This window comes from Vigna radiata, chromosome 4 (genome assembly GCF_000741045.1).
Source record: "Vigna radiata var. radiata cultivar VC1973A chromosome 4, Vradiata_ver6, whole genome shotgun sequence".
Lineage (NCBI taxonomy): Eukaryota > Viridiplantae > Streptophyta > Magnoliopsida > Fabales > Fabaceae > Vigna > Vigna radiata.
Window position 1 is genome coordinate 16677776 of NC_028354.1, and position 72089 is coordinate 16749864.

The 72089-nt window shown below is 29.8% G+C and overlaps 5 protein-coding genes and 1 long non-coding RNA gene across 13 annotated transcripts; 3 read left to right on the forward strand and 3 right to left on the reverse strand.

The window, feature by feature from the left end:
* Nucleotides 1-342: 342 nt before the first annotated feature.
* On the reverse strand, nucleotides 343-4765 carry LOC106759485 (serine/threonine-protein kinase D6PK). Of its 2 annotated transcripts, none has more exons than XM_014642672.2 (3): nucleotides 4354-4765; nucleotides 2206-3665; nucleotides 343-1425 (listed from the first exon to the last, which is right to left on the reverse strand). In XM_014642672.2, exons 2-3 carry the CDS (start codon nucleotides 3615-3617, stop codon nucleotides 543-545), a joined length of 2295 nt encoding a protein of 764 aa, XP_014498158.1. In that variant the 5' UTR covers nucleotides 3618-3665; nucleotides 4354-4765; the 3' UTR covers nucleotides 343-542. The 2 variants fall into 2 exon arrangements, with proteins under 2 accessions (XP_014498158.1, XP_014498159.1); XM_014642673.2 differs by lacking the exon at nucleotides 4354-4765 and adding an exon at nucleotides 4098-4305.
* A 13268-nt stretch (nucleotides 4766-18033) lies between these two features.
* Nucleotides 18034-23327, reverse strand: LOC106759264 (nitrate regulatory gene2 protein). Its single transcript, XM_014642354.2, has 4 exons — nucleotides 21965-23327; nucleotides 21389-21573; nucleotides 20298-20521; nucleotides 18034-19095 (listed from the first exon to the last, which is right to left on the reverse strand). Exons 1-4 carry the CDS (start codon nucleotides 23175-23177, stop codon nucleotides 18309-18311), a joined length of 2409 nt encoding a protein of 802 aa, XP_014497840.1. The 5' UTR covers nucleotides 23178-23327; the 3' UTR covers nucleotides 18034-18308.
* Nucleotides 23328-31364: 8037 nt separating this feature from the next.
* LOC111241497 lies at nucleotides 31365-37356 on the reverse strand. Of its 4 annotated transcripts, none has more exons than XR_002667595.1 (4): nucleotides 37194-37356; nucleotides 36009-36938; nucleotides 34565-34614; nucleotides 31365-33443 (listed from the first exon to the last, which is right to left on the reverse strand). It is a non-coding gene; the product is annotated as an uncharacterized LOC111241497 (long non-coding RNA). The 4 variants fall into 4 exon arrangements; XR_002667596.1 differs by having other exon boundaries at nucleotides 36009-36119; nucleotides 36213-37356; XR_002667594.1 differs by having other exon boundaries at nucleotides 31365-31774; nucleotides 33358-33443; nucleotides 36009-37356.
* Nucleotides 37357-40060: 2704 nt separating this feature from the next.
* LOC106758906 (COP9 signalosome complex subunit 7) lies at nucleotides 40061-48924 on the forward strand. Of its 4 annotated transcripts, none has more exons than XM_014641913.2 (9): nucleotides 40061-40665; nucleotides 41191-41266; nucleotides 42606-42694; nucleotides 44650-44739; nucleotides 45499-45543; nucleotides 45658-45728; nucleotides 46175-46310; nucleotides 47839-47888; nucleotides 48663-48924. In XM_014641913.2, exons 1-9 carry the CDS (start codon nucleotides 40090-40092, stop codon nucleotides 48700-48702), a joined length of 1173 nt encoding a protein of 390 aa, XP_014497399.2. In that variant the 5' UTR covers nucleotides 40061-40089; the 3' UTR covers nucleotides 48703-48924. The 4 variants fall into 4 exon arrangements, with proteins under 4 accessions (XP_014497399.2, XP_014497397.2, XP_022635689.1 ...); XM_014641911.2 differs by having other exon boundaries at nucleotides 48679-48924; XM_022779968.1 differs by having other exon boundaries at nucleotides 41233-41266; nucleotides 48679-48924.
* Nucleotides 48925-59918: 10994 nt separating this feature from the next.
* On the forward strand, nucleotides 59919-60461 carry LOC106758444 (ethylene-responsive transcription factor ERF098-like). The gene has a single exon (XM_014641369.2). The coding sequence runs from the start codon at nucleotides 59934-59936 to the stop codon at nucleotides 60417-60419; it is 486 nt and encodes a 161-aa protein (XP_014496855.1). The 5' UTR covers nucleotides 59919-59933; the 3' UTR covers nucleotides 60420-60461.
* Nucleotides 60462-67343: 6882 nt separating this feature from the next.
* On the forward strand, nucleotides 67344-68244 carry LOC106758963 (ethylene-responsive transcription factor 1). The gene has a single exon (XM_014641977.2). The coding sequence runs from the start codon at nucleotides 67471-67473 to the stop codon at nucleotides 68152-68154; it is 684 nt and encodes a 227-aa protein (XP_014497463.1). The 5' UTR covers nucleotides 67344-67470; the 3' UTR covers nucleotides 68155-68244.
* The last annotated feature ends 3845 nt before the right edge of the window (nucleotides 68245-72089 follow it).

Sequence of the window (72089 nt, forward strand, 5' to 3'; positions counted from 1 at the left end):
GTCGGGAGGAATAGCCCATTTGCCTAGTTTGTCATTTTATTATTATTTTTTACGGTTAATTTATTCTGCACGATGAATAATATTTTTAATTTCTAACACTTCTTTATCGTTACAACCTAATATTTCTTTTTTCAGTTAATAGTGAATAAAAATGTTTTATTATGTTAGTTCACATATACTAACACAATTTCTTAATCTTCATTCTCATCCATGTTTACCATGTGGCGATGCATGATAAGGTGACAACGTAGGAGTTGTCACTGTCAACCTCGTCCGTCTCGTGATAATGAATGCAAAACATTCTAAATAAGAGTAGTTGAGATTCAAAGGAATAACACAAGAAACACAAGATTAATGAGAATATCTAGATTGATTTCGTATTGAGACATTGAATGATGAGTTATCTATAAGAATATATAAGGTGGTATCATTTCCAACTGAAATGGAATTCTGGTAGTAAGTGTGACTAAAATGAAAGAACATAAAGAACATGATAACTGAACATGGAAACACAATACAAATGTAGATTGAAGAATCAAAAACTAAAAGAACTCAAAGTCCAGATATTTACCCCCAGACTTCATCTCATTATTACCTCCCATCTTCTTACTACTATTGTTCATGCCAACCCCAACAGTATCAACTGCTTCAAACTTTGCTGCTACAACATCACATTCAACTGCTCTTGGAACTTCTGGTGGAGTGCTGCACCTGATCAACGCCCAGTTCACGCCTTCAAAGAACGGGTGCTGTTTGATCTCAGTCGCACCCCTCTTCACTCCCAGCCGGTGCTGCGGCTCCTTCACCAGCAGGCACCGGATGAGATCACGGCTCGCATAACTGGTGGCCGGTGACTCCGGAAATCTGAGCTGCTGGCCTACTACGTTGAAAAGGGTCGCGCGGTTTCCTGACCCTTTGAAAGGGGTTTTACCATATAATAGTTCATGCAAGAAAATCCCAAATGTCCACCAATCCACTGCACTTCCATGACCTTCTCCTTTGATGATTTCGGGAGCAAGGTATTCGTGAGTGCCCACAAAAGACATGGACCGAGCAGTTGTTGGTTCTGCAACAAGCTCAGGAAGTGTGCTGGATGCCAGGCCAGGATCCGCTTTAGGCCTCCGTGACTTCTTATTTTTCTGAGCAAAAAGGCGAGGCATGAAACATGAAGGCTGGATGCATACCGATGAAGGCTCCATACAAGCCGGCTGCACACAGAATGCGCCACCGGCTCGTTTGGAGGGATCCCCGTCAATATTTCTGATAAGGGTAGGTGAAACAGCACATCTGAGAGAGAGATCGAAGTCTGAGAGCATTATGTGACCATCATCTCTTACCAGTACGTTTTCAGGTTTAAGGTCTCTGTACACCACTCCAAGCATATGAAGGTATTCAAGTGCCAACAGAACCTCTGCTGCATAAAAGCTACACAGCATGACAAGCATTTTATTAGTCATAACATGAAAGGAAAATTACATTTTCCAAAATGCACCATTCATGTAGAAACATACATATTTGCCAATTGTATTATACACTGGTTAGGATTTTTTGACATCTTCCTATTGTTTCAGACTTCATAGAGAAGTGACTCTGCATGCTATGGAACAACCTAGCATTTCATATAAAGCCACACTGATATAAGAATAGTTACAGCATCAATGTGCTGTTACCTTATTTTTTATATAAGGAGAACCAGAACTAGGCAACTTTAATCCAATTCAGGAAAAAAGCAAGGTGAAAAAGGAAAAACGAGCTTTTAACACATTAGTATTGTTCATGGCATCCTAGCAGTCTGAATTATCTCGGCCTGCAGAAGACCTTCAATGCAGAAAATTCTTCTGCCTTATACCTATCGTTAATGCAAGAGCATTCTGGCAATGTCACTAAAGCTACTTTATTATCTAGCCAACCTACTTTATATAAGCGGCTATGTCTCAATTTTCATACTGCAGCACAACCGTATGACTTTAATATTTATAGCACCATTGGAAAATCAACAATGTCCTCTGCATAATTGTTAAGAAAAATATAATCATCGTGTATAGTATCATCAACAGCACAAAATATGAAAGGAATCAACAATCAAAATACAGATGAATACATAAAGGTCACAGACTAGAAAAAGGAGATCTTCACAACTGAAAGCAGCTACTCACAGTTCTGATAAATGAATGTGTATTTGTATCTGTAAAGTTCAAAGCATACCGTGCAGCATACTCCAAGAAATGTTTCCCAGGTTGTCTTTGCCTTAAGGTGTGAAGATCACCCCCTGGACAGTATTCCATTACCAAACAGCAGAATCTGTCGGTCTCAAAATGTGTATACAAAGTAGGCAGAAATGGATGATCAAGCAACTGCAATATCTCTCTTTCTGTCTGAGCCCTAGTCAGCTTATTTCTGCTTGCTAAGGATGCCTTGTCCATAACTTTCATTGCAAAAAAGCATCGAGTTGCACTAAGCTCTGAGAGATACACACTTCCAATATCACCACAACCAAGTCGTTTGAGTAACCTGAAGTGACTCATGCCAAGAATTCCGTCCCGTGCTCGGATGGCAAGGATAGCCTTCCATCTAGGATCATTTCCCTTGTGTGGCTTATTGGCACTACCAGTTATGTTACTCCAGTTGCTGTCATCACTGAGGCCACTGCTATCACTTGCTCGACTAGCACTAGTTTTTGCACTCTCCAGTGATTCGCCTCTAACACTTCCTTTAGTGCTATCACAATTCCTGTCCAAACTAAGCATTCCATCGCTAGTGACTGCATCACTCCGGTATGTACTTGCACAACTATTAACGATGCTCATTGTTCTGACAACACTAGTACTATCAATACTACTAAGGGGACTAACATTACCACTTGGAGGCAAAGATGCATCCCAAACACATTCTTTCTCCTCAGAATCTGGAGCAGGAGGAGAGTTCTCGGTATTCTGAGATGCACGAGCACCTGAAAGTGGCGAGGGTATGTTATGTGTCTCATTTGACTCACCAACCAGGCTTTCTGCAGGAGAAACAACAGCCATGCTTTGTTTCTTGGCAGGAACACAAATTGAAAGATCTTCTAAGAAAGGACCAGGACCCTTCAAGGACACACTCTTCATCAAGCATGCTGCCTCAGATTTGGTTTGACCTATTGGCACATAAACCGTTCTCATAAGATCAGTATCAACAGGTTCTGGGGGATGACTTGCACCAGCAAATGAACTTGGACCAGTTTCCCCTAAAGAATCATTGCTACCCTTCAATGTCTGAATATCAGGCACAAGTTCTACGGCTTCAGGTAAAGAGCTCTTTCCTTTCCACATTCTTGTAGGAACAGGGGAGGGAGGCTCTTGACAGGACCGTGTATCGAACCCCATATCCTCTCTAACCAAAACTATTCGTGCATTTGATAACTGAGCCACTTCTCTTATGGAGGCTAGACGTGTCATGGGGCCATCTCGTGACTTTGAAAACTGATTCCCTTCTCTTGATGGAATCCCTCTCACACCCGAAACATCCTGCGCATTTAGTCTTTGACCAGCTTCTCTCATTGCAGCAGTGTGCGCATTAGATACCTCAACCAGAACAGGTAATGACCGAGGAAGTACCTTTGGCTCTGCAACCCTCTCCATATCCCAATATCACATATCATCAAACGACGACTTCTAGTTAAGAAAACCCTGCAAATTCAGCAAAGAACTAACTTAACAGAAGATTCACTCAACTTGAATTACTGTGTATTTTTAATTTAAAACCAATTATCAAGTGAAAAAGCCGGGAACCGAGTAAAATAACAAGAACATGGAATGAAAGAATAAAGTAGTCTTATTCTTCTTGGTAGTGACAAGTGGTAACTGCGGAAAGCACAAACAGCATCATAAATTGGATCCACAGAGAAACGACAAATGTAGAAAGCTCAATTTAATATCTTGAAACATCAAGCACAAGAAATCATAGACACCATGAAAACAAAGCCGACTGTAAATTCTTTTTCCCAATACTAAACACGCAGCATAAACTGAATATAAAGGAGCTTAAATTGTTAAAGTTTGAAAATTGATGCCTGATAATCAGACACAGACCCAATGATAAGATAATCTCAAAGTACAAACCTTTGAGCAAGAAAACTCAACTTCAGAGGAAATAAGAAACATACAGAGATAGAGAGAAGAACCAAAAAATAATGACAACAAGAGGTGGAGAAATGTTAAAAAATGTAAAAACTCCCAATCTTCTATTTTGTTTCCATTGGAAAACCATGACCCAAAACACGTCAAACAAAAGAAAACAAAGAGGGAAAAAAAATGATGAAAGAAAGAGAGATCTAGGCACCCAAAAGCATAATAGGCAGAAAGGATAGAGACCCACCATTGAAATGATGAAGAAAAACAATGGGTATCCTTTTGTCTTCTTTCAGAACTGAACTGAGAGGTTGTTCACAGTTGGCTTCAGGCTGCAGAAGAGAAACAAGAAAAGTGTCTCTCTTGAGTGAGAAGGTGTGAAAGGTGGGAGAAGATTGGAAGATGAAGCAATAACAGAAAAACAAAAGGTTGAGGAGGGATGCTTTTGTTTTTTATTCCTTTTAGTTGTTTATTTTGTTGGTGTGTGTCTTTCTCTCTCACTAGAATAGAATAGAAGTGAGTTTGTGTTTCTCTGTCTAGGGAAGGGGCTGTGTGTGACTGACTGGGGAACTAAAGTGGTGTTGGAGATAGTTATGGTTAGCTTTTGCTTTCTCTTTTTGATTTTTGGCATTTGAATGAGTGAGAAGAAGTTAATGATGGAAGGTAGTAGTAGCATAGTACTACACTTTGTTCACAGAGACACACAGAGAGAGAAAGTGGGGCCATGCATGTTCCTTCTTTGTGGTACACTGCTTTTCAAAGGTGGGACTCAATCAAACAAAGAAAGTGAATGCCCAACTCTAACCTATTTTTGTGTTTTTTTTTTCAAGTATCTCTGTTTTCAGATTCTGGTATTGGCACGTGCCAATCACTCCCGTCAATTTTCTTTCACTTATTTATTTTACTCTTTAATATATATTTTACAACTACCATTAATATTTTTTACATGATAAACAATCTGAAATTTACATGTTTGGATTATATATTACAGGTAATACTTACATTGGGATACGCCATTAAACATATTATTAACTCCTTAAGAATAAAATAGTTCTTTGTTTTCATTTAGAGTAGTTCTCAACTCAAACTTTTTATATTAAAAAGTTCTCAATTTATTAATTTAAACAAATAAGAAAAATATAAATAAAATAAATTTAGAAAATTGGAATAAATAATTTATAAAAAAAAATCATTCAGAAAGTCATTACGAATATAATCTGAAAGAAACCATTATTGAGGAGGTTCTGGAGATTTTGTCTTTTTGTGGGTTTATTTATTTATTCATTCCTTTATTTATATTTTGGTGAAGATGGATATTCGGAATGCTGAAGATATTAGGGTTTGGAAGAATCCTCTGATTGGCTTAGCTTCGTTGCTTGCTGTTCCTAAATGCTTTTCAGCATATTCTTTTATTTTCTCTTCTTTTCTTTCTAACCCTAATCAACAAATCTTATACTATATTTTCATTATTATTAAGTTTAATTATGTTTAAAATTAGTAATAAATTTGGAATTTTTTAATAATTTTATATTTTTCAATTGAATTTCATTATTAAACTTTTATATCAGTAGTGTAACTTTTAAGTATTGTTATCACCTTACTCATTTATCACCATATGTTATTGTATAATTTTATAAATGTTACGACAACTCAACAAAATTAACATAAGAAAATAACCATCATATTAATCACTTAACAGTCATATAATTTAATTAATAAAAGAATTTAAAAATAAAAACTCAATTAAACAATATAAATTCATTGAATCATAAAATAAAATAAGAACTCAAATTAAAGTTTATAAATGTAGCTCAAAACCTAATTAAATTGTATTATTATAAAATTATTAATATAAGGTATATTTCAGACCAAAATTATCCTAAATTTATGGTGATTGTTTTTGTTACATTTACTGTTGAAAAAACATCTTGTTTGTTTATGAAAAACACCTTAAATACATTATTAATTGTTTCTATGTTGAATAAGGTTAAGCTATGTATCAATTAGAAATTAAATATTTTGTAAGATTTTAAATTAAATATGATAATAAAATTAAAAAAAATCTAATAACGAGAATAATAATTGCCTAAAAATATTATTAAAATAATAAATAAATAAAATAAAGTATTAATCACAAGTAAATTATTTTATTTATTATTCACTTTCCACTTTCTACTTTTTTCTTTTTTCTTTTTCCAGTTCTCTATTTTCTATCAATTAATCCAAACGAAAACAGATGGTATGTTCTCAGCACTTATTTTTAACAACAATTTTCGCGTTTATTCTTACTATAAGTGATTCATGACCAACACAAAAATTGTTATACATGGTTAATTTCCGAGTCTTGTTTTTTGAGATTTTTTTTTTGTAATTTTCAAAATTAAAGACAACATTAATTACTATTTTATCATCAATACTTTCATATTCATGAGAGATTTATTACAATAAAAAAGCTTACCAATATTTTATTATAAAATTCTTAGATTTTAAAAAAAAAAAATCTTAAACTACGCTTAAAAAAAGCCATCAACTAAAGTTGCAAGAATAAAATAATTGCCTTGAAATTAGTTTCATTGTAATGACGAAAATACTTTCTTGGCCATTAAAATGCTATTGCAGAGTACATCAATGATTGTTGTTCATATTTCCCAATGAGATGCTTGTTTTTAGATAAGCAATTACAAATTTAAATTAATAAATTGATTAATAACAAATACTTTTGTATAATTATAATTAAAAGTAAACATATAATAAAGTTGAGGAAAAAGAAAAGTCTCAAGTCAAAACAAGTTAACATTTCAATGCATTACTCAAACTTGAACTTCATATTTAGACAACATATTTTTAATAATATTTGAACATTATTTACGTATTATTTTGTGATTGGTCTAAAATTATTTTATAATCAATAATAATCATAAACATCATCATAAACCAATTACAGAATAATATGTATATAATATTTAAATGTTATAAAAAAATATTGTCTAAATATCGTTATCCGAACGTAAATAACCTTATAAGTCGTACTTTCTTGAAAAAGAAATCTTAAACCAAAAGTGTAATTAAACTAAAAATAAAATGGACGCAATATTTAAAATAAAAGCTTGACCAAACTTGATGAGGGTTATACCAAATTAGGTGATGAGAAAATAGATAAAGGTATTCAAACCCCACCATGTGAGTTACCTTACACCCGTCATTTTTCTTCTATACTGACAACGTAGGTTGGTGTGTTATGTCAAAATATATATACATTTCTGAAAATTCAAAGAAACCACATTTTAATGCATGTTAATACGTGTTTGCTTCTGCTATTATTTAAAAAATCTTTTTTTCTTCTGCACATCTAGCTTTGTTGTTTAAATGGAATCTTAGGTGGAGTTTAAGATCAGATAAAAAAAAGTAAAACTAGTACTGTTTTGTGATTTTTAATATTCTTTATTTAATAATAAAAACGTATTCAATATATCAAAGAAGGAGTGCTAACATGGCTTAAAAAACTATATCTACTAGTCAAAAGGATTTTAATTCTACAAAGAAAATGGTAATAAAAGTCAAGATATGACATATTTTTACTAGTATATTTACTAATGAAAAAAAAAAAAAAAAGAGGTAATTATTAGTTCACATTTTGCATTGATGAACCTATTCTAATACGTTCAATCCTCAAGATGAAAAGATGTCTTAAGGTAATGAATTTTGTGAGAACATTGATAATTAAGGTGGAACGTTATTATATAGTTGAAGAAAGTGAATATTTTTTTATTGGAAATGTTATGTAAAAAATGGGAGAATATATATGAGTTGTAAGTTATTCACTTATTTCAGGATGTTCGATGAAAATCCAGCCAATAAAACAATGACTAAGAGGAAAGAAAAAAAATAAACATGAAATTTTAATTAAATAATTATAATGTTAAATAATTAAACTTTTTTGTTAGCGTTGATGGTCACTCCTCAATCTCTGTAAGAGTTGTGCAACTTAGCTTTATACTTTATAGTTAAACATCCACCAATAGCATATATATATTTTGATACGTAACCGAATTAGATGATAGTTTTTGAGTGAAAAAAAAAAAGTTAGGTAGAAGAATGGAAGAAATTTGAATACATTTCTCTTAATTTATATATTTTTTTAATTATGTTTCACTTGATTAATTTTAATTAATCATGGATTGATAAGTTAATTCTCATTATGGATTTAAAAGAGGTGTGTTAGATTTTCAGTAAGTAAGCTTCAATTCCATCCATATCCGAATGACTTTTTCTCATTCACAATTCTAGTATTTGGTAATAAGAAGAAAAACAAAATGTTTAAAATATTATGAACTAAAATAATTGCTAAACATTAAATAAAAGTTTTAAGAAGTAAAGTACATTAACTGAATGAATAAGAAGTTAATACATTATAAAGGCAAGGCTACAGGTAACAAGTACAAGCACAGGCTAGTGAACTAATTAACGGCTAAGCAATTATTCAATTATTACTACCAAACAACCTCCATTTTCACTATTTGTCACTTTTTCTTGAATTATCAGCTTCAATCGGATTTAAATATAATCTTCTTATTTTTTTAATTTAATATTTTCATAATGTTCGACAAATTAATTTATCAAAAATTGAATTGATATGAGTAACTTGATAAATAATTTTATATAAATAATTGTTCACAAATTTACATCATTATCACTTTTATCCTCATTAAGTTATCACTTTTATCCTCATTAAGTTATGTATAAATTATTGTATTCCTCTCTCGTATTCAGTATTGATGCGTGGTAAATTGACCAAATCTCTATCTATATATAAATATATTGAATCCCAAACGGGAAACTAAACATACAATTAAACATTGAAGTAATCACATATCCAACATAAAAAAATTACAATCTAGAACAAAATCTATAAAAAAGTAAATTTAAACATCAAAATAATAATATAGGAGCGAGAAAGACCAATAACAATTGACACTAATGTTCCGAATGATATAAAATTCCACTACACAAAAATTGAACATGGACAAAAATACAAACAAAATATTAGTTTTAGGAACCAAAACAAACGAAAAATAACCTCTAAGGTGGAGAATCAAAATAGCGAACGAAAGAAGAGGTTTGAGATGATTTTTGAACGGTGAGAATGGTTGAAGAACCTTCACGATGGCAATGAAGGCACCAAAAACAACGTTGAGCAGTCTCAAAACAAGGAAACAAGGTGCAACAAGTGGGGCATAACGTTGTTTTGAATTCATAGAGGAGAATGAAGAAAAAAGAAATTGTTTACCCTTTGTCTTTCATTTTCTTTTAACTTGGCAAACGATTCTACCTCGGTTCTAAAGAAAATTGCTTTAGTTAATAATGAACTGAAGCATATATTTTCGTGAAAGTTTCAAAAATGCCATTACGCCATGTTATGTTGTGCTTTCTTGAAAACTGAAGAATAATAAGCACATTAGTATTTCCTTTTTTACTAGTGTATGTAGGGAACAAAACCATACAATTGTGCATTGTCTTGGAATGATGACCATTTGTTTCTAATGGATCTTACCATGAATCACAAATAGTTAGTTCAATAATTAACCGTACTTTGTGAAATATTACATTAAATAACACATACCCATCAATGTACGGTGCAAGGTACATATCTCTTTTTGACTCAAACATCCATGTGTACAAATAAGTTTGCTTGTGATTAAGTGTGTTTCAATAAGATTGAATGGTCTAAGGTTCAATAAATCCATAGATGGAAATCCAACATTGGTTAACAATGATTGTGTCTATGTACCTATAACAAGAAAATTAAGTATAAATTAAAAAGTAAAAATTCCATGATTTAAATATGGAATACAGTGAAAAGTCTTACATGCATCGTAGTTGTATGATTGAAATGTTCAACATTTTGTCTCGCCCAATGATCTCTAGTGCATCATTTAGATTAATGTACAATGAGACATGATACCAGAGGCCAAATATTAACTCTCACTTTAACACTAGCAGTTCTCTATTCAACTTGTTTAATTTTTTTAGGAGCTTTCCTAGAACATCATCTTCTACTTTTTGCCATGTCATCATCTTCATGGATAACATGTTGACACATGACCTACATTTTAAGATCTGAGAACTAAAATAAAGATTTTCAAAGGTATGGATCATTTATTTATAAATTATAAGATAAAAATACTAAGAATAACATTATAGTACCTATGGTGGGACAAAGTATGACATGATAAATGCTTTAAGCCAAGTTATAAATATGCACAGGGCCTCCCTTATGAATTGGATTTCTGAAGTTAGCATAGACACTCAAGCATAGGGATCTCGAACTTCGTCAATCGTCACACGAGTGGGCAGTAGTGGAGCACCATGGATAATTTGTTCTCCTTCAAATTGTCGTCCTATGACCACTACATGCAAAGGATCTCCATCAACCAATAGCTCATATTGACTTGTGTAGTTAGTATGATCTACATCAGAGCATGAGTCTTTTGTGCTCACACAACGTCCAGTTGGAACTTCAGTAGGTAACTCAATATTCTGTTGTTCCTCAGTTACTCAATTCTATACGAAGATAAATTTTTAAAAGTTGAAATATAAAATATATTTCTGAAAGATAAATTAGACCTGTTGATTTAATATTTTTATTCTTTGAAAAGGTATAATTTAAAAATAATTATGTGTATATATTATGTTTTAACATAATATATAATGCTTTATCTAATTAAGCATTATAGTCATTCAATATTGTTTATTTTAATATATATTATTTAATAATATATAAAAAATAAAATTAAAAGAAAAATAAAATAAGCTTTTATTTTCATAGATTAAAATGTTATACTTAAACTAAAAGAAACTATAACAAATAAAATTGATTTACAAAAAAAGGTTCAATTTTATTTATTTTTTGTGGAATTGAAAGATTAGTGTGATGGATTCCTGTTACAAAATTTGATTGATTTTATATATAAAAACAAGTTCGGCCTTTAGTTACCTGAATGATAGAGATGGGTCCATTATTGTGGGGCTTGGGTGAATGAGGTACATCATTATGGAAAGATAAGTTATGAATGGAGAGAATACTTACAACTTGCTTTATACAAACTCATCAATAATTAATAGTCATATATATATATTTATGCATCTTATTTAAATTCGTTTTGATCATAACATATTCATTTTATATCCACCAAAGTTTAACAAGAAAAATAAACGTAAAATTTTAATTCAAATGGATTAGCGAAGAAGAAAGTGAAGAAAGACATGGATTAATTAGAACCTTAATGTTAACGTGATACATGTTGAATAAACAAATTATAAAAAAATAAATTTTAAATCTAATTTAATTTTATAAAATTGTAAGGTGAGTAATTAAAATGTAAAAGAATAAATTTTAAATCTAATTCAATTTTATAAAATTAATTCGTAAAATGAATTTTACATATTTATTATTATATTGTAAATTAATTTTATTTTTAATTAATGTGAAACTTTTAATATATTTTTTTATGATAACATATATATTTCAAACGTGTGACTTGTGACTTGTTATTACTGAATAATATAATAACAACATGACGAGTGAAATGATAGTTAAAAAATAATAAATTTTATTAAGATAGATTTTAATCTATAACTATTAAACTTTATTAAAAAATAAATTTTAAGTCTAATTAAATTTTAATTACATAACTAACTTGTAAAGTAAAAGTTTATATCTGTTTACATCTAAAAGATGTCGAAGTTTAACATAGAGTAACATGTAACATGACATGATACTCTCCAAACAAGGTACAAGGATTGTTCTGTGAACGAGAGTGGCAGGTACAGGTAGCATTGTATGGTTCATAGACAAGCAATTCTGAACTTGAAACTGAGTACTGTTGGCTTGAACAGGACCGTTGAAGTCAGCATCAACTGTATGCCAAAATTTACTGCAGACTGTGGTTTCTTTGGATCCATTTCTTGTCTACCACAATAGTAAATATGGCTCTACCAAAGTTTTTAACATTTTGCTCGAAAAACTAATATTTGTCCTTCTCCTATGATGCTAATTGGGTCCATTCTGCACAATTCTGCAGACCATTTGGTGCAAATGTTTAATTATCAGAAATTTGATTCTTAATTATATATAATTATGCCTAAGACTCAAAACTTTGAAACACCACCCATGATAACAGAAAGTGACATCAACCGAGTGAGAAATAAATGGTACATAATTTTGATTCTTAAAATAAATGCATGGTGGCAACTAGATATTTAACAGAAAAAAATGATAGAGATATTTAATAATTGCATGAGATGTGAAAATTGTTAAAAGGAAAAAGACATTGGAGAGAAGTGGACGTATGCACGTGCATGGATGATGATGATGGCATGCAGAATTAAGGATCTTCATATTTTCACAACTATTTTTAATAAATTTTTTACAACAAGACACGTGATATCATTTTATTGGTCTGTTTGAATTTATATTCATTTGAAACAGACCAATCACAAGCTATCAGTTGTTAAAAAATAGTTGTTAAAAGAATTTTTTCCTATAATTAAGTCTAAGTGGCAATGCAAATTTGGAAAATCGATGAGAGCATATCTATACTTTTTTTAATATTTTTTTTATTATTTTTTGAATGTATTTTCTATTTCATATCTATATGATTTTAATAATTTATGAATTTGTTTATATATATATATATATATATATATATATATATATATATATATATATATATATATATATATAAGAGGTAAGAATACAAGATATATCTATACAAGATATATGAAGAGCACAAAGATGTTATTCAGGAGTAAGATGATGTTCTTGAAGAGTACAAAGATCTTGTTCAAGAACAACATGAAGTAGGTCCACATGATACATCATTTTTGACGAGTTATGTTGATCATCTTGCATTCATGTATAATAGTACAATAGTTGTTTTTTTTTTTTAATTTTGATGACTAATGAGTTGTTTGAACTTTATATCCAATTATTTTGTCTAGGATTGATGAGAGATCAAGTTGGTTTTCCATGAAAAAAAAAATTAAACAAACGTGGAATATGTCATTTGGTTGTTAAAAATTTTGTGTTGAATTCTGGTTTGAATATGCCATATTTCTCACTCTCATGTTGATAAGAGTTTAATATTGATGTTCCTTGAAATATGGCATAGAGAGACAAAGAGTTTCCAAATATGACTACTTCCTTAAATGAATTTCAAAATTTGACGACTTCTTTCACCTGATTTCAAAAGTTCGACGATTTCCTAATCGAATTTTGAAATCCAATGACTTCTTAATCGAATTTCGAAATATGACAACTTTTTTAATCAAATTTTAAAATCTAACTAATTTTTTAATCAAATTTTGAAATTTGATCGATGAATAATTTAACTAGTTTCAAAATTTGGTAAATACCTTAATCAAATTTCGAAATTTGATGATTTTCTAAACTGAATTTTGAAATCTGATGACTTCTTAAATGAGACTGCAAAATTTCGTAACTTTTTTAACCGAATTTTGAAATTCAATTATTTCCTTAGCTAAATTTCAAAATTCTATAAGTTTTCTTAACTAAAATTTGAAGCCTAAATCAGATTCCTTAATTTTCTAAAATAGATTTTAAAATTCAGTTAATTTCCTAAATAAAATTAGAAAATTCGATACATCCAAAACATAATAAAAATAAATATAAAATTTTAAACCTTAACGAATAAAATTGCTTATACCTAAAAGGTACGAGATGAAATAAAGAAGAGGATGAAGGTGATCAGAACAAAGCGGTCAAACACCAAAATCAAAAGTTTTCCTCTTCAAAAACTAGCCCATCATATTTCCTCTACAATCAACCAATCTGCATACATTTCTCTCATTCAATACCAATACTATTACATAAATTTTCAGTTTTAGGTCATTTTTTATTTATTTTTTATTATGAGTTAATATTGGTCTTCAAAGATAGAAGAAATTTTAGAGTAAAAGCACATTTTCATGGTATATGAGTACATATTTTATCCACACACATAATATAATTTTTTTGCCCACACAATGGAAATAAATATTAATGTATCTTAACAAAATTTTGTCAAGAAGGTTCGTGTTAAAAAATTTGGGCCAGACTAAAGGGTTTCATTGGAAGTTTCTTTCTGCACTTTCATAGTTTCAATTGACATCCCATAGATATTAAAATTCTAAATTTATCTTCTAATTTAGGATTTTAATTTTTTGTTTTGAATTGTTTAATCCATAAAGTTTTCAAAATATCCTATTGAAAATATAAATTACATAATATAAAATATTAAAAATATATTTTAGATTGTAGAGTTCAAAATACAAATTTTACATTTCGTAATAAACAAAATTTACTTAAAGTATTCTTTATGTGATTTTTCATGTATAAACAAAATATACTCTATGTAATTTTTAATGCAAATTTTATATACTTTGCCATTTTAATCATGTTTCTGTTTTTTGTTAAATACTATTCTGCTACTGTGAATTTTGACTTCTATGTAATTGGAAATGCCTTTTCTACATTAACAATTTATGTGTCGAAAAAAAAGAGGATAAAAATGAAGAAAATGAAATGTGGCATTAAATTAATATTGTCAATTTAATTAATATGTAACGTGTGGAACATTAAAATAAATTAATACGGTATGATGTAAATTCAAATTTAAAATTGTATAGGATTTGGTATTTTCTTTTTCTTAAAAGAGTTTTTAATGAAACTCTCCCGGGTAGAATAAATAAAATTTCCCATTTCCCTCAACAAATGGATCATATAAGTAATATTTTCTTCTTTTTATTTTTATTTTTTGTTGAGACTTTTACACAATAAATATAATGAATTTTTTACTTTCTAATTGATATTTTTATTTTTACTTCATGATAAGATAAATAGAGTTGAACATACTTAACTAAACTATATTAAACTATAATCAACTATAATTTTAATAAACTAAAAAAATGAACTATTTAATATAAACTATATTGTTTAACAGTTATTTATAAAAGTTAAACTTATATCAATTAATTAATAACTGAACTGCTCAATGGACGGTATCAATTGGTAAAACAGTGTTTGCTTTTGTTAAAAATAATACTTTCTTGGAAGGGTTGAGTTTGTTGGGTTAGAAGAACTTATTACAAGATTTTTTGTTTTTTCTGTTCAAATTTTCCACGTAGTCTTTATTGCAGATATTTTATTTTGAGTTAAATATATTTTTTTTTATCTTTTAAGATAAATTATATATTTTTAGACTTTATATAAATCATATAAATTATTTATGAGATTAAATGATAAAAATAAAATATCTCTGCAATATAATAAAATAAAAATAAAAATGATGAGATCATTATCATGATTAAATAATCAAATATTGAACAATTTATATTCTTATATTAAAAACCTAAATTATTTGGAACCAATATTATTAAGAAAGTAAACTATCGAAAATTTAAGATTATGATAAAAATTAGATCGTGAGAATAAGTAATATTTTGGGTATGAGGTCGAGTCACTTCCAACACTTACATAATTTCTTTTTTAGTGTCGTTGATAGTTCCCCAATCTAATTTTTGTGTCTGCTCCACCGTTTGGAGTTATACCTGCTGAAGATTCTTCGATGCAAGTTATATAATCGTCTGTATGCAAGTTTAATGCAAGGGTATTAAATGTACTATAAATGCGATCACCTACAGTATTTATAGTTTTTAATATGGGCTTAAGATTAGTGAAATTTCAATCTGGCTCAATCTCAGGCTAATACTCCTAATTACCATTTACCTTAATCCTTGTGAGGAAAACTTGTTTATTAAATGAGGTCGGACGTCCCTGATGATCAATCCTACCTGCTGGTTCGACTATAGAGTCGTTCAGTTTGGTTGGTGTGAAATACTGTTATGTAGAATTGTCCGGCCTATACGGTACAAGTAATAATTCAAATTATAATTATAATAAGGATTAAATAAAATATTCAAAATATGTATAATAAAATGTTATATTTCTTTATATATTTGTATATATAGTACAATTTTTAATTTATAAATAATGTATAAATAATAATAATAATAGAAAAAAGCACTAAGTGTTCATATTTTATAGTTAGAAAACTTGAACTTTCTCTGTTCACAATTTACGAATAATTTGAGAGGAGGGAATAATGGAAAAACCATAATTGGAGACTAGGGAATAATGAAAAAACCACCCATATTCTCAAACAATTAACTGAACTTAAATTAACTTAGTTTACAAAATAGTATATTTAATTTTACTATGGATTAGTTTTTTAAAATGTAATATAGTACAGTTAATTATAGTATAAATCAATTAGTTTTGTCCACCCACAATAAGTACACATATATAATTAATTGAAAATCAATGAATAATAGTTAACTAAATAACTAATGTTGTCTCAAATTTTAAAAATAATAATTGAAAAGAAAGTTTTTTCAAAATCCTACAAAATCCTACATATATATAGAAAAAGTTATAATAATAATAATGTATGAATTGTTTCATCCTTTACCTCCAATAATTTCATTTTGCACTTCTATTTTTTTTTTTTAATTTCAAAATTGTTCTTTGTAATTCAAAAACTTATACATTCTATTTTTTTGCTTTACCATATTTCAAAATTCAATAAAAAAAAATTTCATCAGACATCGAAATCCGACGAAGGATTTCTCAATATTTTTTATAATTTGATAAAGGACATTTTCTTTATCAAATTTTGAAATTCAGTGAAAGATTTTTTATTTTTTTATTATTTTAAAATACATTTTGAAGTTTTTGAAAAGTTCTTCATTTTTCGATATTCAATGAAAAAATGAAAAATTTTCATCATATTTTAAAATCAAATGAAAAAAAATCCTTCATCGAATTTTTAAAATATAATCAAATGAAAAAAATTCGATGAAGAAAAAGTTCTTCACAAAATTTCAAAATATGATGAAGAAAAATATAATCTCTAAAGTTATTTTTGAAAATTGGAAGGTGAAATAATTAGAGTTACCACCAAAAGTATAGGTGTAAAGATGTTACAGTGAATTTGAGTCCATAGACTGGCCTGAAAAAGCCCACTAAAAGGGTCCGAGTAGAAAAAAGAAAGGTAGTTTCTTTTTGCACCTACTAACTTTATCTAAGTATCTTCACTCTCTTTTTTTTCATTTATCTTTTTTAATCATACAATTTAAAATTAATTTTTAAGTTTTGGATTACATAATAAAAAATCAAAACAATCTTTTTTATTGAAAGTCAAAAATAATGTTTGAATTATAAAATATGAAAATGATTTTTATATGAAAAATTAGTTTTTGAATTACACAATTCGAAATTTATTTGATTTTCATATTACACAGTCCCAAAGTCATTTCTAGATTTTGGATTGTATAATTTGAATATTCTTTTGAAAATATTTTTGGCCATATTACGCTCGAGAAAGGAAAATGGGAGATTTTTTTTTTTGGAGGTGCAGAAAGAATGTTATGGAGGTGCATAAGATATTGAGCCAACTATTTTCTAAAATGAGTCTAAATTGAGCCATAACTATATTTAAAAAATTAGTTATCAGAATTGTTATATCTAAAAAATCAGAAGTAATTTCTTAAATTTGCCGTAAATTAAAAAATATACATATTTTTTTTATGAAAGTATAATTAGGTAAGTCATAAAAGGAGAGATTATTTGGGTGAGAGCATAGGAGTTTCCAAATAGAGCATAAAATAATATAGTAGTAGGAAGAGGATGATAATGCAAGTTGCAGATATCTACGTTTCCTTCCACTTGCCATGTGATGTGCTGTCTGTGTGGAACTTTCCTGTCCATTTATGTCCATATTAGCTGTCACCCTCAATAACCACACTCACCTTTTCACCAAATCTAACATAAAGGGATTTTTATCTTCTACAAATAATATTTTCATAAGAATTTTATGATCCAACATCAAAGCACAGTGCCTATAATTTATTCATATATTAAAAATTCCAATCCTCTGATACAATAAACCAAGAAATTTCCCTGTACAATAAGAAAATTCCCTTTTTTTTTTCCATCGAAATAGGTGGAACCCCAAAATTCTTCATATTTACACTTCAAAATATAACTCAAAATAGTGAGAGTGAGAGCAATAAGAGCTTGCCGCCAAAAAATCCCAGCCCTTATGAAGAACTTAGATCCCATGCAGAAGAAATGAATTATCTTACCTACTTGATGGCATAAGAACGAGTACACACTGATTCAAGAGCCTCCGTGAACAAGGAAGAGAAACTGGTCAATGCCTGAAACACACCAGGCAACCCTGTCTGCAAATTGTTCAGGGTCATGGCTCTTGTTACCTCCACAGCTTTTGAATGCCTCAGCATTTCATCTTCAACGCGCCTTTGGCAGGTTGCCAGTTCCAGTTTTTTCTCCGCCAGTGGATCGCGAGCATCCAGACCCTGTCCATTGTCAGCTGCTGTATCAGGAAGGCTAATTCCTACCATAGAATATGAACTGTAGAACTTCCTCTCTAGGTTTCTCACAGAGGAAGCCTTTTTCTCAAGTTCCTTTGATGCTGTCTCGGTTCTTTTCTTCATCTTCAGCTCTTCAGTTTGCTTGGAAGATATCACATGGACAACATTGATAAAGCTCTTTATGGCTTCAGATGCAACCGTGTCTGGAACACGGTCAAGTGCCAGTTTCCATTCATCAAAAAAGTGGTATGTATCAGAGTTGTCCCTGCTGTTGTTGATGTTATCATTGTCCACTGGAAGAAGACTGAGCTTGAACCAGCCATGCAAGGAATGGATGAACTCCCGCTGAAATTTTATCAGGCGACAAAAACTTGAGTGCCAGGCTGACACGGCTGCTTCCAGGTCCCGTGTAGCCTGCCTGTGCAGTTCAGAAGTGGAGTCACCTCTTGAAGATCTGTTCACAAGGCCACGGACTTGCTGCACTATGTTGCTTTGAATTTCATGGTAATTATGCATTGCTTTCCACATGTACATAAATCTACAATTTCACATGTCACAATTCACAAACATAATAAGACAACAACGTTATCTTGATAAGTAATTGTTGCTGGGAGACAAATTTTTAATGCATAAAATTCAGTACAAAATATATAGGGAATGACAGATAATCTAAATTTCACTCCCACTCGGCTCAATAATCATCTGCCACATTGAACGTTCACACAGAATGTGGAAACATCTTGCTTTCATGCTATCTTACACTACCCACAACATATACAACATATCTTACTGCAAAATTGACCCTGATTGGTTATTTGGAACAGTAAAACGGAAACAGATGAATATCAGTAACATCAGTGTAAGTTTTTACAGCTTATAACACCCAGTCAAATAGTTTAGAATCAGTTAACAAGGGTTATCCCATTGTATGGTTTAACATACCTACTCCATCCATAAATTAGTTATGCTCGTATGGAGCCTAAAAAGACAAAATAACATTCCGACAGATGCACTGGTGGGCCAAGGTTTGATTATAAGAGGTAGGCAGTTGTTGGACAGTTTAGTACAAAGAAGCACATGCAATTACGCAGAGCTGATAAAACAAGTGGCATACGAGAGCGGTAAGTCATAATGTTTTCAACTACCACCCAAGATTTTCTTGACCCAAATTAGGCAGCACATTCACGAGGTAAATGAGGGCATTTGAAAAAGTGAAAAAGCATTTCAATTCTTACAGTTAAACTCAAAAGTTCTTTAATAGGGTTGGTAACTTGTATCAGCTCAAGGTTCTCTCACATTCCACCAGATTAAATCAACATTTACAAAATATCCAATGAACAAGACAGCATGATCCTATATTATGGTCTCACAACAAGCAGCACAGTCTTCAAGTGTGTTTGATCATGAAGCCTAAATATGACATTTAATTTGTTTGTAAATGGATACAATAAGACCAAAACACTTGAAATTTTCATTAGTCCAAAATACTAGACAATTTTTGGGAGCCAATTAAGTTATTAAAGTTCATCCATTACAGCAGTAAAAATAAGCACGTCAGTGAACTCCCATATGCATGATTTGCTGTAAAATTGGATTAATAGATAATCACCATAGTTCTTCACTTCTTTGTTGATTAATGATGTAATAATGATCCAATCTCATGTACAAGAACTTGATTATTTAGCTATCCACAAAATGTGGAGCTACCAAAACAGTAAAGCTATTGAAGAAGAGACATACCCATGAATGAGAGCAACAAGCTGAGGGACCAGAGCAGAGTCCCTAAGGCCAACAATGGCAGTTGAGGTGGTAGACACAGCCTGAGAAGTGACAACTATGAGTGACTGCAGCCTATTTATGGAAGTCTTGGTTTTGAATATCTTAGCTTCATCCTCTCCCTTGTATTCCTGAGTCTGCAGAGCTGACAATTTCTTTTCATGTTCGATCTTAACACCTTCTCTAGCCTTAATTCAAGCACAATTTGTAGAAAGTGTTAGCATAGCACACCTCGTTTCCAAACCACATGCTTTAGGTTTTTAGCTAAAAATAAATGCAACAGAACCACCTGACTTCAGTTTGGTAAAAAGGCAGCCAAGTTGGACACAGCATTTATGGTGATTTCAAACATCCATGACAATATCCTAGGCATTACTTTATTTTTTTTTTTCTTTTAGTGCCGTAAGTCTAAAGAAACGTGCCTTTTTCAGTAAGAATACACACACACATGTATATGTGACAGAAAATGTTTGCCCTTCACACATAGACCCAATTGAATGTGAACAATCAATCACATGCAAGACAAAATTTGAAGAAACAGACAACTGGTTTAATTACTTAAAATCTGTTAATCGCTCGGTTCCTCTGTAGTCAGTGGTTTATCTCACTGAGGTTTAAAAGAGTTAATTAAGGGTGTGGGCATTTCAGTCATTTCATTTCACACAAAATAAATTATGAATGAATCATAAGCAAACCTGGTTTACCGTATGACCAAATATACACTTAAATCATTACATGACATGTGTAAAAGCATTTTGGGATAAGTATGTTTCTATGATGGAGCATTATTTGTACCACAATAATAAAGGTTGGTCCCAACAACCGAGGCTATTTTGGTCAATTCAAAATGGTGAAAAAGGGGAAGGAGGTCATTTTCACACTAAACAGTCAAATTCTGCTGTGACCTTACGCTACCAAAGTCCAACATAACCTACACCGTTTCCTTTTTTCCTTCACCTTTTTATGCTCTCGAAAAATATAATTCATTTTTCTAAAAAGGGAACCTCTTTATTATCCAAATAACACCACCGCCCTAGAAATTAAGATAAAATTACCTTAACCTCCTCGTACAGCTTTTTCTCCCATGCCAAAAGCCGTTCTATGGTGGAGCAAAGACTCTTTGAACCGCCCGGTTCATCCAGCGAACCGGTGTCCAGCCGGTACTTAACCGCCAGTGGCGGTTTCGAGGTCCAACTTGAGCTCAGATTGCTCAATATGCTGCTCGAGTGATACACAGTCTCTGCAAAATCAAAACCATCCCTTAATTTTCAAGAAAACTCAAAACCGTGAACTCTTCATTCGGAAATTGACCCAAAAGCATAAAAGCGAAATCTCCCCAATGACCAAACACAAACCTCATAAAAACCCCAATTAAATATCTTTAACACAAATTCAAAATGTCCAATCCAATTTAAACATGGAAATAAAACTTCAAACATTTCCAAGTTGGTTTTCCAATTAAAATTAGAAGCAAAACTTTGCAAACAAGAGTTAGAAAAGAAAATCTTTACATTTTTTTAGTACTCTTCTCTTAACAGATTCAAAGTTTCTGTTTTTCAATTGTGATTCGAGACCAACAAAAAACAATATTCAAATAATCGAAACAAATTGTTTGAGTTTGTAAAACATACTCCTCAATTGTTTGAAGCTGCGATCGAGCTGAGCCTTACTGATCTCGAGCATCTCCGAAACCTGATCTCCGGCGGAAGCAGCATTATCAAAATTCTCTTTAATAGCTTCCACGATCTCCCTCAAGTCCCTGTGCCTCACCACCATCTTCATCTCCGCGACGGAGGACGCGGCGTCGAACCCCTTAGCGCCGCCGCCAGCCGCAACGGACTCGGCCCGCATGGACGACCCGAAATTCGACCGGGTCCCGATCTCGGACCTCGACGCCACATCCTCCTCCACCCCATCATCATCGTCATCGGATGAACTCGTGGTGCTGTAATGATCCCCCCACTCACTGCACTGAACCTCTTCCCTCTCAGTCTCGGTATACTCTTCAGGAAGATGGTGATGAGAGTGAGAATCAGAGTGAATGTGAGAGGGAGAGCGGGAGTGGGAGTAAGCTTTTTGAGTCTCGTGTTTTCCGTCGAAGTAATCGTATTCAGATCTCTCGGAGTCGGAGTCATGAATTTGAGGATTGGTGGGTTGGGTTTTGTGGGAGTAATGAGAGGCTGTTTGTGTTTTGTGAGAGTGAAGGGAAGGTGTTTGCGTTTGTGTTTGAGTCTGAGCCTGCGAGAGTTTTTGTTGGTGTTGGTGTTGGTGTTCTTCAGGGAAGTAATCGGAAGCGGGAGGAGGTGGAGGGGGGTAGAAATTTTCCCAGTTCCAAACAGAGGAGGTTTGGGAAGGGGTGGATGAGTATGTTGAATGCGCAGTGGGGAAAAAGTTCGAAGGAAAATTCGACGCTTGGCTTCGTGGCGTGGAGGAGGGGCTCGAGTCGGAAAGAATATGGGGTAGCTTCGGCGGCGGCGGCTTGCGGCGGCGGTGTTGGATGGGGGCGAGTTTCGGCGGCGGAGAAGGGTTGAAGGGTGGTGGAGAGTGGTGAGGGTGGTGGGGGTGGTGGCGAGGTGGTGAGGGTGGGCGAGTGTGGTGGATGGGAGGGGGTGGTTGTTGGGAGTTGTTGAGGAAGACGGCAGGGGTGTGGTCAGAGACGGAGAGGGGTTCGCCGGCGGCGAAGGTGGAGAGGGCGGAGCCGGTTAGGCGGAGGGAACGGCAGTAGTCGGAGTGGGCGGCAGCGAGTTGGTGGCGCGCGTAGACGGCATCCTTCATTAGACGGCGGCGGTCCTTGCAACGACGCACGGTGTCCTCGTTTTCTAGCTTGGACGCCGTGCAACCCATGGTGGCGCGTGGGGGAAGAGGAGTGGGACAAGTCAGTGGTGTTGGGTTTAAGTGAATGATGGGGCGAGAGACATTGTGAGAAGTGAGTGAGTGAGTGAGTGAGTGAAGTGCTTGTTTTGTTGTTTGTTTGTATCGTCTATGGAATTTATTAAGAAACAGTAGCTTATTGTTTTGGTGATAATGTGACATTAAAAGACGGTAATCATGGTGGGTGAACACTGATTTAATACTGCTTCAATGCTGTCACCTTTTTTTTTACCTTCTAATTTTAACCTATGCATGCATGCATGATCAAATTTTGATTTATATTAAGTACTTCTATTACTTGTTCATATTTTTTAATGAGTTATTCAAATTGGTAAATTTTTAATGCATTTATCTCGTAAATGATATTTATCAAATAACATCTATTCACTTCTTTCACAAGTTCTTTTTAGTGACACTAGGTTCAAAATTATTTTCTACTTTGTTTTCATTAGAACAAAATTTTTGTTACTTAAGTAAAATTCTACCCTTTCAACCAAGATTAACCCAACATCAATCTAAACCGTCACTCTCAATTTTAATCGAGTAAAAAAATCTTATTTGAATGAAATTATCTTATAAATATGCATTGTACTCATAGGGACCGGACGACTTGTGTATCTGTAGGAACTAGACGATCTGTGTGTGACATTCAGGCACTGACGAGGGTGGAGAGTGACCGTCAGTGCAAAAGACACGGATAAGGAGCAACTCCTAGCAGACTTCTAGTGGAAGGGGCACATGGACGAATCGTACATACATCGGAATGAGAGGGATCTAGGCACTGTATAGGTATGAGACTATACGGTTGAAGGATAGCTTAAAGGAATTAATTTGACTACTCATATCAACAAATGCATTTGTTTTTCGATAGCTTATTCCATAAGAACTCCATAGTTAAACGTGTTTAGCCTGGAGTAATTTAGGATGGATGACCTTCTACGAAGTCCTTCTAAGGAAGCCTTGTCCAACGTGCTTGGCATGTTAACCTTATCTATATCGTTCCTATTCCAACTCAGCGACGACAACGAATTCAACCGTACCCGGCTAGACAGAAAATATGACCAAACGTCCAAAAGATAAATTGTGTAAATATTAATGTGGTCCGACCTCACAACCGAAACATACATAATTTTTTCACAACACAAACGTGTCAACAATAATAATAAGTTTAAAATAGTTCAAATAAATAACTTAAAGTTAAAGTTTTAGTTTGATTAAATAAAAAATTGAACTAATAATTTATTGTTTAATCAAATAATTAAGATTTTAGAATGAAATATCCACATTAGATATTTTTTGTAAATTAAAATTATTAAAGTCTTATATCTATTATTTTATAACAACATTATGTTATACATAACTGGGACATTTTCTTCTTGTTATCATCTTAACATTAATTATAAGATGTAAATAAAAGATATCTGTGTAAAACTGAAATTAAATTCTAAAAAAGGTTTTAAAATTAAAAGGACCATAGTGGAAACTACTAAAACTATAAAGACTATGAAAAAAAAATCAAATTATAAAAAATATACATAAAAAAAGATAAAAATAATATTTATTTATTTATTTTTCTCAGAGTTAATGGATTTTACGGTAAACTCTCTTGGTACAACCAAATTAGTTTTTCCATCCTTCTCCATTTTTTTTTCCTTTTTATCCTTAATATAACAAAATAGGTAAAACAAGTATGCTTCTATGGTAAATTACGAAATAAAACAATAATATGAGGGACAATTTATTGGATTAGATAATGTAACTTACAGTATTATTAGTGAGTTTTTTTTTCACTTAATTAAGTTTTTTCAATTTGTGGTAAAATCAATGAAAAAAAAGTTATCACCCAAGTAGTTCGTTCAACATATCATATTTTCATAATTCAAACTAAGATATGATTGAATAATAAGTAAACAATAAATTAAAATCAACTCATGTTTGATTGGAAAGAAAAATAAAAAAATAAAAAATTGTTGATTCCCTTCTCGCATAATTTTTGTGTCAGATTTGGCTTGAAACATCAGAAAGTCAACTATATGGAATATTGTTCATCAAGCTTAATTTTCATTGAAAATGTCTTACATAATTTTTTTGTTATCACATGCCGTCATATATTGCAATTGAAAACTAAAGGGATCAACCCAAAATAATTCTTTAATCAAGTTTAAGAAAAGAAAATGATAACTGGACGTTCATATACTTTAGTGGATACGTAGGGTGATTAAAAATTATATACGTATAATAAAAAAATAAACGAAGTGTTTGAAAAAAATATATAATTATCCATATATCTCTTATCACTCTTAAATAAAATAATTATTATAGCAGAATCGATATTTGGGAATATTTCAAATATGTAAAGGTTTTATGTGCACTTTTTTTTTTGTCGGCAAGATTTATTATGCTCTTGAACCTACTAGTTTTATTGTTATATTAGCAAAATATAATTTTAAGAAATTAAAAAATAAGAATAGATTCAACTTTATCAAGGTAGGTGATTATCATTTTTAGTATAGATTCAACTTTTTTTTTATTCTATTTGAGTTTATGTTATTGGTGTAAAGTTTGATACATTAATTATAATATTACAAATACCGATAGAGAAGCAAGTTAAATTAAGATAATGTTTTAATTTTTGTAATGGTGTATATATTATATACATATTGGGAACATAAAGTTGTAATAGTTAAAGGATAATGATATTTTTTGACAACATTTGAACATTGATTATGTGTCAATATGTGATTGATAAAAAATTATTCCACAATCAATAATAATAATTATAAACATTATTATGGAATAATTTTTGACCAATCACAGATTGATACGTAATTAATGTTCAAATGTTGTAAAAAAAAATGTTGTCTAAATATCATTATCCATAGTTAAATTGTATACAATATTGTAATGGAGTATATATAAATATAGGTTGGCTAGTAGAATTAAACACAAGAACGATATTAAAGTTAAAATTAATGGTGATTAACGTTAAAAGGTGTTTTGATTAGAAAAATAAGAAGGAGGTGATTTGGAAGGCATTATGATATTTTGAAAAGGCCTTTAATTGGACGTTAGCCGATTGTCCTATAAAATTAAGGCATCGGAATTATCGACAAAATCTAGTCATCAAATTTGTTTTCTCTGAAAATTTCTGAAATTAATAAAAGAGAAAATAATTAAATTGTTGATAGTAATGTTTGCATTTTGCAGGAATGAGAAGAGAAGTTGTTTTAATCTTATCAATACAACAAAAAATGCCTTGCTGTTCCAACCTGTAGTGCCCCACCCACATACGTCTTTTCCAATTCATTCCTACCATTAAAACTTAAAAAGGGTTAAATACATTGTTTATTCATCGACTAATACAAAATTAGAATGATAATTTGTTATTTTGATATTTTAATGAATTTACTCCCTTATATTTAATCACAGGTATTATTCACTTAAGTAGATTTAGAAGAGAGTAATTAAGAGGATTTAGAAATATTTGATAATAATTTTTTTTTATTTGAATAGATTTGGAGGTAAGTGAGAGTGAATTTGGAAGTAGTTTTTTTTAATCTGTCACATAAATTAAATCTTACACTGTTTCTCACAAATTTTACTTCAAAATCTACTCTCACTTTCCTCTAAATCTATTTAAATAAACAACAACAAAAATTACTTTCAAATCCTCTCAAAATTTTTTCGATTACTCTTTCCCAAATCCACTCAAGTTAACAAGGCCTAAATTTTGTCTAAATAATATTTTGTATTGTTTATACCTAAATTAATACGTTTTTATCATATGTTGATTTTTAATTTGTTTAAATGAAATAACATTTCTGAAAAAGGAAAAGATGCGTGGGACAAAAATTTAACGTTATTCAGCATAAAAACTTAAGTTTATTGTTTTTTAAAGTATGAGAATCAAACAAAATTAATATTTTAAGCAGAACTCATTCTAATTTATGTTATAATTGAATAATCAAAAAATGTGTTTAATTATAGCTTAAATAGAATTAGCTCATAATATATAATTAAAAACAATATTAATTACGGATAATTCTTATCTTATAAATTGATTTATAAAGATAGAATAGATTTAAATTCAATTTTTAATTTTTAATGCCACTTTCATATTCTTCAACTTCATCGTGCTTGCAAGTTTCTTTTCATAATACAACTTTCTATCTTTCAAATACGTAAAAGAAGATACATTATTCACATTGTTACTTAATAAACAATCCATCCCTTAAAATATATCTATAAAGTTATTAAGACCAAAGTAAAAATAAAAATTATACAAAAACTAAAAGCATTTTCTTACTTCTCAAGATAAATGAAACATGATTAAAATAATCGAATTAGGGTTTATCGCATTAATTAATACAAGTCTAGGGCATGTTTGGAAGAGACTTAATATATCCCAATTATATATGACCTTCATGTGAATATACTTTGGTTGTGGAAGGGTTACTTTCAGTTTTTGACGTTCAACTTTTTCCACTTTTTCTTATGGCAATCTCGTTTTATGAAAAAGATGAAATAGGTGTATGAATATTCCACCTTTTTTATGGTAAAGCAAAGGATAAAAGGAAGAAAATTCAAAACTAGTGAAACACCATTTCTTATCAATCCCTATCTTTTCCACTCACTAAATTTTCTTTCAGTTCAAGACACATCACATGCACACCTTTTTTTTTTTCTCTATATTTTATGTCCTAAAAATATATTTTTAAAAAAAGTTAACATTGTTTTGGCCTTCTTTTACCTTTCTTCTTGGCATGGAACCCTAGAAGAGGATCCAATTCTTCACAAAAGCATCATGTTTCTATCAAAATATTCTTTATCTTAACTTCTTTTTATTTCCTTTTCTGTTATCCAATCTTTCCAATTTTCCCTCCTTTCTTACTTCTCTCAAGTTTCAAAGATCATCTCATGGAGAGTTTACATTACCTTTTTCCTTTTGTTATTGAGTGAGAAGGTTGACATTATTTTTATAGATGATGTAATTTTTTGACTTTTCTCTTGATTTATTATCTCTAAATCAGTTATAATAGATTGAATTTTGACTTTTATTGCATTTTATTTTTTGTAATTTATAGAGTAAAAAATTATTAAACAAAACTTATAGTATTTATACTATTAATTAAATATAACTTTAGTAAAATGATTTTGGAAAGAAAAATAAAAAATAAGAGACATGTATTGAAAGAGTGGTAGTGAAGTGAGTAAGGAAAACTTGAAGCTTCCCTACGACCACATGATTCACCCAATTATTCTTTTATACCAAAAAGTTTCAACATTTTGGAATTAATGCTGTTTAGTACATAATAAAGTACTTTATGAGATGTTTTTCAAAGCATAAATTCGATTTTGTGGGAATAATAACTTTCCCATGTAATGGCTTTAGCCAACTCTTAACAAAGAAAAAGAGAGCATAAATTCACTGTTTTTTCTTTGTTTAGTATAATTATTTGAGTCGGTTGTTGGGAAGAAATCTTTGATCTAGAAAAGGATAATTTTTTTTATATAATTGAAATTTAAAAATAATATATATATATATATATATATATTTTCTACATCAAGTTAGGAAACTCATTTTTTTGTAAAGAATCTTTATTAGAAAAGTCTACACTTTCTTACCATTATGGAATTCAAAAGTTGATTGAGTACAAAATATTCCTTGCACTCATTTCACCCTAAAGTAAAAAAAAAAAGGTTTACTCTGTTAGGAGTATGAATTTGTCTTTGATGCTTCATAGTTTATATATACAAACATTAAAAAATGAAATATAATTCATTTGATATTATATTGTTGAAATGATTTATTATACTAATAAATTATATATATAACTAGTTTGAACAATAAGATTATACTAATAAATGACTAATTAATGTTATAGTAACCTTTCATTAGAGAGTTTATTTTTTTAGAAAAATTACTATATACTTTAAAGAGGAGGAAAATAATATTTTACTTGACCTTAATTTTATATTCATTTTTTATTGCACATTGATCTTTCTTTTTTGAATTCATTTTTACTTTTAGTTAAACACTTATATTATATAAAATATTCACTGCTAACAATTTTTATTTTAAAATTAACATAAGAATATATTTAGGCATTGTTATTAGGTCTATTATGTTGAGGGAAAACTATGTTTATAAGAGTGTGTTAGAGAATATGTCATTCATTATCCTATTATTATAAAATTACTTATAAACCTATTAATTCCATGTTCAAGCTTGTTCTGTTTTTTTTTTTTATGTGAAAGAAATATCACATAAACTGTATTTGATTATTTTGATCATATCATTATAAGAAATTTCTAACACTAATAATCTTTTTATTTTTTCTAAATTCTTTTTGTTATCCCTTTCCTATATTGTTGGCGAACCGAACCCTATCGAAGAGGCTCGTGTCCGACGTTGAATGGCGATAAACTGAAATCTGAGATACTCTGTGTAAATACATTATTATGAGTTGCGAGTGGAAACAAATCATTGTAAAACGAGCTCTGAAGAAATTAGTAAAAAGCTGCAATAATAAAGGATTTTTGATTGTATAGTTGTGTTATTGAGCCATCAAAGAAGACATAAAAAGCTGATAATAGAGAGTATTAAAGAGCTACTACAAGGGTGGTGGGGGCAACACACCAATCCAGAGAAAACTATTCATATAATAATATTTCTTCTCTTCAAAAACAACCTTCATCCATTGAAATTCCAATCCCCCAGCTCATTTTTTCTTCATGTGGACCCAATTTATAATAAAATTTTATTTTCTTTGTCTTTTATAATGTCTGAACCAACCATTTAGAGGAAGGAACATGCTGACACAGGAATCACAACCATTTAGGAAACTGGTTGGTTTGCGTAACTTCATGCATATATACATAATCTGTCCTATTATTTGATTTTAGGGACAAAACTTGTTTATGTTACTTCTCTATACATTTAAGCTTTCACAGGTGCGTCTGACTGTGCTACTTCTGCAACTGTGGTCCTAATAATTAATATCAAGTGGATCAATTCAAAAAGGAAAGAAAGTTTTCAAAATTACATGTTTTCTTGATTTTACCTACTTTAGCTTTAATGATTCAAATGTTACTTAATAATTATAAAATGAGGTAAAAAAAAGTATTTTATAGGACACAGATTAGTGTGTGTTTCATGCTAGCTGGTTTCCATGGAAACCCAAGAAAGAAAGATTGTATTGTATCAATTGAACAATAAAGTGTCCTGTCCCCCCTGTAATTGTTCTGCAACAATAAGCACCATCCAATTGTCATTGCTGTTAATAACTGCTAATAACGGTTTTCATCCTCTCTCTTCGAATGTAACTTACTATGTTGTCGTTTCGTTGAAAAAAAAAAAAATTGTTTTAGTCACGTTTTGTTGGGAAGGTAAAACAACATTTCAACCTCCAAATGTATGTTAGAGTTGCAGAGTTAATTGTCGTATTAGAAACTTAGAACTCTCCTGAAATTATATAGTCTAACGTGTCAATGGTTTACACATTGGGAATCAAAATAGTGTCTTACAAATATTATAGGTGAAAATCAAGATATTTCACTATATTGTGATTTAGTTATCTTCTTTTTTTTTTTCAAAAATCATGTAAATACAAATTAAAAAAGAGAGTAACAAACTAAATTTATTCAAGTTTGGCCCAACTATGCACAATCAACAAAAAGATTGAATCCAGATGGGACCAACACACTTTCCAAAAATTTGACCATGTCATTTGACAACTCAAACATTAATGCTTGAAAAACTGTAATTGTGTTATCGATGAAAATTATGATTCTCGATTTATTGAATTTTAAGTAATAATTAAATTTAGCTTCTGATAATATTGAAAAAATAAAATAATATAAAATTATAACAATCAGGATATAAACAAGTAAATATAAATAACTAAATTATATTTCATAAAAAGTAGTAGTTATCAAAATAATTTACATTTGCATACACTTTTCATCTTTATTAAAAATGCCTTAAGCAACTTAAGAAGGTTAAAAAAAATACCCCTTCAGAACCAGCTTTTCATTCTGGTTTTGGACTACCCATTCTTTACTGAGAGTTTTGGAGTTAACATACTGATGATCAAACTGGTTTAATATTTTAAAAGCAATACAAAGCATAGAAAAAATTGCTCAAAAGCAAAACCATTACACACTATTTTCGTATTTGTTCCACATGGACATCCCCACACACTAGAGTATGACTTTAACAGTTGGTGCTGTGTGGGCACCACCACGTTTTCTTTACTATACAGCTATCAGAAAATGTAAAGGATATGTGTTTTGCATCAAATAAACAATATCTGAAGGGATCTATACAAAAATACCAATTACTCGAATGGTTGAAATCTGATACAATAACTAACAAGTTGATCAGAAAACCTTTTTGCCAGACAACATACCAGTGAGCTGGCACATGCCACCGTGATACCTGGACTGTATTAACAGTTACAGTCACCACAAGAGAAATATAATATAAATATGTGTTGTATCCTCGTTTTTCATGAGGAAGGAAACCTACTTTTGTTGTCATTAACAAAACCAAAATCTCCAAATAGACCCTGCGTCATGGATGAAAGGTGAAAGTCAGTCAATGCTTGTCCAGTGTAGCTCTTAAAAACTTAGAGTACCATATTATATTTTTATAGTTTGGAATCATCTTCAGAAACAGAATCCAATTCCCACCCCCAGCACATCCCTTTTTTCAAATTAACATTTTCTATTCACTCATCATCATCATCATCTTAATCTAAGACTGCTAGAAATGGTTCAGTAAAAGTGCTTTGGTCTCTAATTCCAATCCAGGAGAGAAATATATTACCCATGGTCCATTTGTTTCGGTATTGATTTAAATGACATGCTGCCCTATTCCGTTTCCATACAATACACGCAGCTACTTTTACTAATATGCTCTATTATAAATTTATTATTTACTTTTCCTCTCTGACCAATGAATTTTAAAAAGAAGAAATAAAAACAAACAGTTCACTTCCCACTTAAAATGAGAGATGATTAACTCTGGCCTAGATTCCCCACTCAGGGCCCCAGTAATTGTGTGCAACAAACATTTTTTATAGCAAACAATTAACAACAGAATATTTATAAAAAGCTGACTTTCCTGCATCATATACCACTCTTCAAATTCATCAAACAATTCCATCCGTTCAATCCTAAACAGTAAAGTGCTAACACTTAGTATATTTTGACAAAATTTACAAGAAAGAAACAGGCTACCAACCATAAAGTAGATAGAAAGAGGAGAGGTGATAGAAGATCAGGGAAAAACTGCCTTACATATGAAGATATGAACTTTAGTATCCTGCCGTTCCATCATATGGCAATCATAAGATATAGATAGAACATAGTACCTTCAACAGATTAAAATGCTGATAGGAATACAAAACCAGGCAAAGTTCTTCTTTAAAAGAAGCCAAGAGATCGAAGAAAAATCAAATATTATTGAAGCTTATTTAGGCAGAGTTGATGAGGGACCACCACCTTCCCAACCAAAGAAATTTGGTTATTTTCATCATTACGTTTGTTCACCATGACTTTAACAAAGATATTGCCCAATCCGAAGAATATTTTTGTTCTGAACAGTTTATCATTGTACTCTTAGTCTAGTCAGACACAACAGAAAGGACCATGATGACTACACAAGAATACCATAAATTTGTTTTACGAAGGTTATTCTTTAACTTTTTCAGGCCCCAAGGCTATTGCTAAGATAATTCTACTGTTATTAATCAGTAGTCTTTATCATTAAAACATCAGAAAACACTAACAATTGTAAATTTTATAGACAAACTTCCAGATCTAACTCATCCCAGGCAACAGACTTCTGATACCAAGAAAAAATAAAAAAGTATTACTTACGAATATTAATGTAGAATAAAAACACATTAAGACTACATGATGAACCATTTCTGATATTGATAATCATTATGATAGCAAGAGTTGCAAAAGTCTCAACCATTTCTAGTTTAGTCTAGTAAGTTCTAAGACTATTCATGCCTAGATGACCCATTTATCATCATTTAGACGTTTTTTCAGAATTGTAAATTGAATAACCAATCAGATGCACTGTAATAAGTTTAAAAATTAAAGGAAAAGGACCTTTTCTAGAAAAATTTACATTGTATACCTGCCCCATCCTTGGTCTAGAAATAATTTTTCTTTTGCAAGTAACGTTGTTGTAGCATTAATGCCCAACAGAGCACAACCTCAACTCTGGTGCAAAACAAGAAAGTCAAGTCATATTACAGTATCATATGCATAGACGATCATAATATCTACGGAAATATCAACCAACGCAGATTTAGAACACACTTTTATGCACTTGAGATAGATTTATTTAATTCAAATAAACAGTTCATTTATCCACTCAGAAACCAACTTTTTTCCTCAAATGCATGTATGACTGTCCATTATAGGATAAGTAAGAGCAAATGATTACATCAAATTCAAACCAATAAATATACAATGGCAGCAGTTATCATTTTACAGTCTGTTCTTACAGTAAAACGAGACAATTTTATTGAAGCAATTCTTCCAGTCACATTGAAAAATTATGTCAAACATTTGTAGAAAGTATGCATAAATAATGTATTACATTCTTTCTTATCCAAAAAAAGTACAATGTTTATTGACCAAAATATGCATAAATAATGTATTATCAACCCTCAACCTAAAACTCAAGGTATAGTGATGGTTATAAGCAAATAAATTCTCCACTCAAAAAGTTTATGAGGCTCACTTCACATAATACAACATGGCACAACATGTTGTATTCCCTTTTAGATGATTTTGTAACCAAGATTATCAAACTTGAGAGTCTATGTAGAGTAATAAGAGTCTACATAACATGAAAAATAAGTATGATGCCATCCTAATTCAACATTTCAAAACGAGTTGAAAAATGCAGCAGCTTCAGCATCAACTTTTTCTTTATCCCCTTTTGTACAATTGATTTAAAGTAGATTGAATGCCGTCAGTAGATTTTCCTTTCCTTATTTTTGAACATCTTACTACTAGTTTGAGTTTTTGAACAATGTTTATAGGCCAAAATATTCATAAATAATGTATTATCAATCCTCAACCTAATTGCGGCAGAAAAAGTTTAGGAAGCCCAACCAACCATTGCACGAGTTGAATCAGGATCCAAGTTGATCAGAACAAATTCTACAATTATAATAGTTGGCAGACAGATAACAATATCAGAATGAATCAATTTATCATGCTTTGGCCAAGAGTAACGATAATAGAGTTACTACTCATATTCACCTTCATTTTTTTTTGTGTGTGAGCACATAAATAAATATACAGAGACAAGGAAATTTAAGAATTCTTACGCTCAAATTTGGTTTCTTCTGCTCATTTTCCATTTGTTAAATGTCAAAAACTGTGAAAGGGAATAAGTTATCACTTTCCAATAATAAAATTGAGAAGTATTATTTTCAAAGTGATTTTAAAACGTCAGTTCCACGTACTCTATTATAAGCTGTGTGAATAAACTCATATTGTTGTTGCTGTCCAATTATTAAATTCAGAACTATTGCCATTAATGAAAATTACAACACATGAAATTCACAAGAGAAGAACAGAAGAAGCACATGATAAAATATCACTAATGCCTTTAAAACCCTTTTTTGAATTAGAACTTCCAAAGGTTTCATACTCATTCTCATCTCTCCCTAAAAGTGGCTGATACCTCCAAATAAATCAATTATTTATGAATCGTAACAGAATTTCAGAATTGTATACAAGAGAATGAGAGATAGAAGGAGAGGTGACAGAATTGGAAACATCTCAACAAGAGGATAAAGCAAAGAAAAAAATGGCCTAAGGCTCTAATCAAGCCCCAAATGAAATGTATTTTGCATTGATAATATGCATGGGTAAAGAAGGAAACGTTTTTCCTCACCAACAGGCAACGATAAACCTACAACAGTGTGAATAAAAATAATAAGAAAAATTTTGCACAGAAGCTTCAGACAGTGCAACGGATTCACCTTAGGTGAAAAAGTATGAGATTGTTCTACAATTAGTACAGTACCTATACAAGGACACAACAGAAAGTATGTCCAAACTACCTTCGGTGCCATTAGAACAAATAGGAAAAACAAAGAGAATAACATCAGAGCCAGGAGAGAAGGCCAAAATCTTAGTCATAAAGGCTGGAATGGATGCTGGATATAATCTTACATAACTACATATCTAACAACAATAGCCTTATGCCACTAATTCAAATTATCCAGCACTAACTAGTCACAAATAAGAAGAGACAGGTTCAAAAGCCATGAACTTGTAAACCAGCAGTAGCTCAGCAATATTATTCAACCACAATTCCATATTCATGCACTGATGCACCTAATCCATTGTCCACGTTCCTTAAACTTAAGTAATTAATGCACACAGCGTAGAGAGGAAGTTATATTCCACCTCCACAAAAAAAAAAAAAAAAAAAAAAAAAAAAAACTCTGCTAAAAACACATTCATCAACTTTAAAATTAGTCCTTGCTCCTAATCTCCTTGTCCCGTGTCGCACAAGGTATGACATTCTATCTCATAAAGATTAAGATTAGAAAGGCAGCAGGCCTTTAGCACAGGAGAACAAACAGGTACAAAAAGGAAAAGTGTCCTCATAGCATGTTAGAACACAAAATAAGATTTTAATAAGATTTAAATGCAATTCACTCAATCTACATGTCTCCAAAACATAGCAAACCTATACCTTTAAAGGTACACGCAAATTAGCTCTTAAACAGAACTTGTGACGTACTTAAAAGAACTCACAAAAGATGGCACGTGCAACTGAAAATATGTTGCATAAAAGTCTGCTCCGAGTGATAATATCTGCTTCTTTACAGGGCAATCTTCATCTGGTTTCTTCTCTACATCAAGAAACTGAAACAGAAGTTTCCAAATAACAGCCCAACGAGCAAAGTAATATAGTCACAAACAATACAAAAGCACCAAGGAACTTAAACAAGTCAATACCTTCAAGAACATAAGTCCCACCTCAATTAATAATTGGAGTTTCTCACAAATAAATGAATGTAGTCATCTTTGATGTATCCCTTTTTGCACACATGACCAACAGCCAGTTTATACAGATGAAATAGTTATCATACAATACTAATGGTAAATAACATTGCAATTCATTTAAAATCTGAATTCAATAGTGAGCAAAAATGAGAAAAAAAAAATTTCAAGTATGAAAGTTATCTGAACCAATGTCACATGTACATAGTACATGACTTTTACCATTAACGAACAGGAGGGTAAACATAATCAGATTGCTATTTGGGATCAACATTCATTTAGAATTGGATCAGTATGCATGAACTGCAATCAATATTCGTATGTGGTGAAAAACAATTGGATAGTCAACCAAGAAAATCAATTTATCCAATCAATGTTTTTTCAAAAACATGTTTTAATTTCTGAGCATGGCATCATGGCATGCCATGCATGAATAATCAACATTCTCTTTTACATACAATACAGAGTTACATTTCATCAGAAACCAAAAGCATTTTATGCCTCTAAAGAACCATTCAGTAATAATGAGACAAGATTCAGCCAAATTAGTGCTTACGCTTATTCACATTAGAATCCTCCAAAGGAACCATCTAGGTTACCCTTCTACAACATCCATCTTGCCAGGTCTGAATGCATCCTTCTATCACAACACCTCTGACAAGCCAATCTAGAGAAAGCAAACTATGCAAAAAACCAAGAAGTAGAAGAAAGTATTTACACACTTAAAATTTCAGAAAGAATACATGATGCAAAACTCATTAGTTTTAAAATCTAAACACCGGCAGAAAAAAAAAAAAGAAAAAAGTGGAAAGGATGAAGCAATTCTAATAAACTGATAAAAACGTAATAAAATATCACATCCGTATGTCATTTTTGCGCGGGAAAAACATGCTTAAAAAAACAAAACAGCTTCTAGAGAAAAGGAGATGTGCGAACAATGTGCTGCCGGAGGCGTCATCGTTGGTGGCTTGCACCGCTTCACTGTTGCTTTGTGAATCGTGCATCAAAGTTGATCGATCCCTATCTATCATGTTAGGTTTTGGAATGCAAAAGGGAATCACAACAACCCAACCGGATTCTGGCGCCGGGAGAAAAAAGAACCTGTTGGTTATGCAATTACAGAATAAACCAATAAAGTGCATCTTCTTAATCAATAAATATATAAATATTTATATATTTATATGTATATAATTATGATAAATAGATATTTTAAATTTAAAATATATATTCTAATTAAGATTATGTTATGTTCAAATTATTAAAATTAAAATTCATAACATCTCGACACGACCATAGATTAACAAGAAACTTTTTAAGATTATTTTAAATATATAAAAATTAGTATAGATCGCATATGGTTATTTTTAAATCGAGATGAATAAACTGTAACAATTTGGGATTGAATTTACTTTCGATGTAAAACATTGTCAAACAAATTTATAGATCAATTTATTTTAACAGTTATGTACAAATTTGGCTTTAATAAATAAGTAAAAGTTTGGTTTCAATTTTTCTAAATATATATCAGGATTCACATAATACTATTATACTAGATTTTTTTTTCGGATATTACAAAAATAATTTTGACATACAAAAAACTATTTAAAAAAAATATTTATTAAAGTTTATCTTATCATACTCTTAAAACATTCAGTTATTTTAAGGCTTAAATGCCTATTTAGTCTCCAAGTTTGGGGTTGAATTTCCGTTTGATATCTGGTTTTAAAAGTGATTTAATTAGATTCTCAGGTTTTTTATTTTGCTTGCAATAGGTCCCTCCCGTTAACTAAGGTGTAACGGTGTTAATTTTTCTTCTCTCTCCTGTACTATTACTAACACATCTTTCGATCTCTCTCCTATTTCTCTTCTCTTTCCATTACAACATCGTTATAACTACCTCTCTCTCTCCTTTTTCTCTCTCATTATTTATTTCTTTTCTCTCCTTGTAACTAAGGTGTAACAGGTTTTTTTGTTTCTTATATTTATTTTACAAAATGTAATGTTTTCAATTGACAAAAGTTAATAACGTATTACAACATTCATATATTTTGCATGGAATGATGATTTAATATTTTACTGCATATAGTTAATTAGTATTATATAATTTTGGGTTAGAAAACTATAATTTTTAGTGTTGGAGCAACACAAAATAAAGAATTTGTTGCTATGGATTGAAATTAATACTTTAAAAAAGTTCTTTTGGACGCAAAGTTTTAGTGTCGTGGGTAGAAATATTAATTTGGTTGAATAATTTGATGACTTAAAACGTAGACAAATGACTAATTTATCTACTGATAAAAATAAAATACTAAATCTATAAGTAGATAATTAATTTGGAAGAAGCAGAAAAAGGTGAATTAAAAAAAAAAAATCGGTGTGGAATTAAGACGAAAAAAAAGTTGTTAATGTTGTCATAATCGGGAGTAACCTCCATCAGCCTTTGGAGCACTCACACTGCTCCCATTGTCAGTAGCTTCACAATTGTTGGCATCGCAAAACTCACGGCCATTGGCGCTCGTACTACTGTTACGTTCTCTCTTTGCTTTTGTTGTTATTCTGTTGTTCTGGTCACTCTGTCTTTCCTTCAAATTTTATACAGAGGAACTATTTTTAGTTTTGAGTCGGGTCTTACAACTTTAAGACTTATTATGAGTTATTTTTATCATCTATAAAATTATATTATTTTAAAACTCGTTCACTCGATTAAAAAAAAATAGCAATTTTATTTTGAAAAAAATGAAAAGACTATAATAAAACTATTGAAAAGAATGTTTTAACATGAATGGTGTGTTATAATTTTGTTTCAATGCAAATCTATGTAGAGAACGATGGAGGGGCTAGCTAATCCTAAATTTCATATCATAAAACTCTCTGCAACATGATGATGGGCAACCATTTAAACAAAGTTATTTGTACAGCTTAAAGGAGAACCTCAACTTTAGAAGAACTAAAGATGAAATTGCTCTCAGTTTTTTAAGAAAAGAAAATTCCCTCCTCATTTCCTTTTGTCTTTCTAAAGACTAAGAACAAATTATCACTATAATGACAGATAAGTATCTGATAGGGTTGGAATAAAAGATGTACACCAGACTTGATTTCGGTAAACGTGTGAATCACTTGTTTAAGGTATGTGCATTTTTAAGAATGAATTTGATAACTGTTCCTTTGTAATGGTGTGAGACTGAGCTACATTGGTCCTGCAACCATTATTTTGGCTGCAGGAGAAGTTTCCGTAAGCTACAGTAATTTCCTTTCATGTTTAACAATTTGTTTTTACCATTGTCCACCACGTTGTCACTGAATCTATGTTCCATTATGTGATAGCTCATTATCATGTTGTGTGTAAAGGNTTATTAAGCTGTGTATATTCCTCTTTATTTCCAGCACTGGCTAAGTTGTAACTCAGTTTATTTATATATGCTTNAGATCAGGATATCATATTTTGATCTGCTTACTTCATCAAGCTAGAAGCCGAGTGTATGGTCATTGTTTCCTAAAGTAGGTCGGTTGTATTTCAATTAGCTCTTTCAGACTTTAAAAATGGACTTTGAGTGTGATAGTATTTGAACTAAACTTTTGTTCAGATAGAATGTGAGCCAACTTAAGAAGTTTTGGACTCTGATACATAAGTTGGAAGGTGCCAAGGCTACCACTGAAACAGTTGATGCATTGAGAACTGGTGCAGCTGCTATGAAGGCTATGCAAAAAGCAACGTACGAATATTTGTAATTTCATTCTTGATATATACTCCTCCATGTTTTTCATCTTTGTTTTTTAGGTAGTTATAAAGGTAAAGAGAAAGAAGTGTCAGAGGAGAGAGAAGAAATAAATAATGAGAGAGAAAAAGGTGAGAGAGAGAGGTAGTTATAATAATGTTGTAATGGAAAGAGAAGAGAAACAGAAGAGAGAAAGATATGTCAGTAATAGCAGAGGAGAGAGAAAAAAAATTAACACAATTAGACCTGAAAAGACCAAGCAAAATAAAAAACATGAAGACCTAATTAACCCAGTTTTAAAATCGGGTATCAAATGGAAATTCAGCCCAAACTTGGGACTAAATAGGTATTTAAGCCTTATTTTAAATACACATTTTAAACAATTTTATACATTTGAATATAAAAGTGTTTTGAACTTCTTTAAATACGTTTTGTTTTCACTTCCAGAATTTAAGAACAGCAGACTCCTCGTTCTGCCATTACTCTTGGAAATTCAAATTCGAAACGGAAGCAAATCGAATCGATTTTGTAGGAAGATGGAGCAGATGCAATCGCAAGTTATGGAACACTTCGTGACTAAAATCATTTCTTCCTTCAGCGCTAACGTCCTAGCTTCCGTCCTTGTAGAAGCCACTGCTCACCGCAACCTCTTCGCTTTCTCAGATTTTTTCTCCCTCTCATCTCTTCAACAGGTTCTTCATTCTTCACTATTTTCTCCGCACTGTTTGCTTCTAAAAGTGATAGTTGTCGATTTGTGAAGGGAACTGGAAAAGCAAGACTGACTTCATAATTCTCTGGTGTTTTTTTATTGATTTAAGGCGATCGCGTTCACTGTGATTATGCTGCATTTTATGGCTAGTAATTTAAAATTAATAATAATAATAATACGAATAATTATTCTTGTTGTTATTATTATAAATGCAGTATTTAGTTTAGGCGATTTCCATTGCCATTTTTTGAGGTAATATGAAAATTTGTGTGAGATTAGCTCCAAAAATTGATCGTGTATTCCTGTTTTATGGCGAACATTTTTAATTACTATTATTATTATATAAATAAATGCATAATTTATTTTAGGGAATTTCTGTTGTCCATATTTTTTAGGTAATATGAAAATTGTGAGTAACATGAGAATGCAGTTTTTGCCATTTTTTTTCCGTGAAATAGTTCCTAGCTATATATCCTGCTGTAATTTTTTTACTCGTGATTTCTCGCAGCTTAAAGCAACTGAGAATTGTGTTTATCTTGATATGCTTCAGTTGTTTGCATATGGAACATGGAGTGATTACAAGAGTAAGCCTATGGATTTACTCTTATATTATTTTTTTCCCTCCCTACATTTATGATGGGTATTTGCCTTCCTTCGTTGTTTGTTTTTCTTTTCCAACAGTAGTATGTTGTTGAGGTGTCAGATCAAATTGTAGCATCCATCTTTTACTATTTGATGACATTTTCATGGAGAATAATGAATTTTGGATTTATAATTCTTAATGTAAACACTGGACGTTGGCGACTTGAGATGGTAAGTGGGAACTTTTATGAGACCACACGAAAGGGTGATTGAAAAATACGGAAAACAAACGAGGACTCATGTGTTGACAACCAATATTAGTGATATTACCACTTTTTGAATTATTTGTCATTATTTTGGACTTTTATTTCATTGTTTTAGAATTTCTCCTTTTTGTACTTTTATTTATAGTGTATTTGAATTTGTCCTACTTTCGGTTAGCTAATGTTTATTACCCTTGCTATTAATTGGTAGTTCTTTTTTCCGTAAACAAATCTGCAGGACAATTTAGTTGTTAGTATATATTGCAGTTTTTTTAACGTCATTGCCATGTTTCTGGAATTGGCTGTAGCACCATCAAATATGATGCGGTGGATTTTTTATTTTTTACGTATTGCCTTGAACTCCTATTCGTTAAAATCTCTAGTTTCTTAAGGCGTTCTAATAGGCTTAGTTAAGTTTTAAGTTTTAAATTTTTGGTAAATTTAGATATTTTTAATTGAGTCCCTTTTATTTATTGTATATTCAAAAGTTTTATATTTTTTAATTGAGTCCCTTTTATCTTGTCCCATTATCGTGCTATCTTGTTCCTATAAGAAATGTGAGATTTTGTGATTAATAAAGCAAACAATATTGTGATTAGTGTACACCGACAAAAGACTTTTATTGTTTTAAATATTGTTTTATATTAATTACAAAACCTCGCATCTTTTAAACCATGGAAATAAGGAAATAAGATGACTTGACAAAATAACCAATTAATGGAAAATTTAAACAACAAAAACTCGATCAAAAAGCATAAAAATTTACTCATTTGAAAAAATTTAATTAGTCATCTAAATAATATAATGTATGTATGCTGCAACAGAAGCATATTTTTCATTTTGTGATTTGTCAGTCATAGCCCACTATTAATGTGCTAAGCTTGATTTATCCTGCATATAAGAAGCCTTTATACTCGTCGTATTAGTTTCTACTTTGTGGTTTGCAAGGAAAACTCGTACATTTATCCTCATGTAATGATTTTTGTTATTTTGTTTTAGCTTCTGTGTTTCCTTATTAACTTATAAGTAAATAAAAATAAAATAATAGTGTTTATTAAAATGTTTAAGTGGCTCGTAGATAATGCTGGTCGTCTTCCGCAATTGATACCTGATCAGATCCTCAAGCTTAAGCAACTCACTGTTCTTACACTGGCTAGCACGTACGAGGTATTCTTTCTTTTGTTTCTGGATCGGTGGGATATACGAGGTATTACCTATTAAACCCACTGTTATTGGCTATCTTGTGTTACTATTTTTCTTTTTCTTTACATTGTTATTGGAGATGATCACTTAACCATTATAATGTGAGGATGAGTGGTACTTGACCTACTCTACTACAGATGACTTGCCTTATTATTGTAAGTAATGTTATCAATGGAAGGTCACATATATATTTAGGTAAGAAATGAATTATTTCTACTGTCTGCCTTGTGATTCTCCAGCCCCCACGCCTTCCCAGTAGTGTGCTAGGTCCTGAATTTAGATGCTTATGCACTGATGGTTATAATGCTTCTTTAGTTCCCATATCAATGTTGGGGGACTTGATAATGTTGTCATGCTTTAATGTGTGTATTCTATTTGTTACGTTCTGGATCTTTGTCATTCATTTTGATATATTGCATTTGCTAGACAATTGACCAATGTGCGTACAACACAATTACTTGTAGTTCTTACATCTTGTGCGCTCTGCAATACTCGCCTATTTTAATGGTGCTCCCCATTTACCCTTAGATCTGTTATGTGGTTAGGTTTTGTGATAAATAAAGTGGGTCACACTACGGTAAACAAGTTTTAAAAAAAGAAACGGGCTAAAATTCATATTCATTCTTGATGCTCCTATATTTGATAGGTATTCAAATGGAGAATTTTACAATTTTAAAAGGTTAAAAAAGTTCTAACACATTAGTTTTCAATTGGTTTCATTTCAAATTTATTGAATATTAGTTTTTTTTTGTAAGTATTTCAGTTTCTATCAAAAACAAAATTATCAAATTAAAAACCAAATAATACTAGTGACATCAATAAAAAAAATTTCCTACAAACATTGACAAAAAATAATGATTATAAACTTCAACAACAGAAAAAATTTGACTGACATCCAACAAAAAATAGCTTCACCAACACTGGTCCAGAAGATTCTATTAACAAATATCCTTTGCCTACATTATTGGAAGATAAATAATCTCAATGTCAACCCCAAAAATAACCCCTATTAACGTTGACTAAAAACTTTGACTTGCATTAGCCAAAGGTGCTAAAAAAGAGCCTTGGCTGACATCGACAGAAAAAATAATGCAGCCATTGTTGGTCAAGAAAAACCTGATTATGTTGGTCAAAAAATAACCAAGACCTACCTTTTTAATGAAGTTGATAAAATCCCACTTAACTTTGATAAACTTTGATTGAAAATAATCCCACTTAACATCAACCAAGACAACTATTTGGCCACACGAAAAATACTCTTGTTGTTGACAAAGAAAACACTCACTAATGTTATCTAGTAAATAATACTGAGCAAAAGAGTAACCTCTGCAATGGTAGCTGAAGAATATCCATGATCATGTTCAACACGAAAGAAACACTCACCAAAAGATATTTAAAAAATAGATGTCGAACGGAGGAATTAACCTTTACTAAGCTAACAGCATTTTGACTGAACTTAAGCTGACATGTACTAATCTTCTTATAGCAAGGAAGACCCAATGGTCCTATAATATGTGCTACACTTTTACCATGCAGATTACTACTCAATTATCCCTTTAGCAAAGAGGGCTTTTGGGCATGTCTGTGTCCTTTTGAGGACTTGCTATCATTTTGTTCATGATTCGTCCATGGTGTTTTGCTGTAGGACTATTTGAGAAATTAGCTTTCTCTTCTTTGGAGGATATATTCTTTTTAGTTACACTTGGAGAATATCTTATCCTCCCTTTAGTCCTCTCTAAACTTATAAAAAATGGATCCAACTCTTAGAATCTATTTCTTGATTGTGTAGGATTGTTTAATCGAAGTCATCATTTTAAATTGTCATCTCTTTCTCATAGAACATGAGTAACTTTCTTACAACTTTTGCTTTTTGGACATTTGTAATCAAATTCTGTAAGTGTGTGTTTATTTTTCTTTAGGTACTACCCTATGACCAACTGATGCAGGAGTTAGATGTGACAAATGTTAGTGAACTTCAAGATTTTCTGATTGATGAATGCATGTACTCGGTAGGCATCATTCTCTTCAAGATAATATATTTCTGCTCAAACTCAAATGTGGTAATATTAAGGGAATGTGAATTTACGCAATTATTATTATGATTATTTATTTATTGCTATTATAATAAAACAATTCATTAGAAGAGGGAGAGTATTTCAGGATTAACATCAAATCTTTCTACTGGAAAAAGGAGAGAGTATAATACATCCACTACACTGTTATTTAATTCTTGTGCAAGAAAACATCAGCAAAAACCATAGTAAGTTTCATGAATCATATACAATCTGTTAAAGGAACTAATGGAGACGTTTGGGTATTATTATTCTTTGCAAGATCTTTTTTGGTACATTTGTATAAGATCTTTGCATATAAAGGGAATAATTTATTTTAATACAAATTAGTGTTACAATCCAAGCAACAGCTACTAGGGGATCTGAGGACATTGTTGCAATGGTTAGGTGATTGATCTATTTTATACTGTTAATGCATAGAGATACATTGCATCGAAATGGTCTTCCTTCCCCCTTTTTTTTGTTTTGTAATTTTCATTCAGTCCTCTGCTAATCCATTAATTCTCTTCTGCTACAATGATAAAATGCATTATAAATGTGAAATAACTATATTCATCATTAATTATGTTACCTTTTTTTCTGATAATTTTTAATATTATCTGTTGGCTTGTGCTATTTTCTTTTATAACATTTTCTGACTAGTCATTCAGCAGAAGATGTAAGATAGTCATTAATAAGCTTTATGGATTTCATCAGGGACTAGTAAGAGGAAAGCTGGATCATCTTCGACAATGCCTTGTGGTCCTAGCCAATCATTATCTATTATTTTCTAAAAAATTCACTTTTGCTCCCTTGTGATTTTTAATTTAACAAGTTCCCTGTAGGAATTTAGTTGACTTTTTAGGGCCATTTCAGGTCCAGTTTGCAGCGTGTAGAGACTTGTGTCCTGCTAACCTTGGGAGTATGATACAGACACTCTCCAACTGGTGATGCATTTTTTTTCGAGTAGGAGATTGAATTTGATCATATGCCTGATTATTAGTAATTGAATTGCCTCATCTGATGGTAACCATGGTTAGTAAGACTTGATAGTGGTAATATAAATGCAAAGTTGTAATTTCACTGCCTTGTTATTTCGGAATATTGAATTTTTGGAGTATGGCCTCTTTTGAAAATAGGCCGTATTATAGTTTTCTCAGCATTCAAGATATGTTGAAGTTAGTTTGAACTTCTAGTTATCAACATATCTCAAATTTTGTATTTTATAGAAAGCTTTTTGATTTTTAGGTTTTTACTTAACATTTTTGTTTGTCTTGTTCATGGTTCAGAATTTTTCAAAACGGTAATTATGTATGTTCTGCTAATGTTTAGAATGTGATAGAGTTCCTCTCCTGAATACTACTGAAATATAATTTATGACTGGGAAACATAGGTTGTCTGAATCAGAAAATCTTCTTGTTGTACTTCAAGAGGAAATAATATTGGCTGATGCTAGGCATGGAATTGAGAAACTGCAAAAGCAGAGAGTGGAACTGAATCTTCAAGAAGTAACGAATAATCTTGTAAAGGTCAGTTGACTTTATTTTCATCCTTTCTTTTCTCAGCATCCTCCCCTCCCTGATACAGATGAGAAAATGTCCAATAAATTATTCCTTGCATGTAATTTTGATCTTGTATATAACTTGTAGGCCGTTCCGATAACTGATTATGTATCTTGTGGGAAGCAGGATAAGTTGTGTAAAGGGTTTGTTCTGGATAGCGTCCTTGCTTTAATTTAAAACTCATTTAGCAAACTTAGGCTCAAACCTTGAAAGTGTAATACTCACAATTGCATTCTATAATTTTCTCCCACTTTTATTCTGTTGATTTGCCTAGAAGTTTCATGTGAGATCATGATACGTCTTTTTTCTCATTATGGCTGATTGTAAGTACCTATTTTGGGCATTCATTGGTGGAATTCTGACAGAAATGCATCAGAATTAGTAAGAAAAACGGAAATCTAATTCAAATCAATCCTCACACTGTAGCTCAATAGTCGGTGGATTCATAAACGGAAATGGTTATGACAAATTGCTGAAACAAAATATATGTAACTCAAGTATTCTCTTCCTTACCTATATTTTCCTACCCTCTGTATCACCAATATTTGCCCACTAAACAGTTGCAACTATTTTAATAAATCCTTATGACTCTCATCTTCTGTTACTAGTCTTTCTCTTTTTGATATAAACCTTCTTAATGGCTGATTTACTAACACGGTCTTTATGTTTGAATGGAACCAGTAAGTATCTGTTAAATATTACAAAAAATTTGTACAGAATTTTTTATCTAAGAAGAAAAATTCAATTTCTTTATTAACTGATAAAAAACAAAAAGATAACAATTGGTTTTGTTTATTGGATTTGATACTACTGTTTCTCACTTTGGACAGGACTCTGTAAAAAATAATTTAGTAATCAAAATTGAACGCCCGGATTTGAGAAAAACGATATCGCTCTGCTGATTTAATTTAGTTTGATTAGGTTGGTCAGTCAGTTCCTTGAATCCCTCCACTGTATATTTTTTCTTTGCTGGATTAACCCCTCTACTGTATGCAGTTAGTTATATGGGATGGGGTAGTTTGGCTACTGGAAGATGTTTATGAGGAAAAGCGTTTATTATTACGAGGGAGGGGAAAAAAAAGTCCCAGAAATATATTGCATCCTATATTTAAGATGATAACTGTCTGCATAAATATCGTATCCAACCAGCCCTTTTATCTCTATATTGACTTTAAATTTTGAGGGCAATTGTGTTGGGCAAGGATTTTGCATTATACTTGTAATGAATAGAAAAAACATTAAGGATTTGGAATTTCATTTGATAATAATATAAAACCTTGTCTGGCAGACACACTGATAATTGGTTGTCATAATTTATTGTGGGGATATCTTGGTCGACATGTCTTTGTTACACTAAATGTATGAACCACTACTGCTTATCTGATATAGCAGTTCAGTTTCCCTCTTGTATATATATGGGCTCTTGTAGCTCCCTTTTAAAGTGCGTTTACAATATACAGATATTTCCTTTCTTTTCATTGCACACTGTAAACAGGCCGGTGTTGATATTCCGAACCAAGAGGGTCACTGGCGACAGCTGAAGAGGTATTCTTAGACAACTTTTCGTATACCAGAGTCAGAGTATTTAATAAACGATAATGATATTTAGACAATATTTTTTTAATAACATTTGAACATTGATTACGTGTCAATCTGTGACTGGTCAAAAATTACTCCACAATAATATTTATGATTATTATCATTGATTGTGGAGTAATTTTTGACCAATCACAAATTGACACGTAATCAATGTTCAAATGTTATTAAAAAAATATTGTCTAAATATCATTGTCTAAATGGATAAAATATGTTTTAAGTTAAAATGATCTCTATGTTTCCGAATTTTAAAAACAACGATTTTGGACCTCGTGTATTTGATAATCTATGAATTTCCTACAGTTCATCTTTTAATGAACATAATGGATGAAGAACAAAATTCCCCTAAAAGGACCATAGTTATTACTTTTAACGTATAGAAACTTGGGTAAATTTGGATAAAAAGTTGTACGACTCAAAAGTTGCACTTTGATTAAGTGTATTAATTAAGAATTTGTTGTCTATAATCTAACTAGTCATGACATCACCTGACTGCAATAGTAAAATATCTTCGGTTTTCACTGGCATATCATCTTTAATCTCCACATACAAGATTTTATTAGAAGTTACAGACCCTTTCTCCCCCTTCCCTTTGCTTTAGACCTGCAAGGAAAGCCGGATATGAATGTCTTCTGTAGCATATATTTAAAGCTAGAATGTAATTGACCTGAGCATTTTTTTCTTAGATAAATAATTTGTTTCTCATATTGTATTACTATAAAGCTTGGGAAATTTGCAGGAAGCGGCATATAACGTTTTGTGAAAATTGCAATGGTTGCAGAAGTTAATTGGATTGGTGTTTTAGTAGCTTGCCTGACTTTTATTGGCAAGCCTCAACTCACAGTAGACAAGTATATCTCATCGATATTGAACTTGTCTATCACACCATAATAAGAGGCAAGAACAACGAAAAACCTGTTATTTCTCTAGTTGTTTTTTTTTTTTTCTTAAAAACTGAATGGTTGATATATAATTTTGAGTTTCAAAAAAGACGTATTTCGTTTGTCTATTATTTAACCATATAATCCTTTATCATTCTAAACCTATAATTATGAATATTTTGAATAAAATCTATGCTATATATTTATTAAATAAAGTTGAATTGTTTAAATTGACCGGAGTCTTCTGGCTCTCTCATGATAGAGTAATACGTTTAAAACTTCTGAAATAGTCAACATATCTTAATTCATCTTGAATAAGTAATTCCATTTTTTCAATTTTTTTCATAAATATGTTTCTCATTAATAGTACTATAATCTGGTCAACATGCGTGTTTATTCTTTCTCACGTTTTCAGTCCACCGTCTTCATGTTCCTTTAGAATTTTGTGGCAAGATTGTGCTGTGAGAACTTTGTTCCATGTTTCTCGGAAGGTCAATGATTGCCATGTGCATGAGAATGGAAATGGCAACCAGTAATTGTCACATTCCAGTTTATTTCATTCAAAGACATTTTCATTTATTAATCTGTTTTCTATCCTTAAGAATATATAATTATATAATTTAGCAATTTCAACTCATTTGCTTTTCACCAAGTCAGATTTATCTTTCATCAAAACAATAATAGTTTAATTATTAAATGAATTTTAATTACATTATATACATTTCAATTAATTAAGTTTTTCTTTAAAACAAATGTAAAAATCAATGTTTGAACTAAATTGTAAATGAGAAAGAGAGAAACAAGATCATGGATTAAGGATTAAAAGTGAAGAAAATACATAAATTATTTTTTTCCAATCCATCAAATTTAAAGAAGAAACCGTTTTATTCTCTCAGATTTAGTAAAATCTGGTTTTAGAGTTCTTAAATTATAAATTTGAGGAAAAAAAATAAGTTTTAATTCTTGACTTTAAAAAAATTATTTCAATCTATCAAAAGGACTACATCTTATTTCATTTTTTTAAATTTTAAGAGATTAAAAATGAGTTTTCTAAATTTGAACATCAAAACTATAATCACTCTAAATTTCAAGAACTAACATATATATATTTAAACCTTTAATATATAATAAAAACAACACCCAATGGTTTAATTAATGATAGGAGATGAAAACAGCATAAATGAAGTAAACTATGCATAGTTTTTCCCTTGATTTTAGTTTTCTCTTGCAGAAACGTATCTAAGATAATTTGGTAGGTAGTTTAACTACTATAAAAAAAACGTTGACCTTCCTTCATTCAAGTAGCATATAATAAGGTACATACAAAGATATTTTTGACCCTAAATTCAATAATAAAATAGTCAAAGATAAATGTGAACATGAATAATAATAATAATAATAATTATCATTATTATTATTATTATTATTATAACAATAATACAACCTTTATTTCATATAAGGTTTGAATGATTGCTGCTTAAGCGAAAGTCGTGGAAGCATGAAACCATTTCTTTTCAAATTCAAAAATACTGTAAGAAAATGACAATGTTAATATAATTTTTATTAAATTAAAATTCTGTTTACATTTCACGATTTTGATGTAAATCCTGCTTATATTATATTATTTATTATTTAGGTAGAAGTCGTGTAGTAAAAGTACTACTTTTTTCTCATCCCGCCTTTTTTTTCTTAACTTTTTTTTTCTTTTTTCCAAAATTTTTATATGTTTTTTATTTTAAATTAATTTTAATAATTTAGCTCTTTTCGTAATTATTTTAAAACTTTGACAAACAATAATGTTTGTAATAACAGCAAATATAGTGTAGCTTAAATAATTTTTTTATTGCAATCACAAACAAGAACAACAATGCTCATTCTCTATTAAGGGTTGAATTATAATTATAAAATATAGATATTTCTTTCTATAATAATTGAAAATTGTTGATTCTCTATGTGAATTTTTTTATTACTTTTTCTTTCGTCTTTGATTGGTTTACCGAGTTTTTTTTTTTTTATTCTTATTAAGCTTAATCTTATTATTTTAATGCATCCAATTTTCCCGACATAAGCTTTTCTAATAACCGATGGAGAATACTCAATTATTTATTATTTTCTAAAGTTAACAGTCTAACTTTAAATACATGCATCACTATAAATTAAATTGGATAAAACTTAAATATCTATCTCACCAGGAGTGCCTAAAAACGTGATTAAGTTTATCAAGACATGCATGTCTAATCATTTACCATAAATAAATAATATATATATTTAAAAAAATATGAAATTAAAAATCTAATAAAAAATAGTTGAAAATAAAAGTGATCCTTTACCAGTAATAATTGAATATTTTATTATGAAAATACAAAAATATATAAATAAAAAGTTTACTATTCAAATTCTATTTTGTAATGATTATGATTTTTCTAAAATTATTTTTTTAAACTTTTTTTTTTGTTTGACTTAAGATTTTTAAGAACTTTATCATTTTCCAAGATCAAGTTTGTCATAAAATTCTATAACAGAGGAGTACAATTTTGTCTAATCATAATTATTATAAGAATAAGTTTTTGTTTTATTTTTTTGAGTCAAATTTAGAAGTTGAGCATGCATAGAAGGGTGATGTATGCATATGGTTCAATAAGACTCCAAATGAATTTTTGTTTAATGTTAATCTAAGTATTTTGTGTACATGATAACATTTTTGTAAGAATGAAAGCTTTTTGAATTATTTGTCTTCATGAATTTTGTGTGAGAAATGATAAACTAGGATACATGATATTAGCCAAATTAGTTCAATTTACAGTTATTTTGAAGTAAATGTATTATTTTTTACACGAAAATGAAGTAGAACTATACTAATAAGACTAATTAGTTTAGTTGATATATTTCTTGAAATTTTGAATTATACAAATTTGTTGGACGAGTATTTTCACACAAAGTTTAAATTTTAAAAGTCCAATAAACTTAAATAATATTGTTTGTTATGTGAAATTAAATTAATTTTGTTAAAAACTCATAATCTCAAAAGATTGGTCGTTGGTATAGTTGGACAAGCATAAGTCATATTCTTACATAATGAAATTGATTTTATGAATTATTTTTGTATCTATTTGTTCAGCAATCCAAAATTGACTTATTATTTATTAGGTGAATTTTATCATGTGTTTAATTCGTTGAGTGAACTACATATTCACTATGTTAATTAAATATTAATTGAACGGAAATTATTTTATAAACTTTAAATAGATAGACTTTTAAATACTAAAATTGATTTATCTTATTTTGTTATATTTAATTAATATATTGTATTTGAATATTATTATAATGTAAACGAAACTTTTATTGTGATTTATTAATATTAAGAATATAATATATTCTTAATATTAGTGTAATACTGAATGGAAATCAGGAAGTGACACTCATAAATGTGATTATTTTCAAACATAAATAGATGATTTTGGTTTATCTATTATTTTTATATGTTTTATAATGAATAAAATTAAATGTGAATGGATGGGTAGATGATGGATAAACATAAAAATCATAATTCGTCAGCTTGTTTTATTTTACAAATATAATTAATATTGATTACATTGGGACATTTAATTAAGAATAAATACGCTAAGTATAATTGTTAAATTTCACAATAGGAGAAAAAAATATATGTATTTTGAAATGTCGGTTACTAAATATGTGAAAAGTCCACCTAATGATTAGAAATTTTTAATAAGAAAATATGTAAAGATAAAAATACAAAAAATAAATTAAATTGCAAAATATAAAATTAATATTTTTAAAATATTGAAGTAAATTAAATTTAAAAAAAAGAAATGTAAGGAATTCCTTACAGATTTATTCTAAATTTAATATATCCAATAAAAACGAGTTTAAACAAATTTTATTGTATTTATAAGTGAATATTTCCATTGGTTGTCAAGGACAAATTTTAATGCATGCGTACAATTATCCCCCATGTGTTTATTTTATGTTATAAATGTTGACTTTATCATGCAATCACGTTTAAAATATGATGTAAAATAAAATTATCGTATTATTTAAATTATTTTAATTTTAAAGAAAATTTTTGTATTGATTAAAGGGTTAAATATGTTTTTAGTCCCTATATTTTGGGACGATTTTGGTTTTAGTCCCTCTTTCAAACTATGGTACAATTTAGTCCTCCAACTTTAGAAAACTCTGGTTTTAGTCCTTTTTGCCAAATTTTTTTAACTTTATTTTTTGTTTCAAGCACATTTCATTGTAGCATTTGGATTGTTTACACTGTTTGACACATTTTTGCTTCAATGTTAACTAAGAAACGCATTTGAAACAACAAATAAAGTTAAAAAAAATTGGTAAAAAGGACTAAAACCAGAGTTTTCTAAAGTTGAAGGACTAAATTGTACCATAGTTTGAAAGAGGGACTAAAACCAAAATCGCTCCAAAGTATAGGGACTAAAAACATATTTAACCCTTGATTAAATATGGATAGTAATTTTTTTAAGAAAAAAAATATAGGGATGAAGAAGAGTTAGAATGTATATATTCATCATGTTCTCATCTCATCACTTATTCTTATATAAGCATTTATTTATTTTTTTCTTAAATTACTAAAACAATTATAATTCTCTCAACTCTTACAAACTTAATCATACATTTTTTAATAGTTATGTTTAAATGATGTATTGCATTTGATGAAACACTAAATTTCAAGTTTATTAAATAAATAAAAAATTATAACACATATTTTATTTGATTATTCGCATTTTTTAATATATTTTTTATATAAAAAATCTTAAATATTTTTATTTTTAATATGATTTTAATGTAAATATTAATAAATAATTTATGTTTAATTTAATCTTATAAAATTAATTTGAAAGATAAAGATTACACTTCATTTATATATCATACTATAATTTTAATGTAAATTTTTTGCTTAATTATGATTTAAGTTCTTGATAAATTTGAGAACTTTAAATTGAGTTTTTAATAACTTTTTCTGGTTTATTGAGTATTAAAACAAATTATATTTTCAATAGAGTGTCTATAGTTAAGTTTTTCTGTTAACTTGTGTGATATGACTATTAAGTGACTTAAAAGTTGTTATCTTTTTATGTCATTTTATTAACTTGTTACAATATTTTATTTTATTATTTTAAAATGTAATTATTTATAATATCATAAATTAGATTTTATAATTTTATAACTTTAAAACTTATAATTTTATAAAAAATTATACAATAATAAAATTATAAGATTATAAAACTATAAAAATATAAGATTATAAAAATATCATACAAATTACAGTAAAAACTCAATTAAAAAAGATTTATTTATTGAGTATTTAATATACCACAAAGATTCATTAAAAACTTAATTGAAAGTTCTCCAATATTTTAAGAATTTAAAACAAGATTAACCCTAAAATTTTCAACCTCCCTTTGTTAAAGAATAAATAAAAAAATGTACAATTATATATATATATATATATATATATATATATTTATATATATTATAAAAGAAGTTTAACAATACTTTGACAATAAGTATAATAACTTTAAAAAAACTTAACTAAAATAAATTCTAAATAGTTATAATAGGTTTTCATATAATATCAAGAATAAAGTTTTAACATTTAACATTTTCAAAAAGTGATTTCAGATATATAATACTTTAAATTAAATAACAAAGTAATTTAATTTCACACTCCAAAAGGTCAGTTTTGAATTCACCCTTAGCATACTCAACCGAATCGAGGTATATATTTACTTTAACTTTTAAAAACTTTTAAATTTGGTATAAATCTAATTTTGATTTAAATAGAAAAGTTATTTTTTTATCAAGTACACTTAAATATGTTTTAATCACTGTAAAAAAAAATAATAATTCCGATTTTGTAAAGAAAGGAAATAGGAAAAAACTGTCTTATTAATTTTGAATAAAATATTAAAAATATATAGAAGAGAGAATCTATAATTCTACTATTTTATTCCTATAAATATTCTATAATAATATAACATTATTACTGTAATTATTCTATAATAATGTAACATTATTACAGCAAATCACCTATAATAATAACAATATATTCTCTCAATAATATGAGGATATGATTTATTTTCTAACACTCTCATTCAAGCTGGAGCATACAGATTGTATGGATAAAGCTTGGAATACATAAACTCAATTTGAAATATGTAATATGTTTTCAAAAGTGTCATCGGCGCGCCGTCATTTTCGTTGTTCGCCACTATTGATGAACAACAAATTGCAAGAACAAATGAAGGGTTTGCAGCAAAAACTGTAGGGGCAAACAACAACAAACCTGCAGGGACTACACTACCCTGCAGTGTTGGAATTAAAAGGCTAACAGCCACAAAACTGTAGGGACTTAATCACCCTAAACAACAACAAAACTTCAAGGGACTTAACTACCCTAAACAACAACAAGCCTTCAGGAAACATCTGTCCTCCAGAGGCAAACAACAACATACCTGCAGGGACCTCACCACCCTGCAGCGCTGGAATTAAAAGGCTAACAACCACAAAATTGTAGGGACTTAATCACCCTAAACAACAACAAAACTTCAAGGGACTTAACTGCCCTAAACAACAACAAGCCTTCAGGAAACATATGTCCTCCAGAGGCAAACAACAACAGACCTGTAGGGACTACACTACCTTGTAGCGACTGGAATTAAAAGGCTAAAAGCCACAAACCTGTACGGACTTAATCACCCTAAACAGTAACAAACCTTCAAGGGACTTAACTATCCTGAACATATGGGAGGCTTTCAGGAAACAAATGTCCTGCAAAGGCAAACAACAACAAACCTTCAGGTACTTCACTGCCCTGAGTAGCAACAAAACTTCAAGGGACTTAACTGCCCTGAACATAAGGGAGGCCTTCAGAATAGAGAAGAAGATAGTTGAAGCAATAGAGGTAGGACTAGGTGTTGGTGCATCGGTGGCACAAGTGGCGGAGACGATGGTCGCGAAAGTGGTCGGCGACGGTGGGCGACGACAGTGGCCGGAGACGGTGGTCGGACGGCAATACCGAATGCGAGACAGAAACCAGAGATTGTCCATTAAAATATAAAGGTACAGGTTGAAAAAGATACTTTTAGGAGGCCGCCGGTGACCGCTGTCACCGGTGCCTACAAAGACAAAGTAGAAAATCATCAGAAAACCTGTTCTGATACCATGTAAAGAAAGAAAATAAGGAAAAAACTGTCTTATTAATTTTGAATAAAATATTAGAAATATATAAAAGAGAGAGAATTTATAATTCTGCTCTTTTATCCCTATAAACATTCTATAATAATGTAACATTATTACTGCAAATCACATATAATAATAACAATATATTCTCTCTCAATAATATTAGGATATGATTTATTTTCTAACATTTGTATAAAAAAGTTAATATATTTATGTGTTGAATAAAAAGGTCAAATTATGATACTAATTTAGTGCTATAATATTAACATCTCACGTCTTAAAATAGTTATCAAGATTCATAAAATAATTATTCATATTTACTTATTTTAAAATGAATATTAGAGTTTTAAATTTTGTGATTGATGAAAATAAAATATTAAAGGAGTTAAACAATTGAGTACATATAAAGTTGATTATGGTTGTCGATTGGAGAAAACTTGTAGTGTTCTGTGTTAGTCTTCAGTCAACATTTCCTCTTGTTATGATTGCAGATGGAAAATATATGCATTGGTGGAAAGTCGAAATATTCTGAGAAGAAAAATAATTTTGTAATGATATTTCAATTTATGTTCTTAAGTTTTCTGAATTTCTTCTTTAAAGTTCAAAATTTTTAAAATATTATTTTAGTTCTTTTACCTAATATATATTTAAATTGATACGTTGGATTCTCCTCAATTTTTATCTTCCAAATGTATTCCAGACTTAATCAAATTGGATTGTCAAAACTTTCGGCTTAACAAGGACATACTTCAAAGCATGCTACAAACAAACCCTATCACTAGCTTCTTAGTTATTACAAAATTATTAACACTTTGATTGGATAAAAAAAATTTCAAAGAGAATCTCAAACTTCTATCAAAATTCATATATTTTTACTGTATTACAAGTACGTCATTTTATATGTAAAATGATGTCAAATTCTAAATTCTACATCATTATCCAATTTTTAGTGTAGTTTTTTTCCTTCCCATACGACTAATCAACATCTTAATTCAAAGCATAAGAAAAATTATAAAGAAAATAAAAAATTATATTAACCATTCCATACACACTCACAAAAATAGTATATTATAGTTAGACAATCATTTTACTCAACCACACACACGTATCATTATAGTTAATAATTATTTAGCTCACTTAACAAACTAAACTTGAAATTTGCTCAAACAAAGTTCTGCTTGTTTAGCCAAAGACATCAACGTAACAAGTGAATATGGATTCATTTAATGAAAATTCTACTGGTTTAGTGAATGACCATTGTAGATTTTATAAAGAGTTTTTCTATATGAGAATAGAATTCATCAAACTACTCTAAACATTAAGATATACTCATCAAATCATAATTTGGTCTAGATTAGGGTTTTCTACTCATTTTAAATACTCAACATATCATTTTTAGTTCTAAAAAAACATTCAATTTAACTAAATTGATATATTACCATAATTCAATATATAGCGCACTAACACAAAACCTTCAAATCATATTTTTCATTCAATTTTCAAAATCTTATCCGTTTTTCATTCAAAACAATATCACCACGACTAGTACTACTGAAAATAATAAAATATTTTTAACATACAATCATTTCAATCTCAACAATACACAAGTTCAATAATCTAAAGAGCTTGTACAAAATTCAAATTCATTTTCAACAATTTCATCAAAATCAATTACTTAAAAAACATACACAAAGTACTATCATCAAAATATCAAGTTTAGTGACCATATCACCTTAAATAATCCAATTTGGAATACTTATCATAAAAATTATCAATTATCCTTTACTAAGCTTCTTGACTTTATTTTAAGATGCAATTCTTATACACAAAAAGATTCATATTAATATATGAATATACCTTAATAGAGATTAATGTTGAACTCTACTAAGTCGATGATCTTATAATGATGAAAATTATGTTATGTTAGGATCTCTTACCTTAAGATCTCTATGATATATTTTAATTTTAAAAGAGATGAAAATTTTCTTTAATATTTTAAAGAGAATTCAGAGAGAAAAAATAGTTTTGAAGATAATGATTTTCATACTTGTAATTAATTGTTTTTTAATTTATATGCTCAATATTTTAATACTAAAATATTAAACTTTAGATATGAAAAAAAAATTATTCTTATTTATTTTCTAAATCTTTGCACAAATATATATGTAAGCGATTATGTTAAGATTTATATAAGAAATTTATTTGATTTTATAATAATTATTTTAAAATTTCAAATATAATTTTAAATTATTTGATAATATAAAAATATTTAAATCGGTAACGTATCAGATTAAAGTCAAAAGGTTATCTTCGACAGCATATTAGACACGATTGTCAAAAGATGAATAGTATGGATAAATAACACCGAATAATTCACCGCATTAACAGTTTGTTTTATTTTTCTATACCGAGTTTTTAAGTTTAATTATATATAGTTTTAGTTCCCTTTTACTCTATTAACCGATTTATAACATTAACCAGTTTAAATTAATATTTTCAATGCAACCTATTTAATCACAAAATTAATTAAGTAAAGACTATTAATTAACATAATATATTTAAAACGTTTCTCTGGTCAGATTATATTAAAAATAATTAAGTCCAACTTTTAATAAGATTAATTAATTTGTCATGATCATTAAACTACAAAAGGTATGAAAATAAATTCACATAATTACCCTAATTCTATTATATTAAATTTTTTATATGTCAAATCACTTTTTAATTAGTTTTTGAATTACTTACATTATTATATCTTCAACTCAAATCCATAACATCATTTTTTTTATGTCGATCGTCTGATTAAAATAATTATATTTATTTATTTTAAAATTTTAGATCAAACTATCAAAAATTTGAATTGAAATGGAAAGAAAGAATCTTATAGTTGATAAACTTTGAGATTATTTTTTATTGTAGAAACCTCTAGTAATATACATCGACATCACGATATTTTTTCAAGTTATTGATTACTATATTTAAAAAGTTGTACGGTTTGTCTTTGTCAAAAAAAGTGGGTAAACTTTCTCGTTAACGGAAGAAGAAAAAAAAAACACAAAAAATGAAATAAATAAATATTAAACCATTTTTATCAATAAAATATGTCTTAAATATCGTATCAATATTTGTATATATCGACGTAATATCGATAATATTAATTAAATAACTAATTATAACTTTAAACACGTCAATGTTTACTTTTTTTATCATAATAAAAAAATATTTAAATAATAATATTAAACCAAAAGTAAAATATTGATAATTAATAAATATATTTTACTTTTTTATAATTTTAATATAACTTTTACCTTCTTTTCTTTTCTTCTTTACTCTCTTCCTTACTTTGAAGATATTGATATACTATTTGGAAAATGATATTTTAACACTATTTTTTGACATCATTTTGACACTACACACGTGTTAAAATGTGGTTGAACGATTTCAAATTAAAAAATCAAACTTTGGTTTTTTTCTTCCAAATATACTCCTGCCTCAACTTTTTTAATTTGAAATCGTCCAATTACATTTTGACACGTGTGCAGTGTCAAAATGATGTTAAAAAATGGTGTTAAAATATCATTTTCGTTTACCCTCTTACGTAGATGTATTCAATTCATCTACAACTAATTCAAATCCCAAGACACTTTAAAAGATGTAAACTTTAACGAAATGCAGTGAACATGTCCCATCAATTGAAACTCGTTTTTTTGTCTAATAAACATGAATTCACACAGACATGTTTTTTTTCTTTTGTTTCAAATTGATCACTTCGTCAACAGATGATAAAATAATTAAAAATGGTCGGAAACAGCACCATAGCTGGTACTATATATATAATCCATGCATGAATCTATAGTAACATCAACAGCAATCTTTCTCCAAATCTAAGATGGATACTTATAACAGCATGAATGCTACTTCAGAATTTGACATGACATTTTCGGAAGATTACATGGTTCACGATGGTTTGAACGACAACAATGTGTTGGTCTGGAATGAGGATTGGTTCTCGGAGAAAGGTGATAAAGCAGAAGAGGTAGTTCGGAGAGGGACGAGGTACAAAGGAGTGCGGCGTAGGGCACATGGAAAGTTTGCTGCAGAGATAAAAGATCCAAACAAAAGTAATAGGGTTTGGCTTGGGACTTATGACACTGAAGAAGAAGCTGCTTTGGCTTATGACAATGCAGCTTTCAAGATTAGAGGCTCCAAAGCCAAGCTCAATTTTCCTCATCTCATTCCACCGTTGGATGAACCAACCACCACCATCGATCACCCTCCTTCTTCTTCTTCTTCTTCTTCTTCTTCATCATCCAAGAAAAGGAAGGGACTGGCTGGTTTGCTCAATAAATTAGCACATGAAAAAAACAGAATTTGATCTTGTTTCATTTTCATCTATGACAAAATAAATCTCATTTTATCTTGTTCTTCGGTAGATTGATAGTGTAATATGAGACGACATTAAATTAGTATGTAGAATGTTTAGTATCCGGCAGCTAGCATAGCTGAGAGTCTTGAGAGAGGATAAACATATTTTTAGTTTTAATTTTTAATAATTAATTATTTCTAAATTTGTATTTAAAACCAATGCTATATATTATTTAGTTATTACCTCAAATATATATGAATTTCATAGTAGAAAATTATTTAAGCAAAACAATCTCAATTGAACAAAATTTAATAACCAAAAGGAAATTAATTTCTGTTAGAACTTTTAGCTAAACAGAAAATTTTATCTTTAAGTTGAGAATATATATAAAAGAGAAAAGGTTTTTCCGTAGTTAAAAAGAAATGTAAGTTGAGACTTTTTAGATATTGGAAAGAAATAGCTTGCATGAAGAAGTTTGCTAAATAGTTGGGTTTGTTGGGCCATGAGTGCATAGCTATTTGGGCCTATTGGATTCTCTCCACCTAGAGCTACTTTTTATTTGCTTTTTATAATTGTACGACAATTGCTTCTTCTACCACCATGAATTCTTTTCACACTCTTCATTACAATTGAAGGACCATGACTTGTTAAAGTATTTATAGTTTTTTTTTAAACCCTTAACCTGAAATATATTTCAAAATTTTGAAATACAAGTTCCAAAAAAATATTATAAAAACATTCTGAAATGAATTTCTACATAGGTAATTCAAATTAATTTTCAACTACCATTTTAAAATATTTTATAATAAAACTCATCATTATATCCAGAAACTTTTTAGTGAATGAACTTTCACAAAAAAAAAAAATGGAAATAAAAAAATGGCGTGGCATGGGAAGGCACAAATAATACTAACACAGTGCATTGCAATTTTCATAGGCTTTGTAGTACGATGTGGTTCTCCTTGTTCAGTACAATGGTTTTAGTATAAAGTTTTTTCAAAATTCTTGTGAAGGCAAAACTACCAATTGTTTGGAAGAACATTCCCAAAACTAAAATAAAACTTTCCATAAAAAAATTGATTTACAATTTTAGAATCATTACAAGAAAAATATTTCGCAAAGTTTTCTAAATTTTTCTGAAAAAAAAAATCATGTAAAGAGAAATCGTGTTATTATAGTGTTTTGGAAAGAATAATCTGTATTTCACAATCTTCCTTTCCTAAAGTATTTTTTTTTTCGGAATATTTTTAGAATGTGTTATTAAAAATATTTTCAATACATTTTAGACTATATGTTTTCAAAATGTAAAAATTTAAAAATATAATTTTCATTAATTTAGTGGTATAAAAAATTATGGAGGTACAATAATCAAAATTTTACTTGAATCATTTCGAAATTCAAACGAATAGTTCAACAATTTGACCTTAAATTTGTGTTGCATTTCATGTATATAAAGAAAAAAAAAATCCTAGACATATTTAGCGTTGTGAGATTGGTTCATTGCACAACTTACTATCGCAATTATACACTTTATTAACATTGGGCTTTACTATTAACACCGCAGTTTACTATTTAAATTCCTCCATCTTTCACTTTTAGTCCTCTCGGTGAAAATATCTTACAACCCACTTTTACATGCCTTGGAGGGTAGTGACATTTGCATCTACTCGTTGTTCACATTGAATGTGTGTGTGTGATATTTGAAGCAAACTTGGATTGTGGTATTATAATAATAATAATAATAATAATAATAATAATAATAATAATAATAATAATAATAATAATAATAATAATAATAATAAATAATAATAATCATAATAATAATAATGATAATGATAATAATAACAACAATAATAATTATCATAGGGATAAAATTGTATTATTACATTTCAAACTATTAAAACATTTTTTTTATTTATTACATCCATCTAAATTTTCAAAAACTTTATCTTCGAATCTCTTCACTTTTACCTTCAAATATCTTAAAATAAACAACATAAACTTTATCTTTAAATCTTTTTGAATTCATCAAATCACTCTTCTCCAAATTCATCCATAAAATGAACAGAATATAAGAGAAAAATACGAATAATAAGTGAATGTGAGAAGTGAGACAATGATAGATGAAAATAGAATATGTCCTAGAGGAGAATATAAAGGCAATAAAAAAAAGTATTGTGAATATGCCATACATTCACCCTGTAACTTTTTATATGCTAATTTAATTGTATAAACCTTATATTTCAAATTATTCCACATCCAAAAGGTCATTTCTTCTGCGAGGTTTTCTATATGGCAGATTATTTCAAATGGAATATCCTAAAAAAAAAATTAACTTAAGACATAAAAAGGAAATCTTAACAACGACAATTGTGTTATGTGCGGGGAGAATGAAAAAAAGCATAAGTCATATATTCCTTACCTGTAGAGTTGCTACCAAAGTATGGAATATGTGTAATAGATGAACAAGGATTTTGGGGGTAAGTCATAATTAGGTTCCAACACATTTTGAACATTTCCACCTTTCGAACCTCAAACACAAAGGAAATACGCCATGCAATGGATTGTTTTTGTAGTGTGGAGTTTTGGAATCATGAAATTATGTTATTTTAGGAATACATTGTAGCTATTTTTTTTAGTATGGTCCAAGTGAGAGTATAGGCATGGTTGAAACATAAAAATAAAAATGTAACTTTTTCGTCTTCTAATTGATGTTTTTGTCCTACACACTATTTAAGATCCATAATGTAGAATATAGTAAGAATTATATATGCGATTAATGTCTGTTGTTGAATATGCACATATGGTACTTTATTTATAATAAAAGAAATATGGACTAAACTCAATATAAATAAGAAACAACAACAAACAAACTAAAGATAAAAGATAAAAATAAGATATTTATCTAGCATGACCTAATGCCAACCAAGATAGGCTAAGACATCACTAACAAATTTTGGGATGGTCGTAAAAGAAATAAATGAAGGGCATAGATAAAAAGGTGAAGACAATCTATCATAACTTAAAGCAATATAATTTGAAGAGGGATTGCAGGTAGAATTTCATAGGACAATTGGAAAGGTAGACTTAGTTATCGAAGTTGGAGGAGACAAAGCAGTTGACACTTGAATTGAGTCACTTGGTAGTTGTTGAGAAACACGTGGTGGACTAAGCACAATTGGAAGAGCATAAATAACAGGAATATTGGTTGTATTAGGAATAATTGTCTGTATTAGAGGAAGACATATCAGAAGAAGAATGATCATTAAAATAAAAGGAAGACTCATTGAAGGTGACATTTACAAAAACAAAATAGCAGTTAACAAAAGGAGAAAAACTATTGTATCCTTTTTTTAATCTAGTAAAGCTTGAAAAAACAAATTTGTGTGATCAAGGAGATAAATTATCACAAGAACTAAAATTATGAACAAAACATGTAGACCAAAAAACTTTTAGAGGTGAGGGTTGAAGGGGTTCATGAGGAAATAAAATAGAATGGGGTATTTTATTATCTAAAACTAAATATGGCACGTAATTAATGAGATAACATGCACTAAGAATAACATCACCCTAAAAATATTGAGGAATGTTACCATGATCAATTAAAAGAGTGTGAGTTGCTTCAATAAGATGTCTATTTTTGTGTTTAGCCACCCATTTTGTTGAGGTGTATAAGCACATGAAGTTTGATGGAGGATACCATGAGAAACTATAAATTGTTGAAAAGAATGGGAAAAATATTCACGACCATTAAGGTTTGAAAAATATAAAATAAGTCAAAATAATTTTTCATTAAAAATAGCTAAATGAATATGGAATAATCATTAATAAAAAGTAACAAAATATTGAAATCTTAAATTAAACTTATTACGAATAGGTTCCCAAATGTAAGAATGGATTAAGGCAAAAGGAGACGAAGAACACTATAAGACACTATAAGGAAAAAAGATCTATGAATATGTTTTCCTAATTGACATGACTCATAAACCAAATTAGACCAATTGGATAAGCTAGAAACAAATTGTTGCAATTTGACAAGAGTGAATTATTTAACTGAGCATGAAGAAGAGATGGAGACTCCGTAATTGTGTCATTATGTGTAGAAAAACAAAGATGATAAAGACCATGAGACTTATATCAGGTGTCAATCACCTGTCGAACTTCAATCCTGTAAACAAAAAAAATTTTAGTAAAAAAAATAACACAATTAAAAGAACTAGTTATACGTCTAATTAATAATAAGTTAAAAGGAGACTCACGTTCTTTGATACTATGTTTAATATAGTAAAAACTAGTTATAAAATTAATTGGATAATGATATTTAGACAACATTTTTTGAACATTATTGTGGAGTAATTTTTTACCAATCACAGATTGACACATAATCAATGTTCAAATATTGTCAAAAAAATGTTGTCTAAATATCATTATCCAAATTAAATATACACATAAAATACTGAATTTATAAAAAAAAAAAAACTTGAATTAAGTCTAACATATAAATAAAAAATAATAAAAAACTAATTAAATATAAAAATTAAAAATAATATGTCTATATAATATATGTAATAATTTAATATATCTAAAATAAGGTACATCACATACCTACTACATACTTAGGACTGATGAAATAGTAAAAAATAGAAGTTTATCTGGTTTTAAAGGATTTATTACCATAGAAGGTTTAACATTAGACGGCATGACAAGATTGGAGAGGAATAAGACACTTGTAAGAGAATAATGATATTTGTAAAGGGTTATTAATATATATTTTGTGAAAAAAAAAAACCCTGAATTACGGTAGCTTAGTATATTATAGAACTTTTCAAAACTGAATAAAGTGGTTGTAATATCTCCAAAACTAACACTTGAAAATACATAATATGAATAAAATTTGATGAAGTTTTTTAATATTTGTTTTATATTTTCGCTTTTCATATATATATATATATATATATATATATATCGAATATATTAAAAAGGATGAACTGATATATAGAAAATTGAAAAGAAAAGAAATTATTGTGACGTTAAGGTTGATGATCAATCGAGAAAGAAAAAGATAGCAGAACATATTGTTGATTATTTTTTAACAATTATAGAGACAAAATTTTAGGTAGAATTCATTCAAAAAAAGGACAAACTTTAGGTAGTTCTAGGATAGTGATTGCCATGTGGGTTGGCATAAGTTTGTGTCATCAGTTGCTTGATGTTGCTATTCCCTTAATTTCTTTTATAATCATGATTACATTTTTTAATTTATTTATCAATATGATTACGTTTTTGTGTTTGTCATATTCGTAAAATTTTTAAACAAATCTAATAATATATATTTCTAACGTGTATTTGGTTATGTGCGTGACGTATGGAGCCTGATAAGGGCAATGTTTCATCACTCAACCCCATGCCTGTTTAATATTTTAACCTGTTTTTTAAATATAATTAACAACTTAATCCTGCGCATAAAATTTTCATTATATAAGAGAGAATCTTGCAGAGTGGAATACAGGCTAACCTTTCCAACTTTAATATTTTAAAACTTGACACGTATGTCATTGTCATTTTAAATAAATAGATAATTTTTTTTTTAATTCCAACTGATAGAGGATAAAAACAAACTAAAAATAAAATAAGTCTATTAAGCAATATTTATTACTTAAAAAACACAAAAAAATCTATTTGAAGCATACTTTAGTAGCAGTTAAAAGTGTTTAATAGATGACATTTTAACATGTGTCTATGAATACACACATTATAGAAAAACCATATCTACCAGGATCATTTTTAATGAAAAGCTTAAAGTATAAATTTATATTCTACTTTTGTAATAATTTATTTTCTCAGCATTTTAGTTACTCATAATTTAATGCTATTATTACTATACATTTTTTACAATAATATAACTAATGATATTTTTAATTATTAAATTTTAGAGAAAAAGAAAAGATATACATAAAATTCTATATTTAACTGAAATCACAAATTTAGAACACACGAAGAGAAAAAAAGTGAAAATGAAAATAGAGAAGTAAAAGTTCAAAAGGGACTGGGTTTATAATTTATTTAAATGGGTATATGATTACACTAGTTTAATGATTAAAAGTATAATAATATGCAAATTAATGACTTAAAAGAATTAAAAAAAAAACAATTAAACAAAAATAAACGTATATCATACGTTTGTTAACTCTTACTATAAAGAAATAGTGTGAGAAGAAACCCTACCATTTTATCATTGTCGTTGGTTCTCCTAACATTTTCATTGCCTATATAACTTCTTAGGCCTATGGCCAATCATGATCTCCACCACACACACCTGTTAAAAAACTCTATGGATAAGTATGGTCACTAATAATAGAGAATAGACATATTAAATAGGAAAATGATATTTTAATATTATTTTTTGACACTGCACACATGTCAAAATGTGATTGAACGATTTCAAATTAAAAAAGTTGAGACAGGAGTATATTTGAAAGAGAAAAATAAAAATTTGTTTTTTTAATTTGAAATCATCCAACCACATTTTGACACGTGTACAGTATCAAAATGGTGTCGAAAAATGATGTTAAAATATCATTTTCCTATTAAATATTCACTTATTAAGACGAATCTTAATAAGGAAAAAAAAGAGTATCAACGGTTCTAACTTCGTATATAGTTAAAGAAAAGCCACCTTGATGTATAAAATTGCCATTCAATATTTGTGTATAACTTATACAGAGTATTATAAGGTGGTGCTTGGTTAGTTAGATTAATGAGATGTGACTCATAATATGCAATTAATTAAATAATTCAATATTTAACCATAAACTTATTGCTAAAGGTTACAACAACAAATTCAAATAGAGTTTGCTGTGAGAGTAGCATTATTTAAAATGAAGAAAAAGGTGACGACAAAAATTGCCACTTCAAAGTTCAAAGTTCAACAAGTGCCATGCCAAAATCCATGGAAGCTTCAAAGAAGCAACCATTCCAACAATATTTTAAAAAGACCTGCACGTTGTGGCACAGTAGTTAGCAGAAAAATACAATTGTTTAAACAAATTCGATGCTATAAATGATGCTCTGCACCATGTACTTAGAATTCACACAAAGCGCAAAGTTAGCTCAGAATTCAAACATGACTTCAGCCACCACAGATTCCGACTTTGAGTTCTTGGAATCCGTTCGACAATACCTACTCGGACACGATTCCGTCAATCTCATGCCTGCAACTCACCAAGTTGCTTCTCACGATCCACTTTCAAACCCTAAACGTGATGATGATTTGGAGGACATTGTTTTCCGCAGTGAGGATGCAACTGCTGAGGTGGCGCGTCATGTCCACGCCCCACAGGCGTGGAAGCATTACCGAGGTGTGAGGCGCAGGCCATGGGGGAAGTTTGCGGCGGAGATAAGGGATCCAAAGAAGAACGGAACTAGGGTTTGGCTTGGAACTTTTGACACTGAGGAGAAAGCAGCTCTGGCTTACGACAAAGCTGCTTTCAAGATGCGTGGGCAAAAAGCTAAGCTGAATTTTCCTCATCTTATTGATTCTGATAATTTTGAAACATTGTCAGAACCGGTGATGGAAACAACTTGTAAGAGGAAGTTGTCGCAGCAAAGTTTCGAACCATCTTCACCGTCATCGTCGTGTTCAGAAGATAGCTCGGAGTCGCAAGGGACAAAGAGGAGGAAGAACCTCACTCATCTATTGAATAAGTTAGCCAAGAACAGAAGCCAAGCCAAGCTGGCATGTTGAAGTGGGTTTGCACAATTTCATTCAATGATTGTAATATTGTAATGCGATCTGGTGTTCATACAATTTAATTTTTTGTTCACCGTTTCACAATCGCCAATTCATTATTTTCATATCTTAGTGATACTCAAATTCGGATGTTTTGAGAACATAAACAAGAATTATTGATCATAGAACCAATAAAAGGAGTTGACATACTTTTCACTTTTAACTTTTAACTTACACTGTAGGCGATCCTTAGTAGTAAAATAGAAAATTACATATTATATTACACATGTATTGAACGCTTAATTTATATGGGAAGGAAGGAAAATTTTTATCTCGACTTTATAATATATAAAAAGAGTATAAATTTTATCTGATAAACCAATTTTATGTTTACTTAATTAATTGTTTTTGTAAGCTTAGAAGCTTGATTTGATTTTGAAAGGGAATGGGAAAGAATACATGTCCAGTATTGTGGTTCTACAATAAGATGAAAGATTCTTAATCTATTATGGAAGTTGATAATTATGAATCCATTAGAATGTTTGAACTATATATGTGAGTGTTCAATTAGTGTACGAATGAGATATTGATTGGGATGAAGTAGCTTGTTTAGTATATGTATGTGTTTTCTGAGAATTGAGATATTTCTCCATCTCATCTTTAAAATAAAAACATTTTGTTTTTGGTAACAATATTAACCAGAAAGAAAAGGAAAGTAGAGGGGGTAGAAAAATATGATTAACGAGAAAATAAAGGAAAAATGTCCAACGGAAATATCTTTGAATTTTTTTTATCATGAATTAATGGTGTGTGGATTATTTTGACAAACTTCTCAAACTTTTTCCCGAAAAAGTAAATATATTAAATAAAAATAATTGGGTTGCCTTAACTTATACATCAACATAAAATTTAAATAATAATAATAGTAATAAATTAACACTTGAAACATTTTAACATCCACGTCGACAAGTTGAATGAAATCTTTTAAGTTTATATAGTGAGCAACCAAGCACAAAAAGAAATACTAACAATCAGATAGACTCAATGGTAATGATGAGGAGGATACAAAGGCAAATGGACAAAATATAAAGAAAGTACAAGAAAGAAATAAAGACGTTGAAAGTCGAAAATGAGATCATTCGACAAGAGAAGGATGACAAAGGTCTTGTGTCGTCCACCTCGACCCTCCCAAGACCAACCAAGCAACCTCGAGAAAAACCAGACTGAACGATTTAACCTAGTAGCTTCGCTACAAGCAAGGATCACCATATATAATTCTATAGCAACCATTCTTAAGACCAGTCTGTTGTCGTTTGTTGTGAGGATTGTAGAAGCTCATCTGTCAAATAATTGGATGATGCTAATGTTTGAGAAGTATGATGGATCTATAAACTTAGACGAGTAAATCTAGACCTTCATGAACCAGATGGCGTTGTACACCACGAGTGGCACGATATGGTGTCAGGTTTTCTCCACCTCATTGAAGGGGGGAGCCTTGGCCTAGTTTTCTACATTTCTAGCCAACTTTATAGGTTGCTTTGAAACCATCCAAACGAAATTTGAAGCTTAGATCACAACGAGCCGACCACACTAACTGATGTGTACTATATGAAATATACTTGTCAGAGTTAATGGTTATTCATGGGCAATTATCAGGTATTAATGAGTCAGACTGTCTTACACTATACAAATATACGGTATTAATAATTGATTATTGGGTTTGATTGCCAAAAAATATACTGCATTAATGGTTAATCAATGCACTTGGCTGTCATAGACTCTATAAATATACTACTGATGTTCAGGTAAAAGGATCATCTTCTATCCTAATAAAATATAGACCTCTTTATGAAACATATCTGACTTGAGCATACGAGTGCCTTCTGCATGTCAACAATCCATCGGAGTGGATTGCGTTCTTAAAGAGGATGGGAAGATCGAAGCATGAAGCAGAGCAAGGAAGGATGACCAACCCTCGGACAAATGTAACCGAAACATTTTGGCGCCCACCGTGGGGCCTAGCGGCATCCCCATGAAACCACGAAGAACCAGACATGCCCTCGGTCTCGACATCGCTACTTCAAATCAATACCAGGTTTTGCAACAAGAGCAAAAAAATTTATAATAATTTCTAAATGCATGTCTTTTGTTTTGAGAACTTTTAAGAAGGTTTAGTCATACATTCAACCTTGTCAGGTTCCAATACTTTTTATTATAATTTATAAATTATAATTTTTATTTTGTTTAACTCATCTTTTTGTGAGTAAAAATATCTTCCACAGGAAGGTTCAGTCTAACGTTCAACCCAACTTTGGTTTCACTTTTTATTATAATTTATAAATTATAATATATTGAGGCATTTATTTTATTTTGTTTAGTTCATATTTTTTGAGTAAAAATATCCTCCACAAAAAGGTTGAGTCTACCGTTTAACCTTATCAAGTTCTAATGTTATATCATTGTAAAAATAAAATGTGGAATATTTTATTTAGGAAAATGATATTTTAACACCATTTTTTGACACTATTTTGACACTGCACACGTGTCAAAATGTGATTGGACGATTTCAAATTAAAAAAATTGAGACAGGAGTATGTTTGGAAGAAAAAAACTAAAGTTTGTTTTTTAATTTGAAATCGTTCAATCACATTTTGACACGTGTGCAGTGTCAAAATGGTGTCAAAAGAATGGTGTTAAAATTTTATTTTCCTTTTATTTAATACATGTTATCTCATTATAAAAATAAATATTTTTATAATGAGTCTAGGAAATAAATCACTTAACAAAGACTTTCACCTAGTCACTTCTCTTCCTAAAACTTCCATTTTTACTATTCCCCTTTATTTTATATTTAAATCTAAAATTCTATTTTGGTATCTTAATTTTTTATACAAAATTCAATTAAATTTATAATTTTTATTTAATTCAAATTAGTTCTTTATAATTTTAAAAAAAATATCTAATTAGATCCTTCTCTCGATTGATGTTAAATTTACTTTAAAATTTATACATAAAATCATTTCACTTAAAAAGTCTAAATATTTATGTTAGTTTTACTTTTTAGATTGAGAGGTTTGATGTATAAATTCTAATAAAAATTTAAGCTCAATCTAACCCAAATTACTTAATTAAATAATTTTTAAAAATTAAATACTAAACTAAAACAAATAAAAATTAATAATTTAATTGAATTTTCTGTAAGAATTAGAAAACTAAAATATGATTTTAAGCTATATTAAATCCCTGCAAACTCTCCTAACGTCCCTTCATCGCAAAACGATTCATGATTAAAATCTTTCTTGTCATCTAATATTCTCCATCATCCACATTTTTAAAGTAATATATCTTTCCTTAAACTTATCTCCTTACCAAATCTTCACTTCAATTTTTCTATTAGAGCTTTGTTAAAAGACTTCAAGTCCTTAACCCCTAACTGGCCCTGTTCATTTTTTTTACAAATAGATTCCTATCTAACCTATGCCACTTTTCGACCTTCATACTCCTTCCCACAGAAAATCCCTTTGTTTTCTTCTAATCATTCTTCCCACAATCATACGCTTTTTAAATATTGATAAATATTATAAAAGAATGACCGAGAGTATAGATTTGAGTAAGGTGACTTTATCTCCAAAGATATGTCTCCCTTTCCATACAATTAACCTTTGTTATGACACGAAACTTAAATTTCTATTTTCAATACCTCCCACTAAATCGCTTAAGTACTTAAGTGTATATTGGTGATTCTACAGTTTAACACCAATAAAACCTTATTGTCTTAACTCATACATTTGTGAAAATAAATGTATAACCATCCAGCCAGTTAATGAAAATAATAGTCATTAATTGACAATTAACATGAATAAAGTCGTTTATAAGTAATTAATGAGTCAGACCTAATGGTAAACTCATTTTAATATTTATAAATATATGTCTGATAGAAAAGAGAGATT

What these genes read in the sequence shown, in the direction of transcription:
- LOC106758963 (XM_014641977.2), top strand. Translation starts at nt 67,471, where the DNA reads ATGATGCTCTGCACCATGTACTTAGAATTCACACAAAGCGCAAAGTTA.
- LOC106758906 (XM_014641911.2), top strand. Translation starts at nt 40,090, where the DNA reads ATGAGAGAGAAAAAGGTGAGAGAGAGAGGTAGTTATAATAATGTTGTA. An exon ending in CCCTCTCATCTCTTCAACAG is followed by an intron (nt 40,666 to 41,190) that starts GTTCTTCATTCT and finishes GATTTCTCGCAG; the next exon opens with CTTAAAGCAACTGAGAATTG. An exon ending in ATACAGACACTCTCCAACTG is followed by an intron (nt 45,729 to 46,174) that starts GTGATGCATTTT and finishes TGGGAAACATAG; the next exon opens with GTTGTCTGAATCAGAAAATC.
- LOC106759485 (XM_014642672.2), bottom strand. Translation starts at nt 3,617, where the DNA reads ATGGAGAGGGTTGCAGAGCCAAAGGTACTTCCTCGGTCATTACCTGTT. An exon ending in TTCTTGGAGTATGCTGCACG is followed by an intron (nt 1,426 to 2,205) that starts GTATGCTTTGAA and finishes CATGCTGTGTAG; the next exon opens with CTTTTATGCAGCAGAGGTTC.
- LOC106758444 (XM_014641369.2), top strand. Translation starts at nt 59,934, where the DNA reads ATGGATACTTATAACAGCATGAATGCTACTTCAGAATTTGACATGACA.
- LOC106759264 (XM_014642354.2), bottom strand. Translation starts at nt 23,177, where the DNA reads ATGGGTTGCACGGCGTCCAAGCTAGAAAACGAGGACACCGTGCGTCGT. An exon ending in CAGCTTCAAACAATTGAGGA is followed by an intron (nt 21,574 to 21,964) that starts GTATGTTTTACA and finishes TTGATTTTGCAG; the next exon opens with AGACTGTGTATCACTCGAGC. An exon ending in CTTGTTGCTCTCATTCATGG is followed by an intron (nt 19,096 to 20,297) that starts GTATGTCTCTTC and finishes GTGAAATTGTAG; the next exon opens with ATTTATGTACATGTGGAAAG.